Source organism: Mytilus edulis, chromosome 5 (assembly GCF_963676685.1).
Source record: "Mytilus edulis chromosome 5, xbMytEdul2.2, whole genome shotgun sequence".
NCBI lineage: Eukaryota > Metazoa > Mollusca > Bivalvia > Mytilida > Mytilidae > Mytilus > Mytilus edulis.
Window position 1 is genome coordinate 34887540 of NC_092348.1, and position 72089 is coordinate 34959628.

General features: G+C 33.3%; 2 protein-coding genes and 1 long non-coding RNA gene across 3 annotated transcripts; all 3 read left to right on the forward strand.

The window, feature by feature from the left end:
• The first annotated feature begins 372 nt into the window (after positions 1–372).
• On the forward strand, positions 373–20331 carry LOC139525065 (uncharacterized). Its single transcript, XM_071320244.1, has 7 exons — positions 373–385; positions 971–1076; positions 4708–4830; positions 8198–9335; positions 15408–15803; positions 16013–16131; positions 18623–20331. The coding sequence occupies exons 1-7, from the start codon at positions 373–375 to the stop codon at positions 20286–20288; spliced, it is 3561 nt and encodes a 1186-aa protein (XP_071176345.1). The 3' UTR covers positions 20289–20331.
• A 5655-nt stretch (positions 20332–25986) lies between these two features.
• Positions 25987–30547, forward strand: LOC139522382 (uncharacterized). The gene is made up of 3 exons (XR_011664405.1): positions 25987–26105; positions 29719–29801; positions 30515–30547. It is a non-coding gene; the product is annotated as an uncharacterized lncRNA (long non-coding RNA).
• A 15722-nt stretch (positions 30548–46269) lies between these two features.
• On the forward strand, positions 46270–53150 carry LOC139525066 (uncharacterized). Its single transcript, XM_071320245.1, has 6 exons — positions 46270–46283; positions 46729–46856; positions 48772–48856; positions 50250–50412; positions 50786–50912; positions 51780–53150. The coding sequence occupies exons 1-6, from the start codon at positions 46270–46272 to the stop codon at positions 52286–52288; spliced, it is 1026 nt and encodes a 341-aa protein (XP_071176346.1). The 3' UTR covers positions 52289–53150.
• The last annotated feature ends 18939 nt before the right edge of the window (positions 53151–72089 follow it).

Consider the following 72089-nt stretch of genomic DNA (forward strand, 5'->3'; position numbering starts at 1 on the left):
TATTTGAATTGTTTTCCATTTGCCTATTATAGGTGGTATGGGTTTTACTCATAGTTGGATGCAGTACTATGACTTATTGTTACTTATATGATACGTGTGTGTGTCAAAACCTGTCATTTGATTTTAAAAAGACGTAAAAGTTTTATATATTGTAAATAGTATTTTATTTCATATTGTGTATTATATCTATGCATTTTAATAGTCTCTTATAATTCTGTATAGAATGGCTCTCATTTTATCTAGTGTTATTTTGCAATGTATAAAGAGTGATTGTACTTAGTGAGTGATGAGACTTTAATAAAACATTGAATCGAATTGAATATAACCCAAGCAGAGATCTCTTATGATTTTATATAAAATAATTCTCATATAATGGTATCAACAGGTTTGGTACATTCATAACTATATGGTAAGCATACATTTACTGAGTGAATGACAGAAAATCAACGTACAAAAAGTCACAGGACAAATATGCAGTTTAATAATAATTTTTCATTTAAGAAAACACTTATTTTTTTTTTTAATTGTACTTTTCTTGTTATATTTCATAAAGTGCGACTTTGTCAACTAAATTTATTTTAAAATATGAAAAATGATCAATGGTTGTTAAAAAACAAAATGTCAAAGTGGCTTGGTACTTAAACAGCTTCATGGTACCAAGTTCTGTATCCTTGGCATGGTTACCTTTATTCATCAAGTCTAATAAACAATATCCTGGACTGTAAAATGAATGTATGTATTAAAAAGTAAATATTTCAAGATTTTTATATTCTAAAACAAGTGAATACATATTATTTGTGGCTTTTTGTCTCAACTTTGTGACTAGTTTCTGTGAGACATTTTGTTCTGTGACTTCCCTCCTCTTTATGTAGAAAGAAGTAATTATAAACAAAAAAGATTAACATATTCTCGTCATGAATATACATTTAATATGATAACTTTTGACTATTTTTTTTGTTTTGTTTTGTAGACATAATGCTTCGTCAAGAGATTCCAACTTTGTCCTTACTGCCACCAGTGTCACCATTTAGTGAGTCATCCAATAGTAGTACAGATGAACTCGTCAGAATTGCAAGGTATGTGTACATTTTATATTTTTACAGAGAAATATATGTCGTATGTCTCGATTTACATAAGGTGTTACACTTCTAGAGCAGAAGACTTTTGTAATCTTTAAGTTATACTTCAACCTGATTCATGAACCGCAAAATGTTTTGGAAATTTGTCAGTAAGTTATACAAATCGGAGCAAAGAAGTCATCAGACTATTAAAAGGAATGTGCGATATGATTGCCAATGAGAAAACTATCAACCAGATTTCCAAATGGATATATGAAATCATAGATTACCCTCAACAAGGAATCAAATATGACGTGCTTCATCAAGTTCGTTTTGTAAACAGACCCATGCTCTAAATTTAATAAAATGTGTATGCACATGTGTATATTGTCTACTGCAGAATAATGAATCTATCGCTCGGGCAAAACTAATCACGAATATTATGCCTACCCATGTTTAAACTACAATAACGTATTATAGCTTACATCAATTATTTCTTAAATTGTAAAACACTCACACTGTTGAGTCAGCTACTAAACGCGTTGACCTGAAAAATGTGAAACAATTCAACAGTTATATTTACTCTTAAAATATGAATTTGTTGCATATATGATCAAAATACTATAGCAGTGGAAAAATTAAACAAGGAAACGGTCAGTAAGATACACACAAACTTTCAACCATTTTTTTTTCCAATTCAAACATATAGTTGTGAAATTATTTTGTCTTATAATATTCACTGACAGTTAAAGAGGTTTGACCGTCAACTTCTACTTAATTTATATATAAAGACTAGGGACATTTTCAGAAAGTCTTAATATCTTACATAGGCTAACATCTTCTACTTAATTTATATATAAAGACTAGGGACAGAAAGTCTTAATATCTTACATAGGCTAACATCTTCTACTTAATTTATATATAAAGACTAGGGACATTTTCAGAAAGTCTTAATATCTTACATAGGCTAACATCTTCTACTAAATTTATATATAAAGACTAGGGACATTTTCAGAAAGTCTTAATATCTTACATAGGCTAACATCTTCTACTTAATTTATATATAAAGACTAGGGACATTTTCAGAAAGTCTTAATATCTTACATAGGCTAACATCTTCTACTAAATTTATATATAAAGACTAGGGACATTTTCAGAAAGTCTTAATATCTTACATAGGCTAACATCTTCTACTTAATTTATATATAAAGACTAGGGACATTTTCAGAAAGTCTTAATATCTTACATAGGCTAACATCTTCTACTTAATTTATATATAAAGACTAGGGACATTTTCAGAAAGTCTTAATATCTTACATAGGCTAACATCTTCTACTTAATTTATATATAAAGACTAGGGACAGAAAGTCTTAATATCTTACATAGGCTAACATCTTCTACTTAATTTATATATAAAGACTAGGGACAGAAAGTCTTAATATCTTACATAGGCTAACATCTTCTACTTAATTTATATATAAAGACAAGGGACAGAAAGTCTTAATATCTTACATAGGCTAACATCTTCTACTTAATTTATATATAAAGACTAGGGACAGAAAGTCTTAATATCTTACATAGGCTAACATCTTCTACTTAATTTATATATAAAGACTAGGGACAGAAAGTCTTAATATCTTACATAGGCTAACATCTTCTACTTAATTTATATATAAAGACTAGGGACAGAAAGTCTTAATATCTTACATAGGCTAACATCTTCTACTTAATTTATATATAAAGACTAGGGACAGAAAGTCTTAATATCTTACATAGGCTAACATCTTCTACTTAATTTATATATAAAGACTAGGGACAGAAAGTCTTAATATCTTACATAGGCTAACATCTTCTACTTAATTTATATATAAAGACTAGGGACAGAAAGTCTTAATATCTTACATAGGCTAACATCTTCTACTTAATTTATATATAAAGACTAGGGACAGAAAGTCTTAATATCTTACATAGGCTAACATCTTCTACTTAATTTATATATAAAGACTAGGGACAGAAAGTCTTAATATCTTACATAGGCTAACATCTTCTACTTAATTTATATATAAAGACTAGGGACAGAAAGTCTTAATATCTTACATAGGCTAACATCTTCTACTTAATTTATATATAAAGACTAGGGACAGAAAGTCTTAATATCTTACATAGGCTAACATCTTCTACTTAATTTATATATAAAGACTAGGGACAGAAAGTCTTAATATCTTACATAGGCTAACATCTTCTACTTAATTTATATATAAAGACTAGGGACAGAAAGTCTTAATATCTTACATAGGCTAACATCTTCTACTTAATTTATATATAAAGACTAGGGACAGAAAGTCTTAATATCTTACATAGGCTAACATCTTCTACTTAATTTATATATAAAGACTAGGGACAGAAAGTCTTAATATCTAACATAGGCTAACATCTTCTACTTAATTTATATCTTCTACTTAATTTATATATAAAGACTAGGGACAGAAAGTCTTAATATCTAACATAGGCTAACATCTTCTACTTAATTTATATATAAAGACTAGGGACAGAAAGTCTTAATATCTTACATAGGCTAACATCTTCTACTTAATTTATATATAAAGACTAGGGACAGAAAGTCTTAATATCTTACATAGGCTAACATCTTCTACTTAATTTATATATAAAGACTAGGGACAGAAAGTCTTAATATCTAACATAGGCTAACATCTTCTACTTAATTTATATATAAAGACTAGGGACAGAAAGTCTTAATATCTTACATAGGCTAACATCTTCTACTTAATTTATATATAAAGACTAGGGACAGAAAGTCTTAATATCTTACATAGGCTAACAATATCAGCGCTCCATGTTTGTACTTTTGTTTCAATAATATGACTTATCATAAACGCAAAAAGAATGAAACCGATTTTGAGTGTTTTCAAAATGAGGGACATTCTTTACTAAAACCACTGTTGTGTTCAGATTATCTATACGTCGTGAGTTTAACAGATGTTTAACGTTCGTTCTGTTGGTTGTTATATAATTTTATTTTCACAGCAACGATATGAACATATAATAAATAATTGTTGAAAACTGTTATAATGAATATTCTGTAGTCCGTTTTGATGTCAAAATGCTAGATTTCGACATTTTTGGATGAAATATACTTTATAGCTTGTTGTTCGGTGTGAGCCAAGGCTCCGTGTTGAAGGCCGTACTTTAACCTATAATGGTTTACTTTTTAAATTGTTATTTGGATGGAGAGTTGTCTCATTGGCACTCACACCACATCTTCCTTTATCTATAAACAAAATTGGACCTGTATTTCCTTCTTTATGAGTAGTAAATTTTCAACATCTTAATAAGAAAATAAACATTCTTCAATCAGACATGTCCTCACTTAGGTTTTTTTCTCTTTTCTGTTTTATACATCGATTGATCTAAAAATTAACTAACCTATAACAAATGTATATTTGATTCTTTATATGGAATCTTTCAAACTTGCAACATTATTCGCGTTTGATTACAGATACTTTTTTAGTAAAAAGATAACTACATGTACGTTGTGATATTCATTTTTTTTTTAATCTCTAATGCTGATACCATGTCCGTTCTTACATTGTTAACCTGCTTAATTTTAATTATATATTCTTTTTTACAGTCAAAGGGTTATAGCATCACAGCATCAATACATGGCTATAGTATCTGATGGAAGCCAATCTGACAACTCTGACATCTCTGCTACAACTGCATCAACTACCCAAAGTATAGAAAGTGTAAACAGGTAAGTTATCTTAGTTTTACATACATGAATCAATTCATAGGGATATAATTGTTAAGGAGGCTGCAATAAACAAAAATATACAGTCGTACATTTGCCCAACTTTACTCTGGTATATAATCGACCGTTTCGCTAATATAAAGGGAACTTGTGATTGGTCGATGTCTATCTAATGGGTTTTTCGATTGTTGTTTAGTATTTGCAATATAAATCAGGCCGATGTTGTTTTTTTTTTTTTTTTTTTTTTTTTTATGCCCCACCTACGATAGTAGAGGGGCATTATGTTTTCTGGTCTGTGCGTCCGTTCGTTCGTTCGTTCGTTCGTCCGTCTGTCCCGCTTCAGGTTAAAGTTTTTGGTCGAGGTAGTTTTTGATGAAGTTGAAGTCCAATCGACTTCAAACTTGGTACACATGTTCCCTATGATATGATCTTTCTAATTTTAATGCCAAATTAGAGATTTTACCCCAATTTCACGGTCCACTGAACATAGAAAATGATAGAGCGAGTGGGGCATTCGTGTACTGAGGACACATTCTTGTTTTCATCAATTTTTCGTTGTTTTTATATATATATTACTTTGGGGGGGGGGGGGGGGGGGTATTTATTATACGTTTGAAATAAAATATTTGTTTGAGAAAAAATATGTGCTACAAAAGATAGATCTTCGGTTATTTAACTAATAGTCTTGTGTTGATAAAGTTGATAAAGTATCACATGAAAAAAACGACAATTATTTTTAAAAATTATATTCGTAAATGAAAATTACAAATCTAGCGATATAGTATGTGACACATTCTTCACCAACCTATGCACATGATGCTTAACTGTGTTGCAAGATATTAGAAATTGAGACCCTGATTAAAAAATCAATTACAGAGGGTTTTTTTCAAATTTTTTTTCAGTAGAAAGCATTTCTACACATGAGAATATTACCTTTTGAAAAAAGTAGTACAAAAAGTCAGAAAAACTTTATCTGTATTAAATTAAAATTGTTTTTCTTTACTAGATCTAAGTAAAACTGAGTAACAGTGGTACTTTATGTCTTTTGTCGTAGTTAAGTTTGTTCTTCAAACCAATCTTATGAGTAAAGATATTTCAAATTGACCTTTAGTTTGGTCTTATGTTATACTGTTAAACACCCCTGTAACAAGTGACGGTTGATCCCGCTCGTCCGTCTCAAAGTATTCAGTATGGAACTCAGTTGTTGACGTTGGTTGTTGTCTTTCATGTTTTTCGTTTAGTACATACCGTTTCGTGTATATATGTTACAGTAAATAGGTGAAATTAGGAATTACACGTAATTACTAAACATTTCAGTAAATACCTGTAATTACTAGCCAATTTAGTAAATACATGTATTTACTAGTTGTTTCAGTGATTACTGGTAATTACTGATTTTTTTTGTCATATTTACAGCTATTTACTAACTTGATGTTTTTGTTTTAAAATGAAAAACATAATTCAAGATACCAAATAAGAAAGTAAAGGGTAGGGATTTTAAGGGAGCTTACTTAAGGATGTAGGAATATAAGGCACATCAAAAGTGCATACTCTTTAGTGTTTGTGAATTGAATCTGGAAAATGGTTATTTTATAGGTCTTGTAACTCCGTCACTATATGCATTTATATATGCAAGACAATGATATCAATCCAATTTGATTTTCATAATTTTGTTAAACTAAAATCTCAATCATGCACTGTGGTTTAAAACTTTAAAATAACTTTCTCCAAATATCCTGGATTTCTACCAAACTTGGACAGAAGCTAAATGTTTATGATCATAAGATAATATCCGAAAGTAAAGTTTGTAAAAAAAATCCTTTTTTTCCCTATACATCTATATTACTTATAAACATCATAAATGGCCTAGTTTTTTTCCCAGTTAACATTACAGTTAAAGATTTTAAAACATTAGATTTTATAAACCATCCTGGATTTTTACCCAATTTTGACAGAAGCTTCTTATAGTACTTAAGTCAAAAGATAGTATCTAGAGGAAAATTTTAATATTTGTTCCTCATTTTCGTTGAACCTGCGATTAACAGCAAAAGTAGGTGAGACTATTTGTTCTGCAAAACTCTTACAATTGTAATAGCTTAATACATCGATAACCCATCTCCAGTTAGGGGTTGAATTGAAGGTCACATGAATACGTATTCAATGAGGTCCAAATATTCACTAGCAAGTGCACAACTCATCAACCTTGTTTCGCAGCTAATTTAACAAAATAGAACCAGATTGGCTGCTAACAGTGAATAATAATTTCACTATATCATTTTTATTAATGATTTAACAATAAAAAAATATAATTTTTTTTTTTTATATCTGGAAGCTAATGCACATAACAGTTCATTCCAGTTCTTAACCTACATAACGTTATCTTATCTTTATAAGTTAATAAGTCTAAATATTCTTCAAACTCAAATTTTTTTTTTTAAAGTTAAAACATTATGCTTTGGGAGAATTTTCCATTTCTGATTTCCATGTCTGCTGAAATTGGTCAAAAATTCTCTGTTTAATGCCATTTTGGATTAAAACTAAAGTTACTTTGATTTAACCAAATATTTGAAAGTCCATATTTATTCAAGATATTTTTAATACAAATCAACTATTCAATATTTTAAACGTACTAACTGATCTTGTAGTTAGTATTACCATATAACTTTTGATCATCTGACCATAATACAACATTGTTTTAGCAGTCAGTAAATAGGTGTAATAATTCATTTTAAAATTAGTTATTACTGGTAATAACTGGGCCGTTTCAGGAATTACTTGTATTAACTAAGTGCATCGGGAATTACCTGTAATTCCTAAATTTTAGTAATTACATGTAATTCCTAATTTCACCTATTTACTGTAACATATATACCAGGTCCGTTAACAATGCGGTATGGGTTTTGTTTATGTTTATTATTATTTTTTTTATATACATCCACGGCATTCTGATTTAGGTTGTTTCAATAAAAAACATACCACATCTTCTTATTCTCTATAAGTGTCACCGAATGACATTATCAAATTACTTTCGCCATTTGAAGCTTACAGCTGTCATTTCGTTTAAAAAGTAGAATGAATTTGAGAAAAAATTTAAGACCGATATTGTCGATAGCGAGAATTATAGTTAAATGGAATTCAAATGAGTATATGGCATACAAAAAGTAGCATGACAGTTTTAAACAACAAAGATTTCCATCTTATGATTTACCCTGCATGATTGAAGTTACAAAAAAGATTTACGTTTTGCTAGATATCATTTTTAAGACAAACGTGAATAGATTTAAATATGAAAAAAATCAGTGTTTTCCTATTCAAATTGTAGTTATAAAAATTAGTCCTTACTTTAAACATTTTTGTTTTATTTTTTCAGCAATCAGACGTCAACTACTACGAAACCTAGCTATCAGCGTCACCCTAAGCCGCCTTACTCCTATCTTGGCATGATCATCATGGCTATCGAGATGTCTCCTGATAAAGCACTTTCGTTGTCCGAGATCCATCTCTCTCTTGCCAGCATGTTTCCATTCTTCCGAGGCACGTACCGTGGTTGGAAAGATTCAGTTCGTCACACTCTTTCTTCAGGTGCTTGCTTCTTTAAGTGTCTACGTGGCCGTATCAACAAATGGGCTGTTCACCTTCACCTAGCACCTTACAACGCCCTTCTCCGACAAGACACAGCCGTCTCTAGATCCTCATACTGGCCGCCAACCATATATGACTATCTTGGTGTACCCGAAGTAATGTTGCCTGTAAAGTACAACACTGTCTCTTCGTCAGCTATCACTTCTGACAATATCCCGCAGACCAAACGTCCTACAGACTTCAGCATAGATCGTATTCTCACTCCTGAAATAGTAGATGACTCCAGACCACTTCTGACAGATGATACCTCACCAACATTCAACAAGATGACGCTTAAACTAAAGACCCGAAAGACAACTACAAGACGTCACCAAAGCTCACCACTTACAAAACTAGTTTCAGACTCAGCTTCCAAATGGGGTGTTACAGAAGAAATCGCAGTTGACCAACTACGTTCCTTGTGTAAGATTATGGACACTACTAGTGCTCTACAGCAACATCAATCATCCGAACTATCAGTAAAGTCCGAGATACCATCACCAAGTCCTACCGATACGTCTTACCATTCACATCATAGTGACCTACAAGAGTCTTCGTCTAACCGTTACCAGCTACCATCTGCATCTGATCCAAGTTATTGTACCACTACGCCATCTTTCGATTACCAGTCACAAACCTACCAGCAAACTCTACCATTCTCTACTGTACCGTCTTACACTGCTAACCATCATCATCAATCTTATGCTACGGAGTACCTACAACAACTCTATGCAGCTCATCAATACCAACAACTATATGCAGCTCATCAACAGTATGCACAACAGCAACAACTTTATACTCAGCAACTATACCAACAACAACTAGTGGCCCAGCAATGTGTTTACCAGCCTAGTTTCCAAAGTTACCAACAGAATGCTTTCTTCCAAGTACCAGCTGATTTCAACACATCTGCAGTTGACCTGTCATCCCCTTCCTGTCAGTAGTTTATCAAATATGAACACACAACTGAAAAGTTTATCAAATATGAACAATTATATAACTGAAAGTTTATCAAATATGAACAATTATATAACTGAAAGTTTATCAAATATGAACAATAACTGAAAGTTTATCAAATATGAACAATTATATAACTGAAAGTTTATCAAATATGAACAATAACTGAAAGTTTATCAAATATGAACTATAACTGAAAGTTTATCAAATATGAACAAACAACTGAAAGTTTATCAAATATGAACAATAACTGAAAAGTTTATCAAATATGAACAAACTACTGAAAAGTTTATCAAATATGAACAAGCAACTGAAAAGTTTATCAAATATGAACAAATGACTGAAATATTTATCAACTACATGTATGAACAAATGACTGAAATATTTATCAACTACATGTATGAACAAATAATTGAAATGTTTATCAAATATGAACAAGTATTACTGAAAAGTTTTATCAAATATGAACAAACTAAAAGCTTAATCTTGGTGCCTTGTTCAAATTAATTTTTTAACCCAAATTTACATCAAATGTAAGCAATTAGTATTATTATTGTTGAAGTAAAATTTATAGACTGAAGTTAATGAAGTAATACTATAATGTTTTAGACAGTTAAGATAATATTGTGATTTGTATATTTATTTATCAATTAAAACGAATGTATATATATGTATATGATATGAACATAATAAATAATTTATTTTGATTATGATTACTGGTTCTTCTCAAACCCTAAGTCAAAAAAAGTCAGTTGACGATTCAACTACTCAACGAGTGGGCCTGGTGGCTTAAAATATTTATTTATTATTAAGTTATAGCCCTTAACCTAGCCATCAAGTATAAACCAGGTCTATCATCGACTTGTTTTTTAACCTATAAATGTATTATAAACTATGGAGAAAGAATTATGATATTATGTATTGAAGTACAATAACATAACAAAAGAATGTCGCAATAAAACATGCTGACCATGTGCATGTTATCATTGCAGTAAAAGTGCATTATCAAAATATAAGATCATTACTTCAAAAGATGTGTTGATTGATGGCGATGTAAAGTATCGTCAGAAGACACGAGGTGTGTCGCAGTGATCCTTTACTTGACAAATTAAAGCAAATACGTGTATTGATGTTTAGATTTATTTTACTTTTCACAATTACTAGTACATACAAAGGAAGCCTATAATGAACCATTTTATGTATAAAAAAGAAGATGTGGTATGATTACCAATGAGATAACTCTCCACAAAAGACCAATGACACAACAATTAACAAATATAGGTCACCGTACGGCCTTCATTAATGAGCAAAGCCCATTTAAGGGATGTGTAACGGTATACCGTTGTCTATCAGTCCGCCCCTCGCAGACACGTCGGATGACAACTTGGAAACGATTTCACCAATTTTCCTGAAACTCCGGTAACATGTTTCAAAACTACTGACGTGAGTTTTCTTTCGATTTAAAACAAATCTGTTTGGGTATTTGGACTTTATTTATAAAATAAGTAATTTTCTAATTGGTTTAAAAATACTTCAAAATATTCTCTTTAAAGAAGGTTGTGTGCTACGTAGCGATCTGATCTGATCAGTCAAACCATTACAAATGATTTTATAGATTAGTTAAAAGTTGAGCTTTTATGCCACTGTCTCATGTTATGATGAGAATTGAACTCTCACAAATATGTTTTACTCTGTCGCATTCCTAATGTGACTGTCCTATTTCGCGGTTGGTTGCTGTCCATCATACACATGTATTTGGGTTTTTCCCGTTTATTGTATTGTCATAAATCTGGCAGATGGTGTTCTTGTTTTTTTTTTACATTTTGTCATGGTTATTTTTTTATCTTACAAATAATTGGACAATGCACGTTGTTAAGGTCATACACTTCATTTTGACTTGGTGGGTAGTGAGTGTTCTCAATGGCAATTATGACAAATCTCCTTAGATCTCAGTTATCCCCCTTAGTATCATTCATTAGAATAAGGTACTAGTATTAAAATACATAGAATAATGTTCAGAAAAAAAACAACTTATATTCATCAAACGGTATAATAGAAATAAACGAATATAGGTACATGCAACACACTATATACCTTTTAATAATTTAAGCAACCAATGTATGTAATAATCTTTTGAGGGGAAATGTTCGTGACTTCGAAAATCATTCTGATATCTGCATCTGTAGTCCGAAGATTTTTTTACAGCACCATATCATGGTTGAATTTGCCGACTTCAAAAAAGACATACTTAAGTGAAAGGTTAAAGAGAACCCGTCAAAACAGACAAAAACAAGAATGTGTCCATAGTACACTCGCAATATATATCATTTTACATGTTCAGTGGACCGTGAAATTGGGGTCAATACTTTAAGTTGGCATTAAAATTAGAAAGATCATATCATAGAGAACATGTAAACTAATTTTCAAGTTGATTGACTTCAACTTCGTCAAAAACTACTTTGACCAAAACCTTTAACCTGAAGCGAGACGAACGGACGCACGGACGGACAGACGGACGGACGGACGGACGGACGGACAGACGGACAGACTGATCACTATAGGGGACCCGCCTTTGGCGGGGCCCTAATTAATAAAGTTTCCTGTAATTCTCCTAACGCTCAATAATGAATATGAGAATTTTCGGATCGTTTTTGGGTCTTCTTCGTAGTCCGCATTTAAATCATACTGATTTCTTTCAAACCACAAAGACAACTATTTGGATTTAAAAAACTTAGCTTTAATATCAGGGTGTAAACTACAGGATAAAAACACTGACATACAAAGTCAGAAATATTAATTTAGTACTCGCTACAAAACAGGAGAAAAGCTTGGCAAACCTTGCTTTTTCTTCCATTGTTAAAGCTTAAATACAAATATATTTAGTTTTTGTCCAGCAAGGGACAACAATTATATACTATTAAGGCGCGGTTGTATAATGGCCTACTCATATAATAGAATTGAGTTGTTTGGGCGATGAACAGTACAAAACATGGATATTTCTATTATGTCGCTTCGAAGATCTTGTAACAAAATACAATGGATTAAAAAAAGAGAATCAAAGACTAAATTGATTCTAAAATGGAATTTACTCTTAAATAGTTTACATGCTCCACAAAAGAAGAAAGAAATATCCATGTTCTTGATGTTCTGTAGACGTGTTTCAGACTATTGTTCCGGGGTCAACAACACAATACCGCGTATGAGCACCGAACTACAATGTACAAAAATCAGCTATTACTAAGAAACAATGAAGACACTTATCTTGTATGTACATCATTTACACGTTCAATTCTTTTTAGTCATATTATGCGTCATAAATAATAATTATGATTAATTTACATATTTCGAAGTATGTCAAAGCAAAAATATGATGATAAGGCAGTTTTAAGGTCAATCATAAAATTATATATCACTGCTTAGTACAACTATATAAAGAATATTTCATTATGCCTCTTGCACATGCATGTTAAATGTTCCACCAAGGAATTCAATACTACGGAGCAACTTAAGTGACATATAAATATAAATATTTTCATTTGCCAAGAAAAAATGGTACGCACAACACTGGCACTTGCGACTTTCATATACTGATGATTGCAATTTTCAAAAACATGCTTGCGACTTTGAAAAATGGTACTCACGAGTTTCAAAAATGGTGCGCCCCAATTTTAAACTCCTGAGCACCAGTTTTTAAACTTCGCACCAGTTTTTAAACTTCGCACCAGTTTTTAAAAATCCCGCACACGACTTCAACACTGTTGCGGTGAACTCGACTTTTTAGAAGATGTGCAGGACTTTCAAAATGATGCACACCAGTTCTGATACTAGTGTGTACCATTTTTTACCTTCGTGAGCACCATTTTCGAAAGTCGTGCTAACCGGGTTTTGCAAGTCATGCACCAGCGTCGAAATGCGCATGACTTTCAAAACTTGTTTGCACGAAATTTTAATACTGGTGCAAACGACTTTCAAAATCTGGTGCGCACGGCTTTCAAAATGGCGCGCAGGAATTTCAAAACTGACAAACACGACTTTCGAAATCGTGCTCTCAGCTTTTAGACAAAATTTGACTGCCTCTATACGAACGTCAGCGCGAGTTTGATAATCATACGCACTATTTTAAAAATCATTGATTAACATCATTTTTAAAGTCCTGCGCTCCAGTTTTTGAAAGTCGTGTGCACGATTTTTAAACTGATGCGCACCATTGTCTGGCAACAACAAAGTTTGATAAACAATTTTCTTGCAAATTACCAGTCTAGTTGAAATTCAACAAGAATAAACACATATTTTATTTTTGAATATAACTGACTAAGTTAAAGACCATTGGTAAAAGCGTACGTAGTTTCTGTTATAAAAACATTGATTTTAAACGCAGTTTGTTGGAATCTAACAAATTAATGTTATCTTTTTTTTTCTTTAAATATTCTTTGATTTTTTTTCTCGGTATATACATTGTAGTAATATTCCTACGTGAACTGGTGGTTTGTAACACAGGATTGTATAATCGACTAGTTTGGTTGGAGTCATAGACACTTTTATCATTACTGGCTAGCATGCTCTGGCAAATAAAGAAAGCTAAGTGTGTAAATATGCCTCTACATTATTCAAGACTCATACAAAGCCTCATTGCGGCAGCACATTGTGATTACAGTCTAGCGTCTTATGTTTAATTGTAGAGGATATCGGAGCAGCAAGGGTCTCAATCATTCATTGCATAGGCCAACCAGGCGTGTGAACATGTCCATGCACTCTTCAACATGCCCAAGCTATGGACAAATAGCATCACAGGGAATGTAACCCATACAGCAAATCTCGCCTAGCTAATCGTCAGACAAAGAAACAAAAGTAGTAGCAGCTGATTATACTGAAAAACAAGATACTTCAAGAAATTAGCATGAGGTTAAGATTTTGGAGAATTTTTAAAAATCGTAAGAACAATGTATGCTACAGGTACTGAAACCAAATCTTAGAAAACTAAAGGTGAACGTCCCAAAACCACATGGAGACGTTCTGTCGTGACAGAGAGAACAACGCTTGGAGGGGAAAAGTTGGGTTACAACAAGGACAACAGCTAAAGACCGTGCAAAACAGAAAGCATTTTCCGGGCCTAAATACCGGTTGGATTTTAGAGGATGGGTGAAGTGAGGTGAATATTTCTCCATAATTTCAATACTATTTATGTTTACATATAACCGAGCATATAACACAACATATAACCAATCGGAACGTCTCGGTAGTATTTTTTTTTTAAATCAGATGATTTACATATTGATGACTGAATACTAGTAAAACATTGCAAATTAAAGTTTAAAACTTGAAATAAAGGTTAATAAGTTCAGATCGTGTCGTTGACAGTTCACAGCCTTCGTTTGAAAAACTCTTTTTTACCGTACAATATAAAAACATTCAATTGGGTCGCAACCATCAAAGTTCCTTATCCTTGTAAAAATTTCAGCAAACTAAAGATGGTTTATGTTTTTATGTACGAACAAGATAATTCTTTGTATGAACATAAGTTGTATATTAACTGCGGTATTTTTCGTGTAAAAGCTTTTTTTCTACTATATCTTGATGAAAGTAAACAATATGTAAATCATATATCATTTCAGCATTATATATTGACTAACGACTTTGTTCTGCTGTCGTCGAGGCACTTAAAAGACGGAAACCATGGTAGGTAAATTGTAATATTCGAAACAATTAAATTCTTATCATTATATGTGCTATTTTAAGTTTGCGTCTGATTAGCATTAATAAAACCATATTTTAATTTTATCTATTGTCATTAAATATTTACAATGTTTGTGGCAATACAAGTTTAAACAAACAATAAACAACCAAATAATAACAAAACAGTTTACGAATATTAATCAAAAACATACAAAAACATAAGTGATAAATTTAAAATATTACAATATTCATTATAGTAAGTATATTTTGCTATTGACAGATTTTAAGGCGGTTAAATGTAAATAACCTTTTATTCGTTATTTTTTCAGGACATTCTACCAATATTTCTGTTCATACAGACTTTGTACACATTACACACTGATGGACTGGTGACACAGATACCTTTACCAAAGAATTTGTACGATTGTCTAGATCAGAAGTCGGACAATACGTCAACAATTCCATCTAGAACTATTCAAAGTTTCTGTATATCCAACTTCGTAGAGACAACCGCTACATGGTCTACAAATATTACAGATCCAAATGTTAGGAATTATATCACGTCTTTGTTACGGGGAGTGGTGAGGGAAGCAGAGCTGGACGACCCGTCAAGACAAAAGCGACAAGTATTCGGAGGACCTGTCAGGAGGGAAGTGAGAGCGGCGCCTTATCAGTACAACTGGCGTCAATATGCATTAGCCGTGCGCAGACTGAAAAACTCGTTCGTAAGTAGATCAGAAATAAAGCATCTCGTTCGTACGTATACGTATGTCCGAAATAAATTAGCATACAACTGAAAAAAGAAATATATTTTAAAACGATAATTAGACTATTTGTATTTGTTCTGATTGTTTTGAATTCAGAAAAATTATAAAAAGAATAATTATTTTATTTTGAATTCGCTTCATTTTATTTTTGAGTTATTTATTTCCAGAGCGTTAGACAAGACACCAACAACTACGATGTTATAGCTGGTATCCATTCAGGGAGTACCCTAGGCCCAGCACATCAAGGCCCAAACTTTCTAGGCTGGCACAGAATATATCTCTTAATGTAAGCTTATGTTATTTTAACCACTTTTGGTCTTTCACAAAGACTGCCGATTTCAAATTTTATTAGACTTAACGAGACCGGAAAGGGATACTGTTTTATGAAACTATTTGTTATTTGAGTAAAAGTACCAAACGAACAGCTAGAGATTCCTTGTAATTTGCTTCCAGAAGAATTTACGACAGTTTGATCCTGATTGTACTTCTTTTTTATATCCTTGGTATCTTGTTGACAGCTATTGCGTTTAAGTTATAAAGAATACGGTCTGGATACGCAAATATGAGGTTTGAGCCCACGTAAAACTGTTGCAATCGTATAACCATGCGTTGGTTTTATTTATGGTTAGTCTTTGTTTATGTGTCTGGTTTTTTAGGTGGAGTTGGGGATTATGTTTGATGTGGTCTGTTTAGTGTATCACTAATTATAATTCGAAACTTTAGTGTTTCCACGTTAGATTTGTATTTTGTTTTAATTTTTGGTTCTTGATAATATAGAATTATTATTAGTTATATAAGCAAATGATATGTTTGTTGTAAAAAAATTCGTAAGGGTTCCACGGAACCCGGTGTCTCGCCTACTTTTTCTGTTAATCGCAGACTCAACAAAAATGAGGAAAAACACCAATAAAAATTTCCCTCACAATACTGTCTTTTGATTGAAAGAAGCTTCCAAGTTTGGTAAAAAAAATCAGGATAGTTTATGAATCTAATAAATGTTTTATAAACTTTAACTGCAGACTGTATGTAATGTTAACTGGAAGAAAAACTAAGTCCATTTATAAGTAAAATACGGAAAAAAAGATTTTTTTTTTTACAAAATTTACTTCTGAATAATATCTTATGATCAGAAATAAGCTTTTGTCTAAGTTTGGTAGAAATCCAGGATAGTTTAAGAACATTATAAAATTTTAAAAACTTAAACCACAAAGTCCATTTATAAGTAAAATACGGAAAAGTGGAAATTTATTTTTACAAAATTTTCTTCTTGATACTATCTTATGATCATAAACAAGCTTCTGTCCAAGTTTGGTACAAATCAAGGATAGTTTATGAAAGTTATTAAAATCTTTAACCACAGAGTGAATGTAATGTTTCCTCGCAGAAAAAACTAAGTCCATTTATAAGTAAAATACGGAAAAGTGGAAATTTATTTTCACAACATTTTCTTCTTGATACTATCTTATGATCATAAACAAGCTTCTGTCCTAGTTTGGTACATATCAAGGATAGTTTATGAAAGTTATTAAAATTTTAAAAACTTTAACCACAGAGTGAATGTAATGTTTCCTCGCAGACAAACTAAGTCCATTTATAAGTAAAATACGGAAAAAATGGAATTTCATTTTTACAAAATTTACTTCTGGATACTTTCTTGTGATCATAAACAAGCTTCTGTCCAAGTTTGGTAGAAATTCAGTATAGTTTAAGAAAGTTATTAAAATTTCAAAAACTTTAACCACAGAGTGAATATTTGTGGACGCCGCCGACGACGACGACGACGACGCCGACGACGACGGAATGTCGCTTAGTCTCGCTTTTTCGACTAAAGTCGAAGGCTCGACAAAAATCACTTAAGGGGGCTCGCGGGTCTAAATCAAATTTTTTATTTAATATAGGATTTCTCTTTATTTTTCTATAAATTAACTTTATCTTATACCTAATAAAAAAATAAAATAAAATAATGGGGTCACCGTTCATTTACGCTCACAATCTGCCTTCGAAAGAAGCATACACTTTTGTTAATGTCCCTTTTTTTTTTGTTGAACTAATAGCAGAAATAGCGGTAATATCGAAATAAAAAAATAACTAAATTACAGAAATCCCTTAAATTTTACAATTATTTAGTTTATGTACAGCTTCATCGAAAACAACAATAAAAAATAAAGGTCACCGATGAGTTAAAAAAGATATTTCAATTTTAATGCCAAAAAATGGAATTTTTGCACCAAAAGGAGATAATTTGGAGCATTTTCAATGATATATACATTTTAAAAGTCACCTGGGGCCAACACGAATTGATTTTTTTTAATGATTTTTGTACCATATGATATAATCACAACTACTAAAGGTAATAAATAAAATTTGTAATGAAAAATAAATGTTTAATTTTTTTCTGAAAATCTTACACCCGTGAGCCTCCTTTTAAATCATGATCACATTCGAATTTTTCGGTTCTATTTCGCGTTTTGAACGAGTATGTCATATTTTTAAAAAAACTTGTCTTTGCTCTATCCTTCTGACTTGAACAGACTCTTGGAAAACTGTTCTATACTAGAGATATCAAGCAAACAACATCAATTACCATTCCTTAAATTTATTAACTACCTTATCATGCGTTATACAACCCGTTAGTTTAAAAGATATTTATTTATTCATGTTGGATTACAAAAAATATGATATCGACAGAAAACATAGATATTATGTGACGCTTATTTTATCTAGACAGTCCTCATCTCTGTGTCATATTAGAATATACACTTGTGTTTATCTTTCAGATTAGAACAGGCTCTTGGAACAACTATTCCTTACTGGGACTCGTCTCTGGACTTTGCAATGGACGACCCGGTTAACACAATTTTGTTTACAGCCAGGTATTTTGGAAATGGTTTCGGTTTTATTACTAATGGACCGTTTGCAAATTTACCGGGAAGGCCAATTTTGCGCAACATTGGAAGTGATGGTACGCTTATTTCAAAACAGGCTATTGCATCTGTTCTCAGTAGAACGCGCCATGCCGAAATTGTTGAACCAAGCACAGCCGGTACAGTACAGTACAGTTTAGAAGCACACCACAACGGTCCGCATGTATGGGTCGACGGAACACTAGCGTCGTTAGCATCGGCTGCATATGACCCGATATTTTTTTGTCATCATGCTTTTATAGATTATATATGGGAACAATTTAGGAGGCGTATACCAAATGCAGAAGCAGACTATCCACCGACAAATGTTGCAGGACATGAACCTTTCAGGTTCATGAACTTCGGAGAATTTCCATTTGCTCCAAGGGTAAGGACATCGGAAGCATATTCAGCGAGATATGCTCGATTGCGATCATATCAACCTGCACCATCATGTCCACGATGCGCAGACAGTCCTGATCTTGTTTGTAATACGGATACCGGAATTTGTGAATCTCGAGTTGCACCGCCCCAAATGAGAATGCAAGCTCCAGCGGCAAGAGGTGCTGCCGGGGCAGCTTCGATAGCAGGATTTACTGCACAAGTTGTATCAGCACCGGACGAGGTGGAGGCAGACACTCCTGAAAGAGCTCAAAATGCTGTTGCGCAGACTGGACCTCTAGCAGCAGGACCAAAGTTTGTATCTCCTTTCCGAGACGGAAGAACAAGAGGTGGGTCTATCCCTGTGGCCCCAGCGGATCCCTCATTAATAAGGGGTAAGAGGAGCGTAGTTGGTGAAATAAACAAGAATCAGTTAAATTCCGTGAAAACAAACCAACAAACTGTTCATTCTGTTAATAATTTTGTCGGTCAAAATAAGAGGGAAATGCCTTATCAAAATTCGTTTATTATAAATGGAAAGAGTGATATAAATCAATGGGTTTTTATGCCAGTTAAAGTTGTCTACATGCAATCCTCGGGAGCCAGTATAGATCCCATTAAAAGTTTAAACCTGCATATTGATCATGATACACACATGTCGAATTCTACTGTCTATAAAAGTCTGGAAAAAATTCCAAACAAGCCCAATCCTGCCGTATATGATAGATGTTCAGACATTACAGCAGGTCCAGACAGAGTTTTTGTTGAGTCGGATGGGATAAATTACTCTGGTCGATATAAAGATTATGCAAAAATCGACCCTTTTCGGCCAGTATCGTCTTCGTTTACCTATATCGGAATAAAAAAGCCTTCAAACGAATCCAGCATTGAAGCATTGATTACAGCGTATGATACATGTGGGCGAGTTTGTAAAGCGAAGTGCCTAGTATTTGGTTCGCGGCCTCCTGTCTATAAGTCATGCGCAGGCTCGATAATGGCTGATACACGGTTTCCGCTTATGTATGGAAGAACTTATAATGAGGCAATGAGGGATTTGTGGATTTTATGGGAATCAACATCGCGAGGAATTAATAACAGAAATATTCCTGTAATGTTTGTTTGCGATCGTGACACATCTTTGCCATGGTACCATGTCTAAAATATTAGGGAATAAAATTTCCATATTATAGTCATAACATATTGTCTTAGTTCTGTTATCATGAATAATATACTTGAAGTCAGGAACATGATGTCCAGTAGCTGTCGATTATTGATGTGGTTCATAAGTGTTTCTCGTTTCTCGTTTCTCGTTTTGTATATAGATTAGACCGTTGGTTCTCCCATTTGAATGATTTTACACTAGTCATTTGTGGGCCCTTTATAGCTTGGTGTCCAAAGATAGCCAAGGCTCCGTGTTGAAGATCGTACTTTGGCTTATAATGGTTTACTTTTATAAATTGTGAGATGGATGGAGAGTTGTCTCATTGGAACTCATACCACAACTTCTGATATCTATGTACTAGTATATGATAATTCATATGTTCATATAACCGGTCAAATGTTGTATTGTTCATCGCATCTTGAAGTTTATGTTTTTGATTACTAGTTTGTTCTAGAAATACTTCAGAGAATTAAGAAGATGTGGCAGGATTGCCATTGTTTAAAGCTCCATCCAACTCTCACTGTCTTAAAAGTAAACAATTAAAATTAGAGTATGGCCTTCAAAATGGAGCCTTGGAGTCATTTATATCATTTGATGAAATACATCATGGGGATAACTTCGATTAAAAAACTACTCAAACTTTTTTGTACAAAATTTGCTTGAAATATTTGCAACTGGACTTCGATAAACTAAGTATCAATCTAGAGATCTCGACAATTCCTCTGTTTTTATAATTAAACAACTTGTATAGGTCTGTGTGTGAGGTCAAAATCTGATTTAGGTAATGTGTGGCCATCTTTGATTTTAAAACTCGGTATAGATTTTCACTGAAATTGGCTGTCTATGTTATATAACCTTCTTTTGGAGATTTATTCGTATATTGAGTTCCTATTTAATCTTAATAATATTAACCAAATTAAGTATATGAGACTTTATCATAAAAATATGTTAAGAGCAAACAACTTAATACTATATTTTCCGAAATTGTGCATAGCGGGCTAGTTTGAAAATGTATTGAGTGCTGCCGGTGAATATGCTTGCCTGGTCCTTACATGTTATTCACAGTGTTGTTGTTAGTGAACGTTGTAAAGGAGGTTTCAAATTTCGCATTTGTTTGTGTATTACAATAAACTACCTAAACTATATAGATTTTACCGCAGACCTACTCTCAAAACAGTAAATATAAGTTTTGAATTGAAAAATACAGTAAAACATACATTTTATTTCATCAAATATTGCCATTTGTTGAATATCACTTTCTTATAACGACTGGCGCATTCTAATATCATGATATATGATGGGTTTTTAAGTCTACAATAACAAAAGTATTGAAAAGCGTATCCATACAAGTGGCAAAAGTGACGCAAGAGTTCGACTAATAAAAAAGTAACTCTTCGTATCTTAACTTCTGCGTATGAAAAAGTCGACAGAATCTTGTGTAGTAAAACATAACGATTGTTTTTTTCTGCTGTTGTTGCTTCGCATCACGGTGGGGAGCTATTAGTTTCAGTCATGTCGACATCTTGAAACAGTAACTTATCTACGATTTAATCAATTTTTAAAAAATACCACATTTCCAATACTAAATCAAGAACCACATGCACACATATTACCTTTAATTATGACAGAACGAAGCAGTCCACAGCTTTCTAGAAAGCTTGTGTACCAGTTATGATCGAATTAAATACTCAGTGCTTCACCTCTATTCCAAGAAAAACGTTTGGATGCATATCGTCGTTTTTTATTATTTGATATGTTCATATTTACATGCAAAATGTTTTTGTTACTAAATTCTGAAGCGTGATATGAGTTCAAGCTTTTCATCTAGCAACTTGTTATTCTTTCAAGTGTCTCACTGCAAATCTATGCTGCATATAGATAAAAAAAAATAGGAAATCATGTACTGTACATATACAAAATCTTAAGATCTTTCGAGTCATCAATTTTCGAAGTGTTTCGCAAAGTCTTTATCATGTTACTATTATCAAAATTCTTTTTCTACATCTTAGTTTATGAGACCGTCTGGGTTTTTTCTTCAATATAGTATAATATTGTCTTTTTGTGACTTTAACGATTTAAAATGCACTGGGGTAAAGCTGATGACCGTAACTGCATTCACGGTCATCCCAAGATGTCGGATGAAAAATTAGGTCAGTTTCTGTATTGTCTGTTAAAGTGTTTCTATATCATTTTCTTTACAAATCATACATTGAAACGATGTAAATTTATAAAAGAATCACTCGAAAATCACTAATTACTTCCGAGAAATGTGCATGAAACGGGAAATTCGATTTGAAAAAATCGTTAAGATGACCGTAAATCATAATCAAAATATTTTCAAGATGACCGTAACATAAAACAAGGATGACCGTGATTGGTAAAAAGATGACCGTAACTTGTAAAGGATGACCGTAATTTGTAAAGACTGACTGTAATTTATATAGGACGACCGTAACTTTTATAGGATGACCATCAATTCTAAGAAATATCCGTATTGTATTCAAAGCTTTTTTGTTGAGTTTGTCGATCTCAATAGGGGCTCGGTTAGCGGATATAAATATGTTTCATAAATTTCTTTTTTTAAAATATAATATAATTGGCCATATTTAGGATTTATAACAATGATAGTAAATTGCATATTTCTCGTAAACAAAGAAATATTTATTGATATCGACGTTAAAATTTTAACACAAATTTACAGCGATACGACGAAAATTTGAAGAAACATGAATGTGTCCCTAGTACACGGATGCCTCATCTACACTATCTTTTCTATGTTTAGTGGACTATGAAAATAGGATAAAACATTAGAATTAAAAAGATCATTCCATAGGGAAAATGTGTACTAAGTTTCATTTTTTTTTAACTCAGTGAAGCTGGACAAACGGACAAACAAACAGACGAACGGACGAACGTACGCACAGACCAGAAAAACATAATGCCAATAAATGGAGCATTAAAAACATTAATAAAACATACGAATATTTGGTAATCGAGCCCATGTGTATGGGTCCAGAGGAAGCAGATTAAAATCTTAATTTGTCTTGATATATGCAGGCGGAAACACTTTTGAAATAGAACAAAAGAATCGAAGCTCTGTGTTTATCGAGAAAGCGATAAAAGTTAACTGTAATGTTTGATATAGTAACAAAATTTTAAAAAGTTAATAGAAACAAATAAAACGACAATTTTCTTATTTTAAAAACACCATGTGCATAAGTTTTCAATGTATCTATTACATAGTAATGCAAAACAATAAGATATCAAGTCGACGACATGGTTCTTATCGGGGCCTTTTATAGCTGACTATGCGGTATGGGCTTTGCTCATTGTTGAAGGCCTTACGGTTACCTATAGTTGTTAATGTTTGTGTCATTTTGGTCTTTTCTGGATAGCTGTCTCATTGGCAATAATACCACATCTTCTTTTTTATATATAGTATCTATAAGTTGGATGTAGAAAATGCATAACCTCCGATTTTTTTTTATCACGGACGGAGAACATACCAATCTTTTAGTTCAGAAATTTTCGTGTCTGCCCTTCCATTATGTGAATCAAGAAAAAATTCCCCAAAACAGGTAACGATTGTATCGAAAAGAGAAAAATCGAGTGCACCTTTTTATGTTAGGGCATGTTTGGGGTGTATATTTTGACTTTAAAACGTACAAAGCAAGAGTATTTTATATAGCATCTCGCTTCAGATTTTATCATTATTATATATCAAAGCTACAGGTTGACTTTATAACGTAAAAAGTACGAAAAGATGAAATATATGGGTCAATTGAGATACCTATTTAATGAATCACAAAAACAGAGTAGGTGTGTTCGAATAGCTTTTTTTTCTAAAAGTACTTGACGACAGTCTTTTAATTTGGATGATGAAAATGTGTGTGTGATAACTAGGGTTTATAATCTTCAACCACTGAAAATTTTTAGTCTACCCTTCCACGAAATATTTAATTAGAATTTTTTTAAATGCTTAAGAATTTTCAAAAATTCCATCTGACATCCAAACAGACAATATTTTTAAGTTGAATCAATGCAGACAAGATCATTATTTAATGCTCATTAGCTAGTAGATACATTTGTATTTTAAAATATAACTGACATCTAACGATCGATCGTAATGGTGCTATGTGGATAAATTTATCAGTTTTCAAGAGCAAAATTGGCAGAGCGTCATCCCTACAATGGCTTCCATTTCTACGACTGTGAGCATGAACTGGCGTAATGGGGAGATAATTTTGAAGAAGTAGAATCCTGACTGTATGAATAACATTTCTGTATGTATACAAATTGACAACGTTCCGCCTTGTGATACACTTTTCGTACAATACTATTTTAAGGATCTACTTTGCTGGAGCTCACCTTCACTAGTTTATTCGAATGATATTTTCAAAATATTTCTGTTATTTTATTTGCACGACAAAATGAAAGACGATATAATATCAATGGGTGTACATGCAATTTTTTGGCATTTTTAAAAATGTGTATTTATTATATGTCATTAAAAGGAATCCCAGAAACAAACAAAAATATTTTGTCGAGCAGTTGAAGGCTGTGCACCGCATGTCTTTTGGCAAATTCATTTTAAAAATTGAACCCTCTACTGTAAAAAAAGATACATATGGTAATCTTTGCATTTGAAGCACATCTTATTTTCTTCTACCTATAGGTTAAAACTTTCATATTAATATGTGTATACCAACACGATTAATCATTTGATACAAAAAGATAGTTATATAAATACGGATATTTCTTAGAATTGAGGGTCATCCTTTAAAAGTTACGGTCATCATTTACAAATTACGGTCATCTTAAAAGCAGTTACGGTCAGCCTTGTTATGAATCGCTGATTCTGTTACGGTCATCTCGATTGTGATTTACGGTCATCTTGGCGATTTTTTCAAATCGAATTTCCCGTTTTATGCACATTTCTCAGAAGTAATTAGTGATTTCCGAGTGATTCTTTTATAAATTTACATCGTTTCAATGTATGATTTGTAAAGAAAATGATATAGAAACACTTTAACAGACAATACAGAAACTGACCTAATTTTTCATCCGACATCTTGGGATGACCGTGAATGCAGTTACGGTCATCAGCTTTACCCCAGTGAAATGTGTGTCTGTCTTTTATGGGTAAAAAATAAAGATACATATTTGTACAAAAAAAGGTTTATCTGTCAAACTTGTTTTACTAGTTTTGTTTTACAATAGAACAGTAGGCCGTCTCGATTAATATAGATGTATTTTGCGGTCTTCTCGATGAATTAACATTCAATGTTCGAATTTGATTTGTAACTCAATTTCAAAAGTGTTAATCTTTGTCGCAGACCAAACGATTGTGTGTGTACTTTACCTTGAAGTTCTCCGGTCTAGTTGCATACATATATGGATAATTTTCATAGTCTAAAGATGTAGACAGCCACTTTTAGTTGGTATTAAATTAACTCGCATAGCAACATATTTCACATAGGTCCTATAGTCTGCTGTACTCTTTGTTTATTTTTGGAGAGAAATGATAACACTATATGTATTTTTTTTAAAATCTTAATTCAATTTTATTGACAATCTGATCAGAATGTTTGGTGAGGAATTCATAGCGTTCTTGCTAAACGGGACACAAAATCGAGATGGTCAAGTTTTCGGAGTTTGCAGGGGGAGGTAATTTATGACACTAGGTGGCTCGATGATACTTGATAGAATGGTGATTTTCAGTGAGGTCGGCGATTCAAGGGGTTGAATTTGGAATTATACCCAATGTCCATACTTCAGGAATTATCCCAGTACCACAAGTTTATAAAAGATTAGGTATGTAAGACCATAAGAGCAAAAAATAAATGAACGCATGGTGTATCTAATACTATCGTCATAATGAAATGTCCCTAAAACTTGATATTTTCATAAAACGTATAAATATTGTTATGAAACAAATAGTTCGCTTCAAAATGATCACATCGAACAATTAAAACGGTGGACATTCATACCAGCATCTGTGTAGAGAAAGGCTTCACTCGTCATTGATCCGCATACCGTGAAAAAAAGAAAAAGGGAAAGTCCCAATCCAATGTAAGCATTATTCCCTGATAGTAAGTAATTTCAATGTTCTTCAGAGAATGAAACATTGCAATGATTATTTCGATTACAAAACTATTCACAGAATATGTTTACAAGTTAAAATCATTAATGTATTTAAATTTGATACTTCGTCTTGTGGGATTAGCAACTTAATCGAGTGCACCAATCATAGTTGTCAATTAGTTTTGTTTACAAGTACGTCCGATGACAGTCAACCCCTCAGGCGACTGACTTACCACTATTCATACAAAAACTCATCAGATTCTTATATAATTGAACAGACGTTAGAGACCAGATTAACAGTAAACAAATTGTGGTAAGTCACATTTTTTATATATAATTCTCCTGAACGAAGTCCTGTATTAAACATTATATATGACCTTGTTATTCATTTAATTATTTACTACTAGTATTTCTATTTATTTCTGATATTTTCTTTTTACTTGGTTGGTTATTTTATTTATTCATGTTAAGCATATAAAGCCTCATTTGTAGTAGAGTAGAGATAAACAAGAAGTATGTATCTTACAAAAAGATACTTTACAGCATTGCACATCTCAATACTACTAAGCTGCTGAACTTATATGAAATAATTCTGTTCAGTTGTGTACCAGATATTATCAGCCGCATGGCTCGAGGGCTGATATTGACCGAGGGCTGATAATACATGCGATATAAAAAAGGACATGTTATGATATTTTTATCATATGCTTCAACAATGGAGGAAAATAACAGATCATGTATTGATCCTTTTACGTGGTTCCCAAATAGAAGTTCAAAGATTGAAAAGTTCACGGACATCGGACCCAAATTTAGTACATTCGATATCAAATCTTTCTACCATATGCCTCAAAAGAGGAGAAAACATTTTTAATATGGACGACTCGACAAACCCCTAAAAAACAACAATATACATAGTGAACACTGTTTGGAAAAGTCAACCTTTTCAAAGTAACTTTCTAAATTATGTTTGAAACTTATAAAGAATGCATTTATTTAATAATTTGTTTGTTTGTTTTTTTATTTTTATTTTTTTTTTTGTTATTATTTTACACAATATACTTTTCAGTATCTAAATAATTGTTTTGTACACTATTTCGTACTGTTTTTCACTGAAAACGTAGCATTGAGGTGTATTTTCCGGAATTTGCCGAGTATCACCGGAATGCCATGTGATGACGTTACGGAAAGGCATGGGATAACAGACAGACAGACAGACAGAATATTTTATTATAGTGTCACATACCAATACAGAACAATATCATACATCATAATATTAGTATAAAAATACAAATAAAAATTTAAATGGACGTTAAAATATCGGTATCCAGCCATAACTGACTTATGAGACACTTTTGCTTTAAAACTTATTCTAACATTCATTACAAATGAATAAAAAAAAAAAACTTTTAAATTACATTAAAAAAAACAAAAAAACATACTGTTATACACAATATTTTCTGCGATTAAACATAAAATATAAGGATTTTGCTAAAAAGGGTTGTATACAGTCATGTGACATCAGAAAAATAAATTTGTCGTCATGATAACATCAGAAAAATAAATTTGTCGTCATGATAACAATCGTTTGCTATGTTTGCAATCGAAGCATGTGATAAACTTTTCATATCAGCCCGCTAAGCACCAATTCGAAAAATATGGAATTACGTTAATTTAATGCTATTATCATACAGTAAAAATCATATGTTATTTAGTCTAAGTATATGATAAATATATTTATTATATATCTTCAATTTCTTGATTATGAAAAGCAAACAATGTTATGGATATCAGCTTTTTGGAATTTTTATATTTTTAAATAATTATTAAACTCACTTAATAAATATAAAAATTATTCAACATCAGGTGCCTAATTTTTTTATTGATGAATATGCATATATGTTTTTTTTCTTAAAAAACGTTTCTTTGATTTATATATATTTATCAGCAGTCATTGTTTTCTTTGGAACAATATTATATATATGCTAAAGTCTGGTATAAAATTTAAAATCCTTGGTCCTGAAATATTAATGAATCATTACCGAGTATAACCTATACTTACGTATACTACATATACAGAATTATATTTACTGAGCTTTTTTTACAATAAAATAATGCTACGAATTTGTATGATAAAAGTTTAGAAATTAAATAGAACTCGAAATTCAAAAAAGGAAAAGGGTATATGAGCTCTGAAAAGACCAAGTATTTTTCTTCAAACTGATTAATTATTCAATTTGTAAAATAGTCTTGTATCAATTATCTTCAATGCATCATCGGCAGTTTCATTATCTTCATCTCAAATGGATCATTTCGTTTCTTAGGTGTTTAGTATAAGGCAGTCATGTTATATTTACTCGATAACATATGTGAATATATGTGCATAGTATGATAGTAGCTTTTAGCTCTCCTGGCCCAAATGTGAGCTAATAAAAAATCACGTGGCGTCCGACATCCGGCATCGCTGTAACTTTTTTCAATATATTCTCTTTTGAAATCACTAAATAATTCTATATAAAAAATATAAAAAAATAAAGTAAAATCAATATTTAGTCCAGTTCAGTGTGCACTTACAGTCAGACACTTATGTAAAATTATTGACCTGCCTAGTAACTTCATTAATTTTAGTAAATACAAATTCAGAAAATGTTTACTTAATTGTTTAAAAGTATCCTATGTCAAATCTTGGGAAAATGCTTATAGCCAAAATAGCCAAGGAAAACTAAGAACATATTGTCAGTTTAAAACATCATTTTGTAAAGAAAATTATTTAAATATCTTGAAAAATTTTGATTTGAGAAAAGCTATCACAAAATTCAGGATTTCATCTCATAGACTTAAAATTGAAACTGGGAGATATTCCAAATTAGAAGTTCATCAAAGAATTTGTGATAAATGCGATTTAAATAAAGTGGAAGATGAACTTCATTTTCTTATAGAATGTCCTGTATACTCTAAGGATAGAGACATGTTATTTGATCTGATATTTAAAGAATGTAAAAATTTTTACTCCTTGGATATGGTCAATAAATTTATTTGGCTATTAAACTGTGAGTCTATTAATATTTTAAAACAACTTGGCTATTTCTTATCAAAACACCTGCCTTGAGTAAACATTTATAATATAACACTGGGATACTGTAAGTAATATTTAAAATGTCTAACTTTTTAAAGCATACTGTTTTGTTGTTTTGCTTTATTGTATTTGTAATTGTTTGTAACTATATATTGTCATAAATGTATATGCACTATGCCCCTTGAGGGTACCTCTTATGGAAATAAAAGATATTCTATTCTATTCTATTCTATATACATTTTTTGCATACTAGTATATATTTTTTAATAGGACGCAGGAAACATTCTTTGCCGTCGCCAGACATGAGAGAACAGATCTTTCTACTATGGATCTTTATACTGCTATATTTTATGGTAAATATTTCAATTTATCAGGCCATGCCAAACTAATTGCCAGTTCTTTGGATTTGCTGATACCAATTTTGACTGATTTAGGAATATGACAGTTGTTGTCCAAGGGACTTTCCAATTTGATTTTCCTCTGAGTTCAGTATTTTTGTGATTTTACTTTTTAGTATTTAATTAAAACATTCCACCGAAGTCCGCTGAAAAAAAACCTACCACTATTTTTAAATAACCCTTTCAAGCACGTGACGTACAAAAACCTTCATACAAAATAATCTCTATGGAAAACAACTGTGCTTGTTCCTTCATTTTGACAGAGACAAACTTCATACAGGATAATTTCATTAACAACTTGAAGAAGCTGGCTTTATCTCTTCAAGTTCATCCAGCATATTCCTACTAGAGTTGGATTACGAAATTTCCTTGTATCACAATGCAGAACGTAAAATATTATTGTATTGCATGGTTATTAAAGAAAACATATTAGAAAAAATATATATACTTCATGAATTATACCCTTTAGAAATAAAATTCTTTTAACTATTTTTGACTGTCGGATTTTGAACGTATTGCTCAAACAATTCAAGACAAAATATCTATCTCTCGCTGCATAGGACGTTGGGGTTGTATTATCCAAAGAATAAGAGGATTAAGAACAAAACTGAAACTATAAATTTTTTCATAGGCAACATTGAATTTGTAATACTTGTTTTTCCCTTCAGATACCATACAACAGATGTGCTGAACCAGGTAAGTGCAATAAGTGTCTTTACAGTTGTATTCAATTAAAGCCTCTGTATGAGGTCGATAAGAACTAGAGAAGTATGGTGATACGAGTATAAATCGACTGAGAACGAAGTCAGAGATCGATATACTTTTTAAAGCTCAATATATTCTCTTATCGACCTCATACTTATGATACAATTGTTATTATTTTCAAAACGCCGAAAATATAATCAAAAGCTGGACTCTGCCAACGTTTTATCCGTAGTAAAGTGAATACACGTTATGTATCTTCAGCTCATATTAAACCCCTTATAATAATTAAACGAAATGCACTCAGAATCTTGACCATTTAATGCCACTATTCACCACCAAATTGGTAGTTTGTTCTTATGGTCTATTTAAATGTTTAGAAGTGTTCACGCAGAATCATTTGATTGATCTTTTATAAAAGGGGGAGGGGGGTAAATTATATACCACACCCATAAAAGGGGACAACTTCACATATCAAGCCATTATTAAGATGCAGCACTTTGCACAGTTGTATTGCATCATTTTATTTAACTTTTGTTGTTACATTTATAACAGTAACTGTTGAATGTGGTAGTACAAGGAATGACACGATCAATGTTACGTATATTGGAGAAGCCACGGCTGTTTATTCCACTGCTAACGAGGCGGGTTGTGCGGCAGTGCAGGCACAGACTGCAGTGTGGACAATCGAAGGGGCGAACGATAAACCGTGTGGATTAAAGGTACTATATTTGTCATTTCATTTTCGCCTACGTTGCTTTTTGTTTTTGCGTTGTCCTTGCAAATTAAAGCATTATGGATGTTTGTCAATGAGACAACAACTAACACTATAACAAAAACTGACTGATTATCATTATTCTTTGTGAATCATAGCTATGTGCTTTGAACATAATACAAGATACACGAATCATTCAATGAAAATAATCGTGTCCGTTAAACCGTCTACATTTTAAAACAATGGATGAGAGGAGGTGTCTATTATGTTAACTTAAGCACCTTTCGTAGATCACTTATGGTGTACTAGTATAGTTTGACAAAAAAATGATGCTTAAACTTAGATGTGTATGCAGGACCTTGGGGTCATATGGGCTACAGCCATAATTTGGTCATCATATTGTCTGTTGTATGTTTAGCTGTGGTCACACCTTACCGGATAGCACGGACGGACGCCTAACGGATGAAAATAAAAATTTTCCGTTGACAAAATTGTTATTCGTTGGGAGTCCGTTGATGTACTGACCAAATAAGACGGAAGCGTAACGAATGCTTAACGGACACACACCGGATATGCAACGGACGAGAAACGAATACGTACCGGACAGAACGGATGTCGAACGTACATTCAACGGAGGAGTACCGCTTAAGACGGACACCTAACGGGAGCGTACCGAATAAAACGGATGAACAAATATATGAAAAAATTAAAGGCGACAATAATAAAACACGTAAATCGCATAAATATTAAAATATTTCTTTGTAACTGGTTTTGGTTTGTTCTTCAAAATACCACCAAAGGGCAGTCTGGCTTGAATAAGAGCTGCTTGTTAGTGAAGACGTGCCCTTACTCTAAGATCGAGTATGAACAATAATAATTCTTGAACCTCAAGAAATCTGACATTGGTATTCCTGTCGCGAAATTTTCAGTTGGCATTTATCCGTTTCAGATCCGCTCATCGACCGTTTTATCCGTTATACGTCCGGTATAAGTCCGTTTCACATTCGTTCAACATCCGTTTTATCCGTTAAACGTCCGGTAGAGGTCCGTTGGTGAATTTGTCTACCAAACCCGCAACGGATGTATAGGTAGCAATAAACAGTTAGGAAAAAGTATTAAAATTTGCCCTCATAAATGTTACCATCCCCTTTTAATTGCTTTCTGGCAATATTAAGCTTACTTTTTGTGTCATATATGTGCATATGTATGTAATCAGAATCTTCCATAGATTTTATATCCAGTATATAAAATGGTAAAATATAATTTCTATTGGGTGTAACCATGGCAACAATCTGCATTTATTTGTTATAAAATATTGCAAAAACTTTGAAAAGGGGGAAAAGATGTCAGAAATTTCCCCAAAATTTGGCTTAAAGTAGAATTTCAATCGCTTGACGTAATACCTTTTCTGAAACTGTGTACATATATCATTCAGTAAATCCAATGAAAATCATACGTCTTTCATCTATTTTTATTTTTGTAAAATTGCGTCAAAAACTTCGTGTAGAAAAAAAGTGTTTGTAAACATTACATTAATTTCTGGACTGATTATAACCGGTCTAGCTATGAAAATACGGATTGTCAAACAGACTGAAATGGCCCGTAAAACATAAAAAATAATCTTGATGCTCTTATAAATCATCTTTGAAAGCTAAATTAGTACTCAGCTGTCTAAAAATGAATTTCATTACACAATAACTTTCCTATTTGAAAAATCCACTGGGGCCAACATTCGAAACTAAACACCTTACTGTGTATTGCTACCATAACGGACAAGTAACGGATACAAAACGGAAACGAAACGGACGAGTATCGTACAAAACGGACGCCTACCGGACGTTCAACGGACACTTCATCCGTTGGACGTCCGTTCAAAGTTTTGAACATGCTCAAATTTTTCCACCAGACAGAACTGACGTCGACGGATAAAACTTAACCTAAACGGGCATGACACGGATATGGACAGACGTCTAACGGATAAGAACAGACTTCTAACGGACATGAACGGATTGACAAAAAGTTATCCGTTAGGCGTCCGTTCGAGATATCCGCTAAGGTGTGACCGAGGCTTTAAAAATTGCCTGTCGTCCGTCGTTCACATTTCAAAGATATTACCCGAAGACCTTATTGATTCAGTATAGATAAAGACAACAGTAGTATTCCGCTCGACCAAAGAGTCTTATCCATGATTGGACAAGCTGTGTTTAGTAAATATCAGTGTAGGCCTTTTCCCCTCTATACTAGTAATTGAATTTTGGAACGTTTTTAGCTCACCTGGCCCAAAGGGCCAAGTGAGCTTTTCTCATCACTTGGCGTCCGTCGTCGTTATCTTTTACAAAAATCTTCTCCTCTGAAATTACTGGGCCAAATTGAAACAAACTTCGCCACAATCATCATTTGAGTATCTAGTTTAAAAAATTTGTCCAGTGACCCGACCAACCAACCAAGATGGCCGCCATAGCTAAAAATAGAACATAGGGGTAAAATGTAGATTTTGGCTTATATCTCTGAAACCAAAGCATTAAGAGCAAATCTGACAGAATAGAATTGTTTATCAGGTCAATATCTATTTGTCCTGAAATTTTCAGATGAATCGGACAACCCGTTGCTAGGTTGCTGCCCCTGAATTGGTATTATTTTAATGACATTTTGTCGTTTTTGGTTATTATCTTGAATATTATTATAGATAGAGATAAACTGTAAACAGCAATAATGTTCAGCAAAGTAAGATCTACAATCACGTTAACATGACCAAAATGGTCAGTTGACCCTTTAAGGACTAATTGTCCTTTATAGTCTATTTTTAACGTTTTTTTCGGATTTTTTTTGTAATCTTTTTCAAAAATCTTTTCCTCTGAAACTACTAAGACAAATTTAACCAAACTTATCCACAATCATCATTAGGGTATCTATTTTTAAAAATGTGTCCGATGATCCTGCCCGCAAACCAAGATGGCCGACATGGCTAAAAATAGTGCATCGTGTAAAATGCTGTTTTTTTGGCTAAATTTTCTGAAATCTGACGAGAATAAAAGTGTTCATTAGGTCAAGATCTATCTGTCCTGAAATTTTCAGACCAATCATGCAACCAGTTGTTGGGTTGCTACCCCTGAATTGATAATTTTAAGAAATTTTTGCAGCTTTTGGTTATTATCTTGAATATTATTATAGATAGAGAGAAACTGAAAACAGCAATAATGTACAGCAATAGAAGACCTACAAATAAGTCAACATGACCAAAATGGTCAATTAACCTTTTAAGGAGTTATTCCCCTTTATAGGCAATTTTTAACAATTTTCATAAATTTGTAATTTTTTTGTAAATTTTTACAAAATATTTTCCTCTGTAACTACAGCCTGGGCCAAGTTTATTATATATAGAGAAAATTGTAAGTAGCAAGAATGTTCAGTAAAGTACGATCTACAGACACATCCCCATCACCATTACACAATTTTGTCATGAATCCATTTGTGTCCTTTGTTTAATATGCACATAGACCCAGGTGAGTCACAGGCTCTTTAGAGCCTCTAGTTTTTTAATTTGTCAACCCAATCCAATCCATTTCCTATTTGTCCGTTGTTACGTCTATTTTATTTAGAAAGGTACTCGGGGTTCGATTTGTAAGCCGACATGACGTTAAACGACGACTCAAAGAATTTAACATTATATATAACTTATATAGGGTATTTTTTTGGTTGTATTTAATTGCTTACACCCACTTCATTTGTACTTTCGTTGATAGTTGTCTCATTGGCAACCATACCACATCTCCTTATTTTTATATCCAAGGCTTTGTATCATAAACACAAATAGTATGTGTGATGTCATGATGTTAAATGTTTTTGTCGAGCCTATACTTTTGTCTCAAAAGCGAGACAGCGATCCTACAAATATTCACTCTGCTGTCAAAGCTTTTACTTAAACTAGCCTGGATTTCGAACAAACTTGGACAGACGCTTGTTTGTGATCATAAAATAGTATTCAAAAGTAAGTTTTGTAAAACTGTATTTCCTGTTTTAAGCCCCAGTCCCACTAGACCACGATCGCACCACGCTCACCGCGATCTAAAATAAATTTAGATCGTGGTGAAGTCGCGGTATGAGCGGCATGAAAATGTAAATTTTCGTTGCTTTCACGATGCTACTACGTCCTCTCTACGCTTCTACAAAGATCCCACTACGATTATACCACGTTCTCACCGCGCTTATTCTGCGACCTCACTACGCTTATCAAGATCTTTCTACGCTCTTCACGTTCTCACTACGACCATACCACGAGTTATCCGATTGCAACACGATCTTACTGCGATTATTACACGTTCTTACCACGATTATACTACGTTCATAGCGCGATCTTACTACGTTCTCAGCAATAACGTCAACATCGTGTTCCATATCAATACAGTTCAATTCCTTCTATTTCTGATTAAATCGTAAATTTCTCGGAAATAATACAGTCATGCCACCAAAATCTACCAGAACACGTGGGCATAGTGGGAGGAGTTGATGTAGAGGCAGAGGGAGCAAAGTAACGAATCCTGATCAAGCAGAGATGTCGGACCGACCAATCCAACCTTAATTACAACCTATTGCTGGTCCATGAAGCTCAATGACGATATTTTAGTGAACGATAGGCAGAGATGACATAGATGTATCAATATATATATAGGAAGATGTGGTATGAGAGCCAATGAGACAACTCTCCATCCAAGTAACAATTTATAAAAGTAAACCATTATAGGCCAAGGTACGGCCTTCAACACGGAGCCTTAATTGGCTCACATCAATCAGAACGTTATAAAGGACCCAAAATATTACCAGTGTTAAACCATTTAAACGGGAAAACCAACGGTCTAATCTATATAAAAACGAGAATCATGGTTGAGCCGTTAGAGCAAATGGATAATTACATTCAAACAAACAAAATCTATGGAGCTTTTTTTATATATTTTATGTGAAAATGACAATGAGAATGATGGTCGTAGTGTGAACGTAGTCAGGTCGTAAGAAGAGCGTGATGAGGACGGCAAGGGCGTGCTAGAATCGTACTATGGTCTTGAAAAGCGTGGTATAGTCGTAGTGGAAGCGTAGTTGGGTCGCAGTGAGAACGTGATGGTCGTAGTGAGGTCGTGATCACGTCGCTGTGCGATCGTAGCGCAGTCTCTCCGAATAGAATCACGCTTTCGCTACGCTCTCGCTACGATTGTACAGCGACCTTTGCGATCTTACTACGATCTCAGTGCGCTCTCACTACGCTTCTACTACGACCTGATTTCGCCACGACCGCACCACGATTGTTTTGAACATGTTCAAAGTTGGCCACGCTCTTCACGATCTTGAAGACCTCACCACGACCGTGATACGACCTTACTGCGATCTACACGATCGCACTACGATCATCAAAATTTGCATTTTTTTCACAGATCGTAGTGCGATCGTGGCCTAGTGGGACTAGGGTATTAGTGTATGTTACTTATAAAACGACTTAGTTTTTCTTTTAGTTAACATTACATACAAAACATTCATTAGAGTCTTAGACCATCCTGGATTATTACCAAACTTGGACAGATGCTTCTTACAATCAAAAGATAGTATCTTGAGGAAAATGTTCAATATTTTCCTTCCATTTTTGTTGAGCCTACGACTTGCAGTTGGCAAGCCCTGGGTTCCGCAGAATTCTTACACATTTTTTATTTAAAAAATTCTTTTTAGTGGGACCAACAGCTTGAAGTTTACGAATTCAGTATTAGAGTCCAGATCGATGTTGTATTATCTAACGGCGACCCAGTTTATGATATTTCTTGTGTCTATGGAAATACAACAAGTGACAACCTTTTGATAACAGTGCAGGATCCTAACTTTAAATTACTAGCGTAAGTTTAAATTAATAGTGTAAATTTAAATTATTAGTGTACGTTTAAGTTACTAGTGCAAATTTAATTTACTAGCATAAGTTTAATTTACTAGCATAAGTTTAAATTACTAGTGTAAGTTAAAATTACTAGCGTAAGTTTGAATTACTAGCGTAAGTTTAAATTACTAGCGTAAGTTTAAATTACTAGTGTAAGTTTAAATTACTAGTGTAAGTTTTAATTAAGAGTAGTAATAAAAGTACTGAAACCTTTATAGTTTGTTTGATCATTATGTGCACGTGCGTTTACATAAACTCATAAGAGGTACCAACCTTGAAACTTTGTACGCTAATTGTTCGTTTCGTCTATACAAAATAGATAGTTTAGTTAATAGTTATCCCATAAGGACGCGGTGTGTCAGTGTAAGATCATCCCGATGGCCGGAGGCCAGAGGGTGATCTTACACTGACACACCAAGTCCGAATGGGATAACTATTTTACATCCCAGCTGTTTTAGATTAGACGAAAAACCATTTACAATTCATAAAATCTAGTTTAGAACGCCACACAACCATTATTATATACTTTATATATTACTATATGATGTATACCCTTTATGACCCCCTAACACGATGAGTAGATATCAAACAATGTCAACTCGCCCCACTGGCCAATCGGCCCACACTATATCGCCACTTTATGAAAAAATCGCCCACTCTTGTAACCGACTCGCCCAACTTTAAAAAAGTGTAAAATCAAATTGAACAATCAGTCTGACAACTCATTAATTAAACGAAAAGGGTTTAACCCCACTGAGTAAAGGTCTGCCAACTCGCCCCAGTTATAAAAATATCTTGCTTCCTTTAAGTATGTTAAATTTCTGAAAGTTCGTATCCAGTCGTCCTGGTGAAGTGGTATGTGTCGTGGCTTGATATGCTAAAGGTCTTGAGTTCGAATCCCAGCATATACACTGGATTTTTTCTGCGTGAATTTTGATAGATAGTCTTCTCCGTATAATTAATTATAAGTTTTATACTGGATTTGACATTCCCGCCAAAATGTTACAGAACAAAGGAAAGCATGCATAACAAAGAAACTTAAACTGGGGTGATCTGGTAGGTGTGATCCGGCTCAGATCACCCCTGTTAGAACAAAGGAGCTGGGATGTAATCTTAGATGCATCATTTTTTTATTAGTTGTTAGTGGCTTTGACCTAGCTTTCAGATAACTGCGAGTACTCTCAGATCTGTTCCTAGTGTCTTTTTGTTGTCGGGATTGTCCATCTAATGAGTTAAGCCTTTTTCAACTGATTTTTAAAGTTCGTTCTTATGTTGTGATGTTATCCCACTGTCCCAGGTTAAGGGAAGGGTTGTGATCCCGCTTATATGTTTAACCCCGCTACATTATTTATGTATGTGCCTGTCCAAAGTCAAGAGCCTGTAATTCAGTGGTTGTCGTTTGTTTATATGTTACATATTTAATTGTTTTTCGTTCAAAGGCTGTTAGTTTTCTCGTATGAATTGTTTTATATTGTTATGTCGGGGCATTTTGTAGCTGACTATGCGGTTTGGGCTTTGCTCATTGTTGAAGGCCGTACGGTGACCTATATCTGTTAATGTCTGTGTCATTTTGGTCTCTTCTGGATAGTTGTCTCATTGGCATTCATTCCAAATCTTTTTTATATGTATATGAAATTATGAATTATTAAGTCTCCCAAACAAAGTATTGTTTTTGGTCAGTTCTTATTATTTTTATTATTCTTCCTCTTCTTCTTCTTCCGCCACTTTAAAAATGAACTTGTCCGCAGCGGTTCTCCTAAACGGCTTGTCAGATTTACTTAGGATTTTACAATATGTTAGACTAACATGTCTAGGTGAGCCATCAATCTTTCGTTTGTGCATTGGGGTCTGTTAAGGGGTATTTTGGGGGTTAGAAAGGAGGGAGGGGTTTACTATAGAACCCTATGGGATTTTATTTTCTAAAATTTTCAAATGAATATAACTTGAAAACTGTAAGTGATAGATACATGCAGTCTTCAGAAATGATTATAGGACAATAAAACTAATCACATGAAATATAGGGGGAGTCCCTGGGGGGTCATCCCCACCCCTTCAATTTGAGAATGTGCTATTATCTTGTAAACGGTCCAGATCCCCACCCCTAAACCATATATATTTTTCAATGGGACGATAAAACAAATCAAATGAAATTAAAGGGAGATCCCCGGGGGGTCATCCCCACCACGTTCAATTTGAGAATGTGCTATTATCTTGTAAACGGTCCAGATCCCCACCCCTAAACCATATATATTCTTGTAGGGGACAATAAAACAAATGAAATGAAATAAAAGTGATGTCCCTAGGGGCTCACCCCACCCCCTTTTTTTTGAAGGGTCAACATCCCCACCCCTAAACCATATCTATTCTTGTATGGGACAATAAAACTAATCAAATGAAATTAAATGGAAGTTCCTAGGGGTCACCCCCACCCCGTTCAATTTGAGAATGTACTATTATCTTGTAAACGGTCCAGATCCCCACCCCTAAACCATATATATTCTTCAATGGGACGATAAAACAAATTAAATGAAATTAAAGGGAAGTCCCCGGGGGGTCATCCCCACCATGTTCAATTTGAGAATGTGCTATTATCTTGTAAACAGTCCAAATCCCCACCCCTAAACCATATATATTCTTGTAGGGGACAATAAACAAATGAAATGAAATAAAAGTGATGTCCCTAGGGGCTCACCCCACGCCCTCTTGTTTGAAAACTTATAAACGGTCAACATCCCCACCCCTAAACCATATCTATTCTTGTATGGGACAATAAAACTAATCAAATGAAATTAAATGGAAGTTCTTGGGGGTTGCCCCCCACCCCGTTCAATTTGAGAATGTGCTATTATCTTGTAAATGGTCCAGATCCCCACCCCTAAACCATATATATTCTTGTAGGGGACAATAAAACAAATGAAATGAAATAAAAGGGAAGTCCCGAGGGAGTCACCCCACCCCTTCTTGTTTGAAAACTTGTAAACGGTCAACATCCCCACCCCTAAACCACATATATTCTTGTATGGGACAATAAAACAAATCAATTGAAATGTAGGTAAAGTCCCTGGGGGTCACCACCACCCCCTCCTGTTTGAATACTTGTAAATGGTGGAGATCCCCACCCGTAAGCCATATATATTCTTGTATTGGACAAAAAATCAAATCAAATGAACATGGGACCATATAAATGGCGAGTTATGGGAGCTTTGTTTGGGAGACTTCGTAACAGCATCCTGTTACAATTACTTCTTGTTTATATTAGAATATAGCAAAAGTTAAAACTGTCAGAAATACACGCCATAGTACCCCAACACGTTAATATCGGGGAGAAAAATTCTAATCCGTGAAAATTGTATCCCAAGTATAAATTTCAAGCTCAGAAGTTTATTTATAAAACAAAAAGCACAACTATAGGTCACTGTACGACCTTCAACAATGAGCAAAGAACAAATCGCATAGTCAGATATAAAAGGCCCCGAAATGAAAATGTAAAACAATTCAAATGAAAAAACTAACGGCGTTATTTGTATAAAAAAAAATGAACGCAAGACAAAGATGCAACACATAAAGAAACAACAACCACTGAATTACAGGCTCCTGACTTGGGACAGGCACATACATACATAATGTGGAGGGGTTAAACATGTTTGTGGGATCCCAACCCTCCGCTAACCTGGGACAGTGGTATACCAGTACAACATAATAACGAACTATAAAAATCAGTTGAAATAGGCTTAACTCATCAGATGGACGTGGTCGGATACTTGTACATCTCAACAACAAAACGACAATAGGGACAGATCTGAGAGTACTCGCAGTTAACTGACACTAGTTCAAAATTCAAAATATGATGTTTCTGTTATTTTGCATGGTCGTATACCTTACAAGAGTACAGCACTACAGTGTATTTTTGAACCAACTATTAGTATAATGACTAAACTAAGACATTTCTGTGTTGTGAGAGTTGGTTGCAACAAAATTACTGCATTACTATTTAGGTTTGAATTTTAAATTATACTTGTTTAATATCTGCCTTATCGTTCGTTCGACATCAGTGGTGGATCCAGGGGGAGGGTTCCGGGAGTTGGACCCCCTTTTTTTAGGACGATCAATGCATTTGAATGGGGACATATAGTTGGAACCCCCAACCCCCCAACTTTGTCCTGGGTTGGGACCCCCCTTTTTAAAATGGCTGGATCCGCCCCTGTACATTAACGGTCGGGTCAATACCAACAACTTGGAATTTGTAATTTCAGCTTCTCCCCTAAGCACACGACGTTTAAAAGTAAGAACAAAGACTGGTTGTTTCAAAGTCGGAATAATGTGACCTTATAGGATGACTTGACTTACTGCGGATCTACCATGTGAACTAACAAGTTAAAAATCTCAGAGCGTGTCGATCCAGTACAAAGCAGGGTTATTATTCATTTCCCATTATCATGTTCTCGACCTGATTTTGCCTTTCTACTTCTACTTCTACTACTTAGTGTTGACTATCCTGTCACTCTTTGGTGTGCGCTTGCAAACTTAACAAGTCCAAAAAAATAATTTTTACATTAAGGAAATAATTTGTCCTGTACATAACATTTATACATGTTGCAAATAAAAACATGGGACTTGAAATTTAATGTGCTTGCAGTAGTCTCTTGAACGAGTCAAGACTTTCTGCAGCGGTCACCGAGGCAGGTAAGGTGTTCCAATCTCGGATTGTACGCGGATAGAAGGACTCTTTTCTGATGCTGGTCTGGCAAGATAGTATTTGGAAAGAGTGAACGTTGGTTTGTCTTGACAATCTATCTGGTGGTATCAGTTTATCGCCAGCATCAATCTTTACTTCCTCGAAATCTTATATAAGAGGGTTAGTCTAGCATTCTTTCTTCTCTTTTAAGTGTTGGCCATTCCAGTTTTGAAGCATGGATTGAACTGATGACGTGTAATTATGGCAAGCCGTTCTCGTCAAAACTATGTTTAAACCCTTTTTTCGAAAAAAACACACACTGAGAATTAAAAACCTAAAATAACACACAGAGAAATCGAAATTACACACTGAGATTTAAAAAAATAAAAAAACACACACTGAGAATTCAAAATTACACACTGAGATTTTAAAAAGACACACTGAGATGAAATAAATTGAAAAACACACACTGAGAATTGTTAATTACACACCGAGATTTCAAAAACACGCACTGAGATTAAAATGCAAATTACTAATGAATATTCATGAGATGAATAATTCAACAGATTTATATCTTGATCTCAAGAACTCTTGTCATTATAATGAAATGCGATTCCTTCAACCAACATTCGTAATAAATTTCAAGACTTAACATCGCTCATATTCATAAGTTTGTTGCCTATAATTCAGATCATTACTACCAGTAATTAAACATGTGTCCCTTTTCAAAGTCTTCCAACTGTTTCCCTGATTTCGCTAGTTAATCTTTTATATTTTTGTTACGTTTATATGCTATAATAGACACTTGAGTAAAAATTTCACTGCATTCTTTTGCAGATTGTTCCAATGTTTTCTTATAATTTTAATAAAGTTTTTCACCATTTGATTATATTTTGTAATAAGAGTAAGTGGGTATTTTTCTTGTTCTTGTATTTCTAAAGTTTTTTTTTATTAATAATTTGGAACCAAATTAACTCGAATAATACAAGCCCTTTCCGTGTCCGATTTTCTCCCACACGAGGGAGCCTTCGTAGATCAGCGGAATATAACGACTGAATTATTCGGGTTAGAACCAAATCGAAGGACTAACGAGTTTTGTCCCCTTGTTGTTTGAAGCTTGTAATAGATTCAGATTAAGTATGCTAATTAGATATGTGCGCATAAAAAGTGCGCACAAATCTCAGTGTGTAATTTCAAATTCTCACTGTGTGTTTTCAGTTTATTTATTCTCAGTGTGTCTTTTTGAAATCTCAGTGTGTAATTTTCAATTCTCAGTGTGCGTTTTTCATTTTTGTAATCTCAGTGCGTCTTTATGAAATCTCTGTGTGTAATTTTTAATTCTCAGTGTGTAATTTTCAATTCTCAGTGTGTAATTCTCAATTCTCAATGTGCGTTTTGAAGTTTTTAAATCTCAGTGTGCTTTGTTGTAATTCTCAGTGTGTCATAGTTTTGACGAGAACGGCTTGCCATATGTAATGGTACCTGTTTTAAACGTACCTAGCCGATCTTCGTTGTACCATATCTAGTTTATGCTCGTCTTTTTGTAAATGAGGATCCCATATTGAACTTGTATATTCAACTATTGGTCTAACTAAAGCTGTATATGCCTTTTCCTTGATTTCACTATTTGCTTTGTTTAAGTTTCGTTTAAGGAATCCTATTGTCCTATTTGCTTTCTGACAGATGTTGCTTATATGCGCACCCACTTTAAATCAGATGTTATGGTGACGCCTAGATATTTGGCTGATAAAACATGTTCCAGCATGTGGAGGATGTAGTTATTGTGTATTGGTTCCTTCTTTTTGGTAATTGGAAGAACTACACTTTTGTCCGGATGGAACTGCATCATTCATTTTCTTCCCATGTGGCTAGATTGTTTAAGTCATCCTGTAGAATGTTGCTTTCTGATGAAACAGTGAGGTATGCAATGGTGTCATCTGCAAATAGCCTCACTGTTGACGAAATGTCTTCCAGCATGTCATTGATGCAAAACAGGAAGAGGCTAGGTCCCAGTACTGATCCTTGCGGAACTTCCAACTCTACATTTATGATTTCAGACTTCTCCCCTTCTATGACAACGCATTGTGTTCTATCAGAGAGAAAGCCTTTTATCCAAGCATTTGTTTTCCCTCTGATTCCATGATGGTCGAGTTTATGGATTAAGAGACTGCGGCTTACTTTGTCGAATGCTTTCGAGAAATCCATGATGAGACAGTCTGTTTGTTGTCCATTGTCAAGGTTTTTCGTGATGTCGTCGATGACTTCAACTAGTTGTGTCTCGCATGACAATTGTTTTCTAAATCCATGCTGCATTTTGTAGAGGATGTTATGTTTATATGCGTGCTTCATGATGTGGCTGGTGACAATATGCTCAATGATTTTGCAGCAGATGCAGGTAAGAGATACGGGTCTATAATTTATTGCTTCAAATCTTTTGCCTTTCTTAAAAACTGGGCATACATTTGCTGTTTTCCATATCTTTGGTACTATTCCAGTGTCATAGGATCTTCTATATATCAATGTTAGGATTGGTGTTAGTTGTACAGCCATCTCTTTTAGTACATTTTCTGTTATGATAATGTCTTTTGCCGTTTCATAGTTCCCAGTCATTTTACATCTCTGATTGTATTGGTAGCTTGTAAATTCATCTTTACTGAAAAACGCATCTTTGAATTGCTGATTTAATATATTTGCTTTATCAAATGAACCTTCGTGAAGTAGGCCTTCTGATTTTAATGGTGGTATGTTATTGCAATCAGATTTTTTGTGTTTAATATATGACCAGAAGCGTTTCATACAAATTGTTTTTTCATTGCTTTCAGTGCTTGGTGTGACGATGTCTTCTATATATCCCCAGTAAGCCTTGCGAATTTGTTTCTGTGTTTCACGTTTGAGTTCTTTATACTTGGAGTTGGTATTGGGGTTGTTTGATTTCTTCTTCCTTTTATAAGCTCTATCTTTCTTTCTTATTAGTCTCCGGATATCTGTTGTTATCCATGGACAACCATTTTTAGTGCGAGCTGTTGTGTGGGATATTTCTTTTTAGATTGTTTTCAGTTGCTTTACAGAAGAGGTCCCAAATGACTTCAACGCTGGCATTTTCCTTATATAATATTTTAATTTCAGCTTGTACATTCTTCATTTCTTTTTCTACATTTTCCCATTTTGCTTTCTTATAGAGCCTAAGAGGGATATCTTTCTTGATTTTTTGTGGATATTTGCCAGTAATATTGTTTGCCTTAAATTACCGGAGAATACAGGCTTTTCCCGCTGGAGAAACAATCCCAATTTGAAAAAAATGGCTTAAAATTATTCCCAAAAAGACAACTTTTTTTCCCCAAACAGTGCAGTCTCAGTAGTAATTGTACATGAATACAAACTGAAAAACACCCATTTATACATTTTTAGCTCACCTGACCTAAAAGGTCAAGTGAGCTTTTCTCATCACAAAAATCTTCTCCTCTGAAACTACTGGGCCACATTTAACCAAACTTGGCCACAATCATCCTTGGGGTATCTAGTTTAAAAAATGTGTCCGATGACCAGGCCATCAAACCAAGATGGCCGCCATGGCTAAAAATAGAACACAGGGGTAAAATGCGGTTTATAACTCAAAAACCAAAGCATTTAGAGCAAATCAGGTCAAGATCTATCTGCCCTGGACTTTTCAGATGGATCGGACAACTGGTTGTTGGGTTGCTGCCCCTGAATTGGTAATTTTGAGGAAATTTTGCAGTTTTTGGTTATTATCTTGAATACTATTATAGATAGAGATAAACTGTAAACAGCAATAATGTTCAGCAAAGTAAGATCTACAAATAAGTCAAACATGACCAAAATTGTCAGAGAACTCCTTCAGGAGTTGTTGTCCTATATAGTCAATATTGAACAACTTTTCGTCATTTTTGTAACTTGTACAAAAATCTTCTTTTCTAAAACTATGGGCCTTTAACAAACTTGGCCACAATCATTACTAGGGTATCTATTTTAAAAAAGTGTCTAATGACCGTGCCTGCCTGCCAACCAAGATGGCCGACATCAGTAAATACAGTAACAGGTGAGCGACACAGGCTCTTGAGAGCCTCTAGTTCATGCCTAAAATGACTATATGTGCATATTTTAGGGTCTATTTATGTATCATCACTGACTATAAGGGGTCTTATTTTAAATGAGGGTTTACCTCTTGAAAGGGGGTCTGCAAATTGGAGTTATAGTCAAATTCATGGATTATTCTAAATTTCCCAGTTTGATATAAATGGCGAATATTTTCCAAATAAAAAAGGGTAGAGGTAGTTTTGAAAAAAAGGCAACAATATCACTGTTTGCTGGTATTTTACTGACCTTAGTATATGCAATGTCATGATCAGATGTTCCTGGTAGGATCTCAGCTTTCCTAAAACTTTCTGGGTAGTTGGTAAGTATGAGGTCTAGGATGTTTGTTCCTCTTTTTGTTTCTTCAACTAGTTGTGTTAGGCCATGATCATCTAGTATGTCTGTGAATTTTTGGTGAATATTCACAAGTTGGGTGTTTGGTTTCAGTTGTTTTGTTTTCAAATCCAAGCCAGGTAAGTTGAAATCTCCTGCTGCTATGATAAATGAGTTTTTTTTTATACTAGTAGCTCTAACAATGCTGCGTTCAAATTAGGCACTGGACATTCAACAGCCATTCTTCCATTTATCTATTTTACCGCCTTTTTATTTAAAATAAAAGTATATATAGTCGATATCAAATTATGAAAGTTTTCTGATTGTTCTGGTGCATGATTTGAATTATTTCGTAAGCATTTACAGTTGATGATTAAATACTGTCCTTGGTGAATTTCTTAAGAAGAAAACACGTCCATTCTTTTTAATTATTTTTCTTTTTTCTTTATTGCAGACAAGCATCTACAGTTGATGTCACAAATTTACAGTTGACTGTTCTTGACGAAAACAGTCAGAATATTTCAACGGTGGAGTATGGAAAACAAATTAAACTCTTTGTTGACGCTAACAATGTTACTTCAGGTAAGTTTGAACATGGACAAAATCGATCCAGATGTTAATAAGTACTGTAAATTCAGAAATATTTGCGATAGTTATATTGTTTTGAAAATTTTTACTCATAAATGTTTCAAAAATAAAAACTCGCATTTATATTTTGAAACTTTAATTTAATTGAATGCAGTATTTTCTGAAATCGTAATAATTTAACTCACAGTTCTTTCGATTGTCCAACAATCGCAAAAAAGATGCATGCAATATTTTTAGAAGATGCATTACGTACGTCTAATAAAACCGGAGATGTATTGAAAAGATGATTGCTGATCTTTATCTTTCATCTTAGCAGTTGGTTAAAGGTTGTCAAATGTGATATGACAAAAAGATCCAGTCCTGGATCCAGCTATTTTTATGCCTAACTTAGGGTAGGGGCATTATGTTTTTCGGTCTGTGTTTCCGTTCGTTCGTCCGTCCGTTCGTTTGTCTGTCAGTTTGTTCGTTCTTGTGTCTGTCCGCTTAAGGTTAAACATTTTTGTCAAGGTAGTTTTTTATGAAATGAAACGCTAATCAACTTGAAACTTAATACAGATGTTCCCTGTGATATAATCTTTCTAATTTAAATGCCAAATTAAAGTTTTGACCCCTAAATTATGGTCCACTGAACATAGAAAATAATAGTGCGAGTGGGGCATCTGTGTACTTGTTTGAGTTTATTTATATGTTTTGAAGATTAGTGTGACGGTCACTGTGACGTATATTTTCATTGATCATGAACTAGTACACATTTAATGTTTAGGGGCCAGCTGAAGCCCGCTTCTGGTAGAGAGATTTTCTCGCTGTGTTGACCCATTGGTGACCTGTGTCTTGCTTTCTGCCCTTTGGTCGTGTTGTTATCTCTTTGACATATTTACCATCTCCTTTTTCAGTTTTATATGCCTATGTGATCGGCATGCTTATATGACCGAGTTTTCCCAGAATTCATGACCTTTAAAATATATAACATCAGGTGAAACATTTTAGAATTTCAAATGATGCCGAATTCAGTAAGCAGGATACTTATTATAAAATACGTGTTTCTGGACCGGAAATAAAGCTTAAAAGCTAGAGTTAAATCATTCACGAAATGCACGTTAATATTACTATAAAATTGTCAGTTGCAATAAGGGAGCCTGGATGTATAAAATATTTAATGGCTTAGGTATTGTAAAATTTCATCGGTTAAACTCATAAAAGAAAGTATTGGAAAGATGTTAAATGTTATGTATTTAACTGCGGATATTTGCACGTTGTGGGTATTCCGAATATGGTATTATTAAGCATTTGCTATACTATGCTGTCTCTCATTCTGGATCTATATGAAATATTTGCCACTTAATCGGAAGCAACCATCAATTAACGGATCCCTTTTCTCTTTTCGTACATATGCATGTACTTTACCAAAATGAAATGTGTGGTTTCCTTTGGATTGTTCTTTGTATTGTTACTTTATCATTGATTGCTAATTAAAATGTGATGTTATAAAATTGTTCATGAATGTGACAGACATCCTTTTCTTGGAGGGACCTCTTTGGCGGAGTGGTCTAAGAGTGGAACAACTACAGAGGCGGATCCAGGTAGGCTGATAATATAGGAAATCACTGAAGCGTGACTGGAGCGCCACTCGTCCCCCTTTTAGGTCAGTCAGCGGGCTGGATCCGCCACTGAGATGTATCACTATATTGTCAACACCGATGTTGCGAGTTCAAAACCAAAAGGTGGCAGGTGCATCCGACTCTCATCTTAAAATTGAAAAGAGTTGTCAGTTGTTATATTGAATGTCCGAGCACTCCGGAATCCTCTAACACAAAATAACACAATGTTACTGAAAGAGGTGTACAACACCAATCAAGCAATTCTTTTGTAAAAACTTTTAAGTGATGATGGCAACATTTCTGTTTTGTAGATACTGTTGATGTGACGTCATGTTCCATTGTTGACACTATAAACGAAGATGATCCAAGTTATAAAACTAGAATTCTGTATCAAAGGTATATAACATACAAAAGTTTGGAATGGGGAATGTCCTATTTTTTATTTAATACTTTTTAGATTTTCTCCTTCATTCTTTTTATTTTCAATGTCATTTCAGTTTATCATTTTTCTCAATTCATTATATTTTTTCGAGATTATTAACTATAACCTATTCATACCTTTTTCGTGCATTACAATTACATTACAAACATAAGTTCCTTGATTAAGTATAGTATAATTTCGCTATGAATAAACTTTTATCAAATATAAAAAAAAGAAGATGTGATATGATTGCCAATGAGACAACTGTCCACAAGAGACCAACATGACACAGACATTTACAACTATAGGTCACTGTACGGCCTTCAACAATGAGCAATAATAATAGTCAGTTATAAAAGGCCCCAATATGACAATGTAAAACAATTCAAACGAGAAAACAAACGGCCTCATTTAAATAAAAAAAATGAACGAAAAACAAATATGTAACGACCATCACTGAATTACAGGCTCCTGACTTGGGACAGGCACATACACAAAGCCTGTATAATTTCTCTTACAAAGTCCATTCAACCATAAGGTAATTAGCTTCCATCTTGAAATACAACCAAGACGACCCATAGGCGTCAACAAATGCAGTGCTCCTCATATTCATTGACATTTGGTGCTTAAGGTATTAAAGGACTTTGCCTTTACAACTTCAGAAGCACATGCAGTGCTCCTCGTATGCATTGACATTTGGCGCTAAAGGTATGAAAGGACTATACCTTTACAACTTAAGAAGAGCGTTATTATGGCTCTTGTTCCAAACAATTGCTTGACGTTGTTGAATGATAATCAGATGAAATAACATCAAAGTCCATTATAGAATATTCGTTATCCAGATGATATCGAATACGTTCCTTATGTCGTAACTACAACCTCCTTCCCTTATTACGAATGTAACCTACGGAATTAAAACTATTTACCGGCTTTGTAACCACAAGAACAACACTACAGGTGCCACATGTAGAGCAGGATCTTTTTCCTTTCCGGAGCATATAAAATCACCTCTAGTTTTTGCTTAGGTCCGTGCTGTTTTGTACCCCTTTTTGTGACATTTTGTTAACGCATCTTTGTAAATATAATGAAAATTGATGAGACTGTCGTACAAGTGAGATGTTTAGCGTTATAAAACAAGGTTCAATCCTTCATTTTCTACATTTGAAAATGCCTGTATCAAGTCAGGAATATGACATTGCTGTCTATTCGTTTGATGTGTTTTGCCATTAGATTAGGGACTTGACAAATGAAATTTCCTTGGAGTTCAGTAATTTTGTGATTTTACTTTTTTCTGAAGTTCCCATTCTTCTTGATAACGACGGGATCAGAAATGATTTTTTAAACACTTAACATGTACTTTTCTTTCAGTTGTGGAACTGGTTACCTGTTGACTTCTAACCAAGGATTTCGTGTAACTAATCAGAACACTTTCCAAACAGACTTATTCACTCTGAAGAATACATTTACTGGGACTCGCTTCATTGTTTGTTATTTAACTGTATGCTTTTCAAACACCACAACATGCAGTCAGGTATATTATTATAGACTTATTAGGACTGAATTATGATTTAAGAAAACATTAAAGATTAGGACATTTTTGACTTGGTGTGGATTCCCATTGGTTATACATGCATATATTAAGAGAAGGTAACCTTGTCGACACATTGGTATCACTCATTTTTGAGATCATGCGATGCCTTCGTGTTTTGTCTGTAACCTTAATAGTTTCTTTTGTTTTGGCCAAAGTATTTTTATCTTCTCAACTTTCCATTCGAAAATTAATTATTAAAGGTAACCGTTGAGAGTCTATTTCATCAGAAAAAACAAATTGTTTTAGAATCTTTTTTTAATCTCGTATACTGTAAACATTTTCACGCATTAAAGGTATGATTTAATCATTTCAGGGTTGTGTTATCCCGTATCAACCTCAAAGTGGTGCAGTACAAAGTATAATAGCTACTGCACAATTAGAAGTACAAGAGCCTCCTCCAGTCACCACTACGACAACCACTACAACTAAAGCGCCGACGGGTATGTAAAGTCAAAAACACGTTCCATTACTTTTAAGTTATATAATGTTAACTGACGAGGTCCAGGATTTTGAAAAAGGGTGAGGGCTTTGCAGGCCAACGTTTGGAATGATACTTGCAAAGAGTCACGACATTCAGTATATACGAAGCTCCATAAGTAAATCCAATTCTGACGGAGACTTTTCTAATCTTCAAACTTTTTTTCTATAAATAAAAAAAAATAGCGTATTGTTGTTTTACCTGATTGACTATTAGAATGAAATTCAAAACAGTGTGGCTGTGGCCATTGATTGACACTTTAAATTCATCCATTGACTGGGACAATTTACGTGAACGTTTGTCTATAACGACCACTGTTCACGACGTACCTACGATAGACATTTAAACTGTGGGGTTACCAAAGGTTTCTTAACGTCTTTAATTATAAAATAATTGAAAAAATAATCAGGAATAACCTTTATGTTTTGATTTATATAATTGATATAAATCAAAACATCGTGTTATTTCTGATTAATTTTTCGAATTACTTTATTAAGGTGTTGAGAACCTTTGGTGGCCCCATAGTTTAAGTGTCTTTAAAAAGTACATAGTGAGCAGTGGTCGTTACATACAAACGTTCACCTAAATTGTCCCAGTCAATGGATGATTTTAATGTGTCAATCAATGGCCACAGCCACACTGTTTTGAATTTCATTCTATTATATCAAATGAAGGTAAAGTTCAAAGAAATCTATTTTCAGAATAACTGTTTTATTTATTGAAATACATATTTATCAATATACATTGTATTTTGTTTTTTAAATATTTGAAATCACCAATGGTCTACGTATTTAGATACTTTATTGCATTTATTTCTCGTCTGTTTCAGTGATTTGTAATCCATCAACTATCCTGACGTCATCTGATGATTTTGCAGTACAAGTTCCTTACATCGTTTCTTTGTCGGTTCTCCTGTTCATATTAATTATTTTTGCCGCTCTTCTGGTAGCAGTAAGCAGACATTATATTTTCAGACGTTGCGAGAACAGAGCCGCTCCCTTTTCCCCTCCCCCGATATCATTCATTCCCGTACCACATTTAAAACCCAACTACCCAGTAGATGCTTATCGTCACCAGTATGATCACAGATCGAGCCTACCACGATATATGGGATATTCCGATTATTCTTCGGAATCCTCCGGCAGCCACCGATCGAGCAGATCTCTGTTACGTCGTAAGAGGAAAAACAAGTCAAAGTCGAAGTCGTCTTTACGTTTTACCCATGAAATGGATAATTCGCCAGACGAAAGATTTCGTTTTTACTGTGGCAGAGGAACGACGTACTCTAGACGGGTAGACACTGACCCGACTATGCTTACTAGAGTACCAAGGTATTAATGGTGTCCATGACAGATATTAATATTTCGGTATAGACATCGAAATCTTTAGGGTTGAAGGTTATTGTTTGTTTACGAGATGAAACAATTTGAAATGAAATGTCTACATATATATAACAAGGCTGTTAAAAGTAAATGATTATTTAATACAACATGCAAGTCTTTAAATTTTAGACGATGAAGTATCAGTATTATTGATGCCTCAGTTTTCAAATGTTTGTATGATATATTCACTTCTATTTTCTCAATTTATGAGTTTACTATGGTTTTAAAATTTAAAAACGTTTTTGTGTTCAAAATAAATAATTACATGCAAAAAAAATATTGACTCGTGAATAGGGAAAGCACTTACCCTTTATAAAGTGGTCAATTATTGTACAAATCAATATCAATACAAAATATGATATAATTCAGTCAACATTTTTATAGTTTTTGTTGTACAGCTATTAGGACATGAACTTATATGAATATGAGATAGTAAGCTATATAACTTCCGGTGAGAGCGACACTAATTTCAAAAATATCATTGGAGATCAATTTTCCAAACATTTTTTTGTATTTTATGTTTTCATGAAATTTTGCTTTCAGTTATTTGACTAGAAACTCTGTTTGGTCCCATAATCTATATGTTACACATATTTATCGTATACGTAGTAACCCAATTGAAAAGGGCAGTTTAACAAACAAACAAATAAATAGTGAATCTGAGAAAACATTTAGCTTAATTTTATCATTAAACTAAATCAATACATGGTGTTATCCACACTTGGCAAAATACAGCATGTTACAACTGTTAAATATGTGTAGGTCGTTCGTTCATGTTGTTTTGTATTTATCTGAATGAATAAATGTGTATATTCTTGTTTGTTTCATTCTGTTATTAGAGTATTCTATGCACAATAATCAACGAAGAATGCATCAGTTGTTGATGACCCCGAGTGTCTGTTGATATTTAATTACACCACCTGTTGATATTTAATTACACCACCGTACACTTTGGATAACTAGCTTTCTACAATTGTGTTTCAACAGAGGCAATTGAACTATCAGAGTTCAAAATACCAGATATGTTGTTTCTCAAAAAGAGCTAAAATAATCGGAGTGCATTCTTCTAAAATGTACATATCATGGCTGATGAAGTTTATGTTATGCTTGTACAATTTGACATCTTTCTGTTTGAATGCAATAAAGGCAACAGTAGTATACCACTGATCAAAGTCATAAATCGATTGAGAGAAAACAAATCCGAGAAAAACACACAACTATAAGAGGAAACCAACGAAACAACAGAATTACTGAAGGGCAACAAAACACAAACGACAATGCAACATACATAGAAACAAACAACTAGACAAAAAACTGTCGTATTCCAGACTTTGGGCAATTTAAAGAGATATGGATACTAATCTGAAAAGTCTTATAGATATAAGAAGATGTGGTACTAGTGCAAATGAGACATTTTTCTATCCAACACATTTTATAAAAGTAAACCATTATAAGTCAAAGTACGGTCTTAAAAACGGAGCCTTTGCTAACATCGAATAGCAAGCAGTAAAGGGCACCAAAACCATTCAAACGGAAAAACCAACGGTAAAAATAAAAAAAAACGAGAAACACTTATGATCCACACCAACAAACGACTTAACATCAGATTCCTGACTTAGGACATGTGCAAACAATTGCAGCGGGTTTAAACGTTTTAATGGTACCAAACCTTCACCCTTATCTGAAACAATAGTGTAACATCACAACATAGAAAGACACACTATGAAAAATGAATTAAGATGGCTGAACTGAATCAAAAGACGTAGTAACACAAATGAACATACACTGAACGAATAAAATTTATGTATGATACAATGCAAATACAAAGTTGATAAAAATTAGGGATGAATAATTAAAGTAAAAGTATTATACCGCTGTGAAATGTTAAACAATTTCAGAAATAAACATCAACCCTGACAAAAAATGTATGTATGCTAAGGTTTATGTTACACACTTCGACATATTTCTGCTTGAATGCAAAAAAATATAGATATTGATCTGACAGCAGCCTAATGCTTTATAAGGTTCATGTGATATATAAACACTTCTTTCTGTTTGAATGCAAACATGTGGATAATATTCCGACAACAGCCTTATGCATGATAAGGTTTATGTTATTTTTCTGTTTGGGTGGGGGTTTTTTTTCATAATAATGTTAAAATACAGTATTGTTATCAATTTTGTAATGACAATTGACGTAAGCAACGGCTCGAATGTACCCATGTTCACTAACAATATGGAGATGAAGTATGGTTGCAAATGAAACAACTTTTCACCAAGATATTAAGTTGAATTATAGGCAAACGTACGTCCTTCAAAAAGGAGAAAACCCATACCGTAAAACGTCCTTTACAAACAGCTGTTATATACAAAATATGAAGCAATTCAATTGAGAAATCTAACGCAAGTGTAGTTTTATTTTTTATTAAATAAAATATCTTGTGACGCAAATTGAAGGTTGTATTTTAAACAAATGACACACATTGTACGATGACGATAAGCAAAATGGAACAAAGGAGGAGATATAATAAGTCCCATTAATTGATCCTTGAAAATTACCAAAAGGGTAAACTTATTTAATGTGGTTCGTGTTGTTCAGTCTAATTTTCTACGTGCATGTTGTATTTCGTATATTGTTGCATGTCTTTTGGTCATTTAACGTTGGTTTTTTTTTCAATGGAGGTATCTGTTTGTTATCGTGTTATGAGTTTTAAATATCCCTTTCAAATCAACTTTTCTTTCCTCTCATTTCATCATTTATTTCAAACATTTTACTAGCGTGAAATTATTTCAGGCGAATTCGGTACTAGCGCGTTGTAACGTTTCTTGTCATTTTTGGAGTCTATACATATTGGAATACACTGTGATGTTCAGTATCAGCGTAAGGTAGTATAACAATTGTTCTTAAGTAAAGCGATGATAACAAGGTTGGCTGGAACAGACACAAAATACGTTATAAAATATATGAATTCACTTTTAAGATTGGTTATATCTGTGTACTACAGTGTGTAAAGTGTAGCCTGAAGATAAAAAAAAAAAAAAACACCAGCAAATATATCGTATTCACACAAAGTTTTGATGGAACTGTTTCTTATAATTTATAAAATGTGTTTTATCATACATATTTTTATGAATCCGTTACAAAAGTAATACATGTATTATCATTGATGACTCCAGGAATTAAATCAATATTCAGCAGCATGCTATTGAATGTAGTTGATTGGCATTTAACACATTGCAACATCCAAACTACATCTGCATACATTTTAGTGGACTGTATATATATGGTGATCAAACTTGCCACCCAGTAGTCAGCACTTCTGTTGTTGACTTGAGTTATCAATGATATGTTCATAATTATAAATTGACTCTTAACCAACCATTGAATTTTTGAAATACAAAGGCTTTTCTACCTCAGTAATAGATAACATTAGCTGTATTTGGCAAAACTTTTAGGATTGTTTTTTGTCCTCAATGCTTTTTAGCTTGTTTAACATTTTTTATTCGAGCGTCACTGATGAGTCTTTTGTAGACCAAACGCGCGTCTGGGTAAATACAAATAGTAATCAAAGGTACCAGGATTATAATGAAGTACGACAGACGCGCGTTTCGTCTACATAAGACTCATCAGTGACGCTCATATCAAAATTTCAATCCTGATATCGATGATGAGTTTATTGCTAACAGTGGAGACGGAAGACGTATTCGAATCAGGGTCTGAAAAAAAGCACTTAAGAAGTTTATCATTTTTATGGTGGCCTTTCCAATACTGAACCAAAACACAGTCATACGATTACAAATAATGCCTGTCTTCAATATATATTTCTCACTCCTCCATTTCCTATTCGGGAGGGGGGTCAAAAGAATGTTCCGATAAAGTTGATTTTCAACGAGAATGTTAAAATTACTGCATTAATCCGGTTTTACCACGTGACTTGTGTTTGATAAATGACATCGGACACTGAAATACCAACTGTCATGGAACTTAACTTCATCAACACATCTAATGCAATATCTTGCTTTAATTTTACTTTCAGATATATTGATGATGTCCTATCACTATTTCTGTCAGTACTTGCATCTCATATATCCCAGTGAACTTGAAATTTAGGATACTATTGATACAAGAAGTACTGCTTCGAGATCATACTTTGATCTTTCCTCAGTATTGACACAGATGTACGACTTCACATCAGAATCTTTGTAATTGAGATGATTTTAGCTTCCCAATTATCGATTTTGATTTTTTTTTTGCATCATCATACCTTCTGCTCCGTCGTATGACGTGTACACTTCCCAAGTGATACATTATGCTCGTGCATGTTCACACTTTACTGACTTCATATAAAGGAGTGTTCTTCTTATGCAGAAACTGCAACGACAGAGCTATGAGGTGGTTGAAAATGATTCTGCGTAAATGTTATGGAATCCATCACGAATTTGTTAATCTATACGATGTGTCTGTGTATAAACTAACGAATGACATTTTTACCACGTCTTAATTAAAGGGGCAATAGCTACAAGATATATAAAAAATCTAAAATATGAATCATAAATGAAAATTAAATAGTGAAATAATAATAATACGCTATTAGCGGTCAGTATGGTTCAAATTTGTCGAAATAACATCATTTACCTTTGCTTCACTTTCAATGTTAAGATTGTTTTCCTTTAAAGCAGCACTAGCTGTCAAATTCATGGTCACCGATTTGACTTAAATTCTCATATTTGATTTATAACAATATAATTTAATTTTGGTTGTTACATGTTTTCTGATTGGCTGACGTTATTTTTTTTATCAGCCCATAGACATAATTTAGTCATATGACCGTGACGTCTTCAACGTTTTTTCATGGTTTTCTACGGTTTAAAATGGAATTTAGAATTAAATTATAAGAAATGACTGTAATATTTTTTTCTGTCTATTCGAAATAACATAAAAATGTGGTGCACACTGTTAAATAACCCGCTACGCGCGTTATTCAGTGTGCACCAAATTTTTTATGTTATTTCTTCAAAGACAGAAAAAATATTACGTTCATTCCTTAAGTAAAACATTTACCCAAACTATCAAAATTCTAAAATAAACAGTTCACAGAGCATGGGATAGATCATATATAGGTTCGTTTCGTGTGTATTTTAGTCCAGACGCCATCTAATTAACTATCAATTCAACCTCAGATGACCATATAAGCGATGTAAACATAAACAAAGATATGAATATATTAAACCAATACGTGCAATTGGATTTTTATAGGTCTGTTTGATTTTATTTTATAGATTAAAAATAGATGTTTCTCATTGCTTTTTACCGTATAAGAATGATTTTATGTACATCGATTTTTTTAGTAATCAAATGATTTACCGTAGTTTCAATTTCATTGTTGACATTCTTTTTCTTTAAATAGAGGTCGGTCGTTCAAAGACGTATCAACCGTATCATATACGTTGACGTATCCGCATCTGCAGATATACCAAAAAAACAGTATGTAATCTCGAGCTTTTATTTTATGTACTTTCAATAATGCAAATGGGCAACTGATTAATTTCTAATGCAAAAAAAAAAACAAAACAAGTAGGAAATATCGAGTTTTGTGGAACATGTAATCCGACTTTTAAAGATATTCCGGATAGTTGGAACAGTTTACAGGCGTGATAGGAGTAAATACGGTAAAATCGTTTATTTGTGTGCTAACTTGTGCTCACGTAGAACCAAATTGTTATTTGACAAATAGAGTGATACTCAGTACTGTTTTATTAAATGTACATGTATTTATATGACATGTGAAGACAACTCGTGTTTCTGTTACCTCTTATGGTAACATCGCAAATGAACAATATTCAAAGTTCCTTACATTTATAAGTAGTACATTTGATTTTTTGTGTGTGTTTATTTATGTAAGATCTTGAAGTATTTTTTAACTAGATTATTAAAGGATTGTGTACGATATTCATGTACCTGCCCTACATTGGCTCCTTTTTAAGGGCATGTAAAGGTAGTTGATAGACCCTCTTATTATTATTTTTACAAAACACCACTATTGCAAAATTTTGAAAGTGAATGTTTGATTGATTCGAACGTAGGTGTTCTTAAACTCGGGATCACATAATAATTTTTGATAAATCTGCAGATGCGGATACGTCATTGTATACGATACGGTTGATACGTTTTTAAATGACCGACCTCTATTAATAACCAGTACACGTACAATGCATGCGTTGTCAATCTCTAGCTAGGGGTTAAATTGAAGTTCACATGAATACGGATTTAAAGAGGTCGGCTCATTCACTCACAAGTGAATAACTAATTATCAATGTTTCTTAGCGTAATTTGACAAAATTGAACCTTTTTGACTTGCAAAACACGAATTGTTATTTCACTATTTCACTTTCATTATTGATTGAACCAAAAAAAGTCAAACTTTAGATTTTTTATATACCTCGTAGCTAGTGCCCTTTAAATAACCTTGAAATAATTGACTGATTCGATCAAAGTCTTACATCTCTTACATTGTTAAAATTCAAATATGAGAATTAAGGCCAAATCGGTGAACATGACTTTGACAGCTAGTACCCCTTTAAATTGTGGTATAACATCTATGTCGTCTGTCTGCTAAGTACCGAAAATGACTGTAATACCGAGAGTGAATTTACATTGCTATACGACATGTCTCGGTATTTTTGTACTTCCAACATCCATGTATTTATTTGTTATGCTTTTGTTATTGTTTCGGTTGATTTATGTGTTATGCCGTATCGATTGTTGTCCAAACAATTCCAAAAAATACCATTACTGTCTTATTCCAGACGAGATGTGTCTCGGTGTTTTGTACATCCACCATTCATGAATTTATTTTTGATGTGTCTGTTATTTTTTTGGTTGGATTATCTATTACATCTTATCGTCCAATAATAATTAACTTGCCTTTCCAACTATTATTGTCTTGAAAATTGTTTGGTCGAATATTGTGAAAATAATTGTTTGAAGTTCGAGACTACATGCGTTTCTCTGTTTTGAATGTTTTTGTATCTGGTTGTGCTGTATTTCTGTCACGTAGTGTATAAGTGATAATTTGTAACATTGTCATAAAGCGGGAGGTTTGGTATGCCATTAAACCTGGTTCAACCAACATTTTGTTCTTTAAATGTCCTGTATCAATTCAATAATACCAACTGAAGTGTTGCAGCACTTGCTAATCGTATGCCACATCTTTTCATATTATGGTATACCGCATCCGTGTCCGTCCGTCCGTCCGTCTGGCCGTCTATCCTCCACACTTCGAACAATTACTAAAAAACGCTTCCACCAAATTTTGTTGACGAAAGGTCCCTTTCGATTTTTATAGATTTCAGATTTTTCGTTTCCATGTTATGAAGCTTTATCCTCAAAAAAAGGAGGGATTTTCCAGTTTTCTGAAAATACCTCAAAAATGCTTCCATCAATTTTAATGAAACTTTGGTGAATTGTTGATATCTATTGACGTAAGCTCCCTTTCAATTTTTATAAATTTTAGATTTTACGTGTTATGAATTTGTATGCTTAAAAATGGGGGGTCCAGTTTTTGGACAAAACCTCATAAACACTTTCACAAAATTTTATGAAACTATGGTGAATTGTTCATATCTGTTGACTAAAGCCAACTTTCAAAAATTAAAAGAAAATGAACAACTATAGGTTACCGTATGGCCTTCAACAATGAGCAAAGCCCATACCACACAGTCAGCTATAAAAGACCCTGAAATGACAATTGTAAACAATTCAAATGAGAAAACTAACAGCCTAATTAATGTACAAAACAAACATTTTTAAGCACAAAGACAAGAATAAAGAGCAACGGGCGTATCATGCGCTTTTAGTTCAGCTCTTTATTTATACGATACATGAAATTAAATTAAAAACTCTTAATATACTTGTATACTTGTATTTTCTGGAATACAAAATTAAATTGGCGTAACCCGGCACTGAGATGAACAATGCCAGCATTGGTTAAATAACTTTGGATGGTTGACGACCTCAAAGAAATTGCTCCTTTCTTAGTTTGTATTTTGAAAACATTGATACTTTTCCTGACCAATGTATGTTGTTGAACTTGCTTGCGATGAACTATGCGAAGCAGCAGCATTTGCAGCGGAATTGTCTGAAATGGTTACCTTACGTTTTTTTTGTTGATTTTTACAAATTTTTTCGGCGTTCTGCTGAGATTGTAAAGAGTTGGATGTAAGACAAGGAACATCTGGTGCACCGAGATCATGTCTCTGAATATAAGGATGACAGAGTTTTAGCCTATCTGCATTCAACTCTTTGACGTTGCTACATCTCATAAGTTTGTAAGTGTGATACAGGACTTTATATGCAATGTTATATAATGTCAATCAAATGTTTAATGTAGCTTAATGACAATCCTTTGTTGTCCTTTTGGTGTAAAATATCATTCTTAAGTCATATATGTCAATTCAGACATCGAAGTAACTTACTACCATTTGTGTTTATCTTAAGTGTAATTGACTAATTTAACAGGTGTGATATCTTCCAAATTAAAATATAAATAGAAAATTGGGTTTAGATTATATGTCAGTGTTTTGTGATTAACTGCAAAAGCTTCAAAATGTGATTTTAAAGAAAAAGTATTTTTTCATTATTTGGACGTCATGATAATCCGATTTATGTGTTATTTCCATATCAAAATGAGGAAAAAAATTAATGAGGTATGACACTTCAATTCATTAAAAATTCATTTGTGATATTCACTATTGAGACTTGCTGATATAAATATATATATAAGGGGATAAGTGATGTTTATGAACAAACACTGTCTTAGCAAAGTACTATAAAGAATGCATTTACTTGGAAGTGTTCTTATTTCTTTAATATTTTACGGTTGGTATTTTTATTTATAGGCATTTACACTGAGATATTCAAATACATTTGTATATTCTTTAATATTGTATAAATATTATTGAGTTACTGTTCATTATATAATGTTATATATAGTATTATTCTTATTAATGGCATCGTTGACATGTGATAATCAAATAAAAGTAAATAAAATCTAAAAAAAAAAAACCAATGCATTTTTTATCTTTTTAAATTTTTAATATTTTAAGATATTTCTCAAAGTATCCGTAGAACGTGTAGAAGAAATAAGTAACACAACTTCTTAAATAATTACTTCACAGAGCTATATGGTGGATTACGGAATGATCTATGTAATGACGCTTCAGTATCTATGTCTAACTGTATGAGTGATGCAGTGGGCAAGTCCATAATATACAGGTATCCTGCACTATCCTACATTTTTTATAGTCTGGCTTATACACCAGTGTGTGAAATAAGGTAAGGACATGTTCTCCTTCTTTAAAGTTTTTAATTCGTATGTTTATATTATACAGGTGAGTATCATTATCGCGTCTTTGCCGTTGTACTTGACGAAGAATACAACAGAAACCGACTGATCGTAGAATATCCCAAATAACATATAGAAATCTTCAGCCATGGTCGGTTAACTAAACTTCACGACAAACACGGCATTCATGTCGTATCATATCCAGTTGATATGGAACTCCAGAGTTTGCTTTCATATCACGATTCGTTGAAAACGTGTTGCCACTGACAAGGAAGCTTTTGAATCAAGGGTTCTTAATGAAAAAGTCAAAAACAATTGTGTTGTTCATTTCCCACCCTTATTTTCTCGTTTATTCTGACACCGACTACGACTTGTAGGTTATGTATGTACACCAAGAGGCTTGTAATCTGTCGACGCATCTGGCTAATCTCCTGACTCATGCGATTTCCTTCCTTATTTTTTACCTTGATTTGTTTTATCTTAATGGGATTATCAGATTTGAACATCGGAACACTTTTGTTGCCACTAATTTATAATGAAATGTTTGCCTGTGATGAGCAACACGACGTATGCCAATGTTTGAATAGAAACTATTTTCCCTTCCACAGCAGCTGAGGCTAACTCAAGTTTGTGCCAGGTCAGTGTTGCTTTTACTTTGATGGTTTTATGTAGTTTTATTAATAAATATTTAATATTTCAATATCTTTGCTGTTTTGTAAGTACATGTTATGATCTTGTCAATATTTTATCATGAAGAACTGTGTTTTATTTCAATCTTTCACATTTAGTTCGGTAATGTATAAGGATTAGAAAAATCGCCTATACCAAGCCGCTTATATGTGATGCTTGATCTTGTTCATTGTTTCACAATTTTAAGATTTTTGTGATGTGTTTAGTAGACTGTTGTTTGTCTATATTAATCGTTGTTCATTTTGATCATATCAATGTTAGTTTGTTTTCAATAAATGAGTTTTGATATCACGATAGTTACTTTCGCCTCTGATTTATCAACATTTACCAACTGATTCTAAGTAATACGACGGATGCCAATATTTGAGCAATTACCGTCAATCAATTTTTTTCGTTTTCGTGCTATTGAATCGTAAGTTCCACCTCGTTGGTATTCCCCGAGAGTAGTTCTGCCTTGTTGGTAATCATAAAGAGTTGTTTTGTCTCGTTGGTAATCTTAGAGAGTAGTTATACTTAGTTCTGCTTCGTTGGTAATCCTAGAAAGTAGTTTTCAAATTCGCCTCATTGAGAATTGCAGAGAGTAGTGCTGCCTAGTTGGAAATCTTACAGAGTGGTTCTACCTCGTTGGTAATCATTTAGAGTAGTTCTGCCTCGTTGGTAATTATAGAGAGCTGTTCTGCCTCGTTGTTAATCACAGCGAGCTATTTTGCCTCGTTGGTAATCCAACAGAAAAGTTCTGCCTCGTTGGTAATCCAAGAGAGTAGGGAATACTTACCTAGACTGTCCTTCCTTTAAATCGCCACATATATGACACTTCTGTGGATTTTGTTAGATCACGCTTGTAAGGAAAAATGATCTAAGCATGCTAAGTGGTCAATGTATTTCTTCTCAAATCACTTTATACGGTTATCTGTCAATAATTTAATTTAGGATGTAACGCGTCTTCTGATTGGCTGACGTCGTTTTGTTTATCAGCTCATAGACATAATTTAGTCATGTGACCGTGACGTCATCAAGATTTTTCATGGTTTACTCCGGTTTAAAATGGAATTTAAAATTAAATTATAAGAAATAACTGTAATATTTTATTTGTCTATTCGAAATAACATAAAAAATGTGGTGTACACTATAAAATGACCCACTACGCGGGTGAGTAAGTGTGCACCACATTTTTTATGCTATTTCTTCATAGACAGAAGAAATATTACAGTCATTCCTTAAATATAAAGGATTTTCGGTTATCGAATTCTAGTCTTTGCTTAATATTTGAAAACCCTCAGAAAGTTAATCATTGATTCTTTATATTTTTGAATACATGATTTTTAAAAATACTAGAACACACCCGTGATATCACGGGTCCGTGACTGAATTAAAGTATATAACTATGCGCAAGCCTTATTTTAGTATTAGTATTGTCATCTGATAAAGTCATGCCGATTATAAGATACACAGTTTTTCTCTACTTTCAAGTCTTTCTGTTTGAACTCGTCGAACTGAAACAATAATATTAATTATTTGGAAAACAAAAGGTCCTGGAATGGAGTATTTTTTAATCAACAGCATTGTCCTATATAAGTTTTAAATAAAGTTGAATTCTTTGCTTCGCTGTTTTACGTCATGCCCACTAACAAATTGAAAACTGTACATATACGCCTTATTTTTAGTCCAGATTTTAAGTATTCGTATTGTTATCTTAAAAAGTCTTACTGATTAAAATACTACAATAGGTAACAATTTGACAATTTAGTAGTGTCAACCTTGTGGTTATGACCCGTGTATAGAGCATATTAATCCTGAATACAACGTTTGGTGGTGCGCCTGTCAGATGCGGAACGTACAGATAAGGTAATAGGTAACAGGTGAATATACTATTGGTATCGGTAGCGGACTCGACCCGGAACTTCTTAAGTATTGGCAATATTAATTACGTGGAAAACAAAAGGGCCTGGAGTGGTGTAATTTTTAATCTACACCTTTGTACTATATTAGTTATATATAAAGTTGAATTCTGTGATTCGTCGTTTTTACGTGATGACGGCTGACAAATTGGACCTCGTAATTTTAGTATTATAGATATTTTTTTTCTTAGAATCATGACCAAACTTATAGAATGTTATGGCAATGTCACAGACAGTTGTCCAGATTACCGGGATGCTGGACCTGCCTTAATGAACGTCGAAGCATTTACATCATTCATTATTGGCACATGTGTTAACAGAAATGGTAAGTTAAAGACCTGAAACTACTTATTATTTTGAATAAAGATGAATAACGAACTGCTGAGTTTTATCAATTTTCGAATTTTGCAGAATTTATTACACAATTTACAAATATGTATGCATTGATTTCGATTTGAATTCAGTACGTATTTTGTTATTTGTAGCACTTATTTTTTTCTCCTTCGGGGACTTTTTTTTATATCAAACTTACACACCAACACTCATACCAGAATAATTTGCAACATTCATACATTACTATGTTTCCACCAAAGTTTTTAGCAATGTATTTGTTATACATGTGGGTATCTACAGCATTGTTTTAAACTGAGATTGCCGAAAAGAGGTAATGAATGAACAATTTTTTTGTCGAATTTCAGACCGAGATATAGGCTTATCAATACCATAACGAAATTATATATTATTAAAAATTAGGGAGCAACCATTTTTAAAGGAGGTGGACTAGGATGAAATTTTAAGAAGGACAGGAGTTTTGAGTAAAAAATATGCAGGATAAGACACTTTGCCACGAAAAAGGCAGATGATAATGTATGTATAAAAAAGTCAGAATAAACTAAAAAATCACAACAAACAATGCAGGACCGAATAGAGTGAAAATGAAAATGCAGGACAAAGATTACAACTTACAAAAATGCAGGTCAACATTTTTCATCATTGCCCTCCATAAAATCAAATGGTAGCATCCTTATCAGTATTGGGTTTTCATTAGTTATTGTAAAATACAGGAATATCTTTAAAATTGTTTATATCAGTGTTAGAGGATGGAATGATGTGCATTGGTTCAAAACAACAAAATGTGTTTGTTCATGTCAACCAGAATTGCCTAACTTACGAACTACTTGAAGTCGATATATGGGAAGTCTATACAGACTCGCCACATCATTCATGGCAACATTTTTGCAGGTATGGACTGTTCACCGTTAATTTACATTTGAAGTAAATTATTGAAAGTAGTTATTAGGAAAATAGCATTATTACATTTTCCCAGCATTAGGTTGGCCTTTTGTGTACCAAAGGATGGCGAAGGAGGTCAACTTAAAAGCGCCGTGAATGAATAAATGCAGTGTGTATAAAATATAAATTTTGAACCCCATTCATAAATTTTAGGGAGAATTACTTCAAAAAACTTCCTTAATATCATAAATTTGATGTAAAATGACGGTGGCTTGGACAACATAAACGAGCTCCTTTGGAAGTTGGTCATGATACTATTTTGCTTCAATTTTTAAAACAAAATAATAAAGTATTAACACTACACATAACTGTTTTGTCCAGATTTTTATTACAAAAAGTGGTAAATTAAGAAAATGTTAGTATTGTAGCCGAAGGCAGTATAAATACTACCGTTTTCCCTTTCAGCATACGACAATAGTTACCAGGATTATAATTTAATACGCCAGACGCGCGTTTCGACTACATAGACTCATCAGTGACACTCAGATAAAAAAAGCTATAGAGCTTAACAAGTACATAGTTGAAGAGCATTGTAGACCCAAAATTCCAAAAAGGTGCGACAAGCGTTATTGTCGAGGCATGCCCAATTACGGCTAAGGTAATCTATTCCTGGGAAAAGAAAATCCTTAGTTTTTCGAAAATTTTATGTTTTGTAACATTTTATATATAAAAATGGTGCTTAAAAGTGGCGTTCAAACACAGGAAAGAACTCAAACATTGGATAAATGATAATTTCCAATCGTCCTTTTGCATTCGAATAGCTGACAAATATATGACGTAAACAGGATATTTTTTTAAAACGTAAAGCCGATGCTGTTAATATTTTCTTTTATTTCTTCAGCCGTATAATTAATGGAATCCAATGTTCTGTCAACAAAACACAAGAGTTCGGATGTTCCGATGAGTTTTACGATTTTTTGTTACATTCTTCCTACGTCCGTCTGCCAGTGGAGTGTCTTGAACCTAATTCATCTAAGTTTAGATGGCTTGATATGTACACGGAAATACCAACAAAGCTCCCAGTAAGCCAGAACAGGACAGACATAGAGGAAGAGAATACCACTATCGATGATACCGTGTCTTCATCAACTTGTAATTACATGTCACATATTTCAATAATAGCACTCAATGTAATTTTCACATGTTACAAGCAGTTTAAATTCACCATTGCAACTTGATTGTCCGATTTGAAGATAACGAAGTACAACAATCGTGTACTTTTGTAAAGGTAGTTATTGCTTTAATCTTTGTTATATTCTTGGAGTACCTTGTGTTTCTGATCAGTAATATTAGCGTTGTTATTGAGTTATGATACTTGCTGACTAATGAACTAACTTGTAATTGTGGAAACCCGAAACCTGCCGTTGATATTGTCCATATGTAGGTTCACTTTTGGTATAATGGTTTAAACATAAGAAAAAATTATATATTATGTGAATTTTTTTCGTCCTTCGTAATAAATAGATCTATTATCTTGTCTTATTTATGCTGTTATATGTATATGCAATCTTGTTTTACTTTCTGGTACATCGATAAATGTGTCAAACTTTCATTGAATTTCAAAGCTGGGATAACAGCTTCATTATCAAGAGATGGAATCCTAAGAGTTTTCGTTTTTCTGGGTTTTCGTTCCTGTTAAATTGGCAAGGTTATTTTTTGGTCAACACTACACTTTTACAATGTCTGGAACAATTAAAAGTGATAAACAGCGTTCCGCGGAACTCCTTGCGAGCTTTATCTTGTAAAGATAATAACAACATATGTCACACATCCGTTTTGTGATTACCTTGATCCCTAGATTATGAAGCAATTCAATTCAACATTTTAATCAAAATCCTATATCAAAACAAACTTATTAGTGCATAATACAACTTTACAATCAATGAGTAATATACATGTTTATGCACATCAATGAGTAGGTCATGACATTTTGAAGTATAAAACACAGTATAACGTCTAAAAAGCAACTGAGTCAGGAAGAGTATGAATATGTAAAATTAAAAAAAAAAAATCCTTAAATAAAACCAGCTGTCTTCAACATGAAATTGTTCTAATAAGAAATGCATTTCTTGTATCCCAATTTTCCTAAATATTTGTTAAAATCTGAAAATTGATTGGTTCACTATATGATGCATATCGAAATAGAATGAATAACAATTAAGATATTAACTAATTATTGGATGTTAAGAACAATTTAATTTTCAGGATGTTTATGTTTTGTCATTTGGAATTAATTTGTATATATAGTCCAAATATTTTTTTGTAATCTTTATAATTGTTGACGAATTCAAAACATAAATCTCAGGGTGAAACAGTTCACGTACATACGGGAATTCACACAAATGGCTTTAATAAATATTTCACTGCCATTCGTCTGATCGGTCATTTTCGTTATGTGTCATTGCTCTTTGGGGAGAAAACTTAATTATCATTAGCTGTCAGGCATTGACTTTAATAAACTTTCAATTGTATGCCAACAAGACGATTAATTGCTTCTTTTCGCCAATTTGATCAATAGGTCAAATCTCGGGTAATGAAAAGAGCTACAGTGATACTAACAAAATACTAACAGCAACACAATAATTAATAATAATGATATCAACATCACGGAAGATATGATATGATTGCAAAAAGACAGGTATTCATAGACCAAACGACAAAGATGTTAACAACAACAAAGCACCTTGGTACATAACGGAATGTTAAAATGTACAAACATTCAATCAATGGTCTTATGTAATAAAAAATTTAACGAATATATAGAGATGCACACCTTTTACTTATGTAATACAGTTATGCATGAACTGGTTTTGTGTCATGGATGGATGGATGGATGGATGGATGGATGGATGGATGGATACCCCATATTTTTTTGTTTTTCTACCATTGACATGTGGTTGAAACTTAGAAGGGGAAATGTAAGATTTATACCTGGACTGAAACCAAAAATGTGAACAACAACACATCACCTTCTAACATTAACCTTATCCGAATGGTAAAGTGTACAACCATTCAATCAAATGGTTCGTTTTACAAGCTTTATGGATCTATTTTCATAAGGAATGCAAAAAAAAACCCCAAAGCTAGAAAGTTTAAAATGAATAATTTGATACTTTTTTTCATTTTAGAACTCTGTGGTCAACGAAACTATAAAAAAAACCTGTTATATGTAGGAACATGAAAGTTTAACAAAGCCACAAACTATAAAGAATGAAAGTAAAAATTAAAGCAAGCAACTATACTATAAATATATTGTTAGTTTTCTGCTATACATCTTGATGAACCCATGGCTATCTAAATCATGCTATTGTGTTTGTTTCTGTTTATTGCCCTGGGATGTTGTCCAACGAATTATTTCAGCATTTGATAAATTTGTTTGCCGATATGATAGGTTATTTGTTTTTTAATACACTGGGATCATAGACAACTTGCGAAAATGCCACTGAAACAGAAGCGATTAAACGATTAGCCTTTTAATTACTTTTGAATTATGAACAGCAATAACAGCGCTGTTTCTTTGTTAGGGCTTTTGAATGTGTTGTTGTTCTGAGTCATTAAAGGATGCACCATATACTTTCTTTTCAATTATCGACGCTATTGAATCTTATCAATAGCAAAATTATACATTAAATATATTAGGGCTTCAGATGTTTATTTCAGTGTTCACATGACCACATTTTGAACCCATTGATATGTTATTAAAGTACCCTGGTTTCTTGATCAGTCTGATTTGCATCGCTAATGAACTAGCTGTGATATCAATCAAACTATGTTAACTATTTGATTACCTTGACTTGGATGGTTATTAATTAATGTTTTGGGGGAAATCCGAATGAACATTTCTTTTTCGTTACGAATTCATTTTGTTTTAAGGTAAAATTAATGTTTAATTTTTGCCTTTACCTAATATGTAAAAACAATTAGTTCGAAAGAACAATCCCGATACAAATTAAATTAGCTTGAATTATAAACGCAACTGTGCGCCCAATGACCAACTATCAGTTTTTTTTAATATAACTGTAATTGTTCAATAGCCAGAATGAAGAATAAACAGATAACGTTTTAGTAAAATTTTAATTCGACTCAATGCAGTGATTTTTAGTAAACATTGTTCCGATAGTTTATTGAGAATTCGTGTGTTTTATCAATTAATAATTCAAATCACGTGATATTTTTTTAGACAAGTTTTTACAAAAAATGCTGGTGCAAGAGTTCAGGTTTAAACTTAATAATGCCATTGAACACAAACAGAAATTATCAAAGTTTGCACATAACACACAGAAATGGTTTTTGATATACAGGGAGCACGCACAGCCATTTAAAAGAATTATCCGAAATCGAGAAAATTGAAAGCATAATTTAATTATTTTTTGCCTCGTTTGCACCGATGGTCACAACAGCAAAACATAGTTAGTCCTTCGAGGTTTCGTTGTCATCATTTACATGAAAGCTCAGCATGGAGTTGAAATAAAAAAAAAATAAACACTACACTATTCAATATTTTATTTTCATATTTCCGTATTGTTCATATAAAATGTAATGAATTGATTTTTTTTTATTTTTGTCCTTATAGTTATCCTATCGCCATTAAACGTTTGACTACATCGATAGCTTTGCAAATCTGCATTTAATTTAGACATTTTGGATGAAAGCTTCTTCATTGTCAAAAGATAGGTCCTCAGATTTTTCGTTTTTTAAGAGGAATTAACTGGTAAATGGCTTAGTTTTTTTTAATAAAAGTCATTATTACACTACATCTTACTAGAAATATCTTCTAATAGTCTGACGTAAATTTTACATTGAGGTTCTGAAAAAGGAAATCACCAATTCACCAACATTCCAACTGACTCCATTTTCAGAAAACGAAATCTGTAACAAACATAAACTTTTAGCCACCGCTTTACAAGCAGAGCCAAATACAATGAAAGTCCCAACTATGTATTGGCTTCCGAAGCTACACAAAACCCCTTACAAATATAGATTTATTTCGTCTTCAAGCCATTGTTCAACTACTAAATTGTCTATTCTTCTTACCAGCACACTTTGTACAATTAAAAACCTGATAATAAATTGTTCAAATAAGGCCTTGGAAAATAGTGGAATAAATTACTTTTGGAGTGTCAAGAACTCGTTGGAAGTACAAGTACTTGATAAATTGCAAGCTTATATTGGTGATTTTGAATCTGTTCAAAGTTTTGATTTTTCTACCCTGTATACCACATTGCCTCACATTCTCATTAAGAAAAAATTCACACACCTAATTAAATGGGCATTCAAAAAATCAGAATGTGAATATATATGTTCAAACTCTTTTAGGTCATTTTTTAGTAGCAATAAACAAAAAAACTATGTTAATTGGACATGCTTTGATACTATATATGCCCTTGAATTTTTACTAGATAACATTTTTGTTCGCTTTGGGGATTCCGTATATCGTCAGATTATCGGAATTCCAATGGGGACTAACTGTGCACCACTTATTGCGGACCTGTTTTTGTATTGTTATGAGTTACAATTTATGACAAAAATAAGCAAAGACCCATCGAAACAACATCTGATAAACAAATTTAATAATACTTTTAGATATTTGGATGATATTTTGGCTCTCAATAATGACGACTTCAGTATGTATATTAATGAAATTTATCCTGTTGAACTTACTTTAAATAAAGCTAATACTAACAATGACCACTGCCCTTTTCTCGATCTTGCTATCTATATCACTAATGGAAAGCTGAATACTAAAATTTATGATAAAAGGGATGATTTTTCATTTCCTATCGTTAATTATCCGTTTTTAGATGGTGACGTTCCCTTGTCCTTACTACATTGGTTAGAGGTAAAGGGGGAGGGTTGAGATCTCACAAACATGTTTAACCCCGCCGCATTTTTGCGCCTGTCCCAAGTCAGGAGCCTCTGGCCTTTGTTAGTCTTGTATTATTTTAATTTTAGTTTCTTGTGTACAATTTGGAAATTAGTATGGCGTTCATTATCACTGGACTAGTATATATTTGTTTAGGGGCCAGCTGAAGGACGCCTCCGGGTGCGGGAATTTCTCGCTACATTGAAGACCTGTTGGTGACCCTCTGCTGTTGTTTTTTATTTGGTCGGGTTGTTGTCTCTTTGACACATTCCCCATTTCCATTCTCAATTTTATTTGTATATTAATAAACGTTACTGCTTAATTCAATGTTGGTAATATCCTTTTGGTTGTCTCGCTATTTATATATCCCGCACTGGTTTTGTTGTGTTATGGTATCTTTACATTTTGTATTGTTGTCTTTTATTTTTGCTTCCGTGTTTTGTGGGGATAATATCGATACGTAATTTATTTTTCAGATTTATTTTTTGTACTAAGTAAGACTTTACACAATGTTGGCATTTTAGGTATAATGTCTGTTTGATTTGCACATTGTTGCCAATAGAATGAAATTGTTTGCGACTGTTTACACGTGAGAGATTGAGCTGACATACAAAAAACACTCAATGCTCTTCAGCTTTGTATTTGTGGGCATTACATGTTTTTACACTG

Excerpts from the sequence above, each read along its gene's own strand:
- LOC139525066 (XM_071320245.1), top strand. Across the intron at positions 46,857-48,771 it reads CGCTAACAATGTTACTTCAG|ATACTGTTGATGTGACGTCA; the intron begins GTAAGTTTGAAC and ends TCTGTTTTGTAG. Across the intron at positions 50,413-50,785 it reads ACACCACAACATGCAGTCAG|GGTTGTGTTATCCCGTATCA; the intron begins GTATATTATTAT and ends TAATCATTTCAG.
- LOC139525065 (XM_071320244.1), top strand. Across the intron at positions 9,336-15,407 it reads AACAGAATGCTTTCTTCCAA|GACATTCTACCAATATTTCT; the intron begins GTACCAGCTGAT and ends TTATTTTTTCAG. Across the intron at positions 16,132-18,622 it reads CACAGAATATATCTCTTAAT|ATTAGAACAGGCTCTTGGAA; the intron begins GTAAGCTTATGT and ends TTTATCTTTCAG.